Here is a 72089-nt window from a genome sequence, read left to right as displayed (position 1 = left end):
CCATTCTATTCAGCAATAGCTCTATGCACTGTCTCCTTACTGACTAGATAGTGTGGCAGAGTCATTCAGCTCCCGAAGTCCCCGATTATAGATCCCCAATGATCTCTAGATTATCGTACGCAGGACAAGAGAGTAGTACGGAGTCACAGACAGTCAAGAAGTGTCAGAGGCACTCATGCTTGCAAAAATTCCAAAACCTTTAGCTCATCCACTCTAGTCTGGAGGAACAAAAACCACAGAGTCTATTTAAGTTTAAAAGCTTTATTAAAAGTAAACACATTTATTAAAATCTACTTTGTCATAAAACTATTTAACTGAAAACGGAAAAGTGGTTAGTGCTGACGATTAATTGGACACATTTCTTGTGGTCGAGCCGAGCTCTCACCTGGTTTGAACTTGATCCTGGTCGTGTTCTTAGGAGTCAAGCTTCTGTCTGTTCTGAGAAAAAGTGGTGCGTGTTAAAAATCAAAAGCAAGCATTCATCAGTTGTGCATAAAAGTGCAGCAAGACAACAGCCTTCCCTGGAAAATGGGACATTTTTACTATGGAGTAGACAGTCACAAATTATTACATTGTATTCTGTTTTTTTAACATTTCTCCTAGACCAAATATTATATAGTAGTGAGTGGTGTATTCTAACATTCTTAAATGTACTTTGTAGGTGTAACATCTGGTGACGGGGCCAGCGCGGAGGTGGCTGTGTTGGGCGAGGACTCGGAGGCCTCTGGGGAGGAGGCGGTGCAAGAGCCGGCGGACGGTCCTGTGGGGGATCAAACGGTGGTGGCGGAAACAGGTAAGCTATATATTCCTTACTTATTGAGATTGAAGACTGCATAGTGTGCTTTCTGCACGGGTGTATTACAATTACAAATCAACCAGGTAGTAGCCTCCTCGAAATGTACTTCGACTTAGCTGTGAAGTTTTTGGTGAGAAGAATCCCAATAAGTTCTTAGACGAACGTGATGGATGGGATGAACGAAAAGGGAAAGAAGGGTGTAAGTAAGTGGGACGCGAACTTGTATGATGGCTGGCAAAGAAGAACGATATGTGTTTGCTTGGCCCCCGAGGTGGCTGGGAAGGAAAGAATATGGTATGGTGCATGGCTGGGTCAATGATGAAGCAAGGATGGGTGGAAGGACAGCAGCCTGGGTGGGTGAAACAGAAACTGTATGTGTGCGTATACTTTGACTGAATGGATGCCTGGAGCATGGTATTCTCTGACTCTTAGATAGCACATGTGTATCTAGAGAGAGTAGATGGTCGCCAGGTGAAGTAAGTGTTACCTTGAAGAGCATGTACCACCGCACCCGCACGTCCGTTCCAGTGCAGGGAAGGCAAGGAAAAGAAATTGTAAATGTGTCCAATACTACCATGAATAGTAGCAGTACTTTGTACTGCGTTTGCAATCACAGCATATATCTGGTTATTACGGTGGACACTCCGTACCTCTCTTAATAACTTTAGTTTACTTGTAGTACGTCATTCATGTGTGGGTGTATCACTGTTCACTCAATATTAAGCAAAGCACCTAAAGTCATGTTAGAGCAAGGATGCAGAAGTGGGAGGTTACATAGATACTGTCCTCAATAGTTATGTACTGTGCTTTCAATTTGCTACTTGTACTCTGTGACCCAACTTTCGGCTCAATCACTTTGTGTTATTAATAAGGAGCATTGGTTACAGACTATGTCTTTCTTTCTTCATATAGTTGCTCCTTCCAAATCAACAACAAGGAGGGAGCAGGCTAGATTGGCCCGGCAACGGAGGCTGGAGGCCACTGTCGCCGAATATCGGCGGCTGGTGGCCCTGGAGGAGGAGGAGGACACGCAGTCGAGCGGGGCAACAACGACATCCTCGACTGTGACCACTGCATCCTCCTCCGTGACTAAGCCAGCGCGACCGAGCCGGGCTAAGAAAGACGACCGCCACCGCCAAGCAACCGAAATACCAGCTGCCCCCCACAGGAGCTGCAAGGAACGCCAACGCCGCCTACGAGTCCGCATGTCCAACCTGGAGCAGGAGGTCCTGAAGTATAAGAACTTGGTTAAGGGCCTCCGCTCCGAGCTTGCCACCCTCCGCAAGGAGTATGATGCCCATGCCGCATCATGCACCAGCACCAGCACCCTCCAGTAGTGGAGTGTCCCTTGCCCTTTTTTTTATAGACTTTTGGGGGGTGGGATTTGGGAGTTGGGATCGTTTTGGGACGTTTCAAAGACAATCGTTGGGGTTAGGGTGGGTGAGGGAGATTATTTTGTTAGTGCTAAATAAATATATTTTTAAACTTTATCTGACCATACCTGTTTTTTACTGCTTTTCAGTCTGGTGGGTGGGGGGCGGGGGTGTAACAGTAACTTTGTTTTCCTGAACAGTCGTAGGACTTTAGTAGTACAACCGTCAATCTCTTGTCTACTCCGAAATAATACTCCATTATACTACCTCCCACCAAACGCTTATCTTACCTGTAATTTGTGTTAGAAATTAGGGCTAGGCCCAGGGCTGGCTCCAGGTGAAATGGGGATTAACGTTGTCAATCCTGGGCGGGTGACATTTCCTCATTGCGGTGGTACTAGTGGTGTGACACAGTGGCAGTTGCATGCCTATGGAAAAAAAGAAAACGAAACCTTGTTTGTCCTTACTGTAGCATTACAACGGTTACGGTACGATCGAGAAAATAGCAGGTGACAGTACACTAGAACAGTGGCATAATGTAGCCTAACAAATGGTAAAGTATTTGCTTGCAAGTATAACTAGTACTTGCGTTGAATTTATTTGACATTGGCTACTACTACTAGAAGATATAGTACTGAAGCTGAGTAAGTCTAGAAGATATCCTCGTATTCCTTCACCAGCCTGTTGCTATGACCTTATCCTGCCCAGCAAGTGTGTGGAATTATTGATGTCATTTTAGTCAGACATCAAGCAAAACAACACAGCCCGGGGGAAGAGGGTTAGGGTTTGTAAAATGGATGGGAATGGGGGTTTCTTTTTGGGTAGGTTTTGTTGAGAGAAGAAAAAAAAAGCAGAGCATGGACAAACAATAATTGAAGATACAGACAATCTTTGGTTACAAAGTAAAGGTAAGCACATGCAGTCACACTCATAGAATAAAAGACAACAATGGATACTGTATCTGTATTGCGTATGTTGTTGGAGTTGTCCTGTTGAATTTGGTAAGTAAGTTGCATGCAGCAAACAATTCCTCTTATTGGCGGCACTCCTCCATTCCAGCTGACGCTTCGTCCATCAATGTGGTGACCACTGACAGAAGACACCCTGTCCACTGCCTGCCTGGCGGATGTTGACTGAGACCCGGCCTGTAATTATTGAACGGAAAACAGGAAGTGCTATTACAATACCACTGATAAATAAATAAAAGGTATGTACGCTGTGTGGTTCAAAAAGTGACACTTTGATTTCCCTAATAGACAGTACAATATTTTTTAAATTGAGTGCTCTGTCTGAGTCACCTTTTTAAGGATAAATAAGTATGGCCAAAATATTATAGCGGATCTTTCCCCTCAAGGTAGGTGTACTGTAAACTGTGTTTTAGAACAAAATTTGACCTTCCCAGCAATGCTCCCACCAAGACCCTTACTAAAGCCAGTCGCAAAAATGTAGAAGAACCCCAATCAGATCTCCAAAAACGATGCCTAGCAGAAAAATGGTTACAAAACGTACTTTGAAAGTAACAGTAGGCCCAAATACAGACCGTGGATTGTATTCAAACCCCAGGCAAGACCCGCCAACCCACCCGCAAAAAAACACCCGACAACACCCCCAAACAGCGAAAAAGCTAAATCTCATACTTACAATGTCTCTCGGCCTTCGGTCCAAACGCGGCGCTGTGCAGCTAGGTCATCATCATCATCAATCATCATAACTCCTGTTTTCCACCACGGATTTCCTGAAAAGCAAATGCAATCAAGATTAGACTGTCGCAGCAGTGCTTCGACAGAGACCCCGGCCGCAACCCACCCACGAACAGCAGGAAGCCCCCCAAAACGCTACATTGAGCAAGATGTCAGAAGAAATAGCAAAAAAAAGGCTGTTCCTTATGGATTTTGTCCAAAACACTTCTATCCGGTATTAGACCTTCCCAGGAATGCCCCAGGCAAGACCCGCCAACCCACCCGCAAAAAAACACCCGACAACACCCCCAAACAGCGAAAAAGCTAAATCTCATACTTACAATGTCTCTCGGCCTTCGGTCCAAACGCGGCGCTGTGCAGCTAGGTCATCATCATCATCAATCATCATAACTCCTGTTTTCCACCACGGATTTCCTGAAAAGCAAATGCAATCAAGATTAGACTGTCGCAGCAGTGCTTCGACAAGACAGAGACCCCGGCCGCAACCCACCCACGAACAGCAGGAAGCCCCCCAAAACGCTACATTGAGCAAGATGTCAGAAGAAATAGCAAAAAAAAGGCTGTTCCTTATGGATTTTGTCCAAAACACTTCTATCCGGTATTAGACCTTCCCAGGAATGCCCCAGGCAAGACCCGCCAACCCACCCGCAAAAAAACACCCGACAACACCCCCAAACAGCGAAAAAGCTAAATCTCATACTTACAATATCTCTCGGCCTTCGGTCCAAATGCGGCGCTGTTCAGCTAGGTCATCATCATCAATCCTCATAACTCCTGTTTTCCACCACGGATTTCCTGAAAAGCAAATGCAATCAAGATTAGAATGTCGCATCAGTGCTTCGACAGACACCAAAAATTACCCACAAACACCCGGAACCCCGCCAAAGAGCACCTCAAAGGCAAGCAAGTCAGCAAAAACGGCAAGAAATTTCCACCTCATATTTGGTCCAAAACACTTTTGTCCATTATTAGAGCTTCACAGCAATGGGCCCAAATCCGTCAACTCACCCGCAAAGAAGTACAACACCCCCACAAGTGCTGAGTCTTTCTTCATTGGGCGTAATCCAGCACTCTGCTTTGAGGGAAATCGCAGTCTGGAGGAGGAGGATAGAGGAGCATGTTCTTCAGAACTTGTGAACCTGAGGAATGTAGACTGCGGCACCTTCAAATCAATAAGCAAACAAGTGAAGACAGTTCTGATGATGGTCTTGTTTTTGGGATTAGGTGATTAAAGTTTGAATTAAATTAACTGTGCAAAACAAAGAAAGAGAGACACAAAGCACACAGGAATAAAAGTGAATAAGGACGAAAAATAAAGTTCTTGATTGATTGTCTCATTTTCAGGGCTCGGTGTCAGGGAATAAGAACAAGATTTCGTCATCATACTCTGCGAATTCAGGCTGGATGAGGTCAGTGCCACCGAACAGAGAACAAATCCCCTCATCTACGTTGCCGTCCTCCTCGTCTTCATGCGGCGTGCTTTCTCGTACTTTGTAATCTGGTGGTATGAGGTGCTGATTCATCTTGATCATTGTCAGCCGCTCCACATTTTTGGGCGAGAGGCGGCTCCGTTTGGGAGTTACAATGCCACCAGCAGCACTGAAAACACGTTCAGAAGACACACTTGCGAGTGGGCAAGACAAATAGTTTATAGCCAGGTTGAAGAGCTGTGGCCACAATTGTTTTTTGCCATGCCAATACTGCAATGGCTCATCATTAAGAAAGACCACTGTTGAGTCATTCAGATAGTCCTGCACCATCGACTCAAGGTCAGCAACGGTTCCTCCACTTTGCTTACTTTTTGCTGTGGCTGTGACATTTTTTCGAGAACCATACCCAAGCAAACTTAGCCAATCCTCTACAACAGCCACTGTTTTTGTTGTGTGTGGTGCAGATGATCCAGTTGCCGGTGTCTTTAACGGCTGAGAGGTCACTTGTGCCCCAGCCACAGGTGCAGAAGTGGATTCTTGTGACTGGGGATAGCCTGCTGATGCTGATGCTGATGTACTGGCTTCTCCTTCAATAACCTGCCGTTCTTTTTCAAACCTCTTGGCTGACCAGGCTAACCAATGTTTGTACTTTTGAACATCTGCATCAGCAAAAGGAAAGAATGCTTCGCCTGCCAGCGCCTTTTTGTAGCGTGGATCCAGAATAGTAGCACAAATGTAATGCTGATCTGACTTGATCTTTTGAAGACGTTCATCACCACGTAGGCGCTCTAATAATTTCTCAGACAAAATGAAATGGTCTTTTTTTTTTCATCTTTTTCAAACTCAGAAGACACCGCCATCAGTTGGTGCTCCAGCATGCACAACAATGGGATAGCTTTTCCCAAATTACAGTCCTCCTGGCTGACTGCACGCGTGAAGAACTCAAAAGGACGAAGCATGTCTGTCAGGCTTTTAACTATGTCCCATTGCGCCGCACTCATCCGCAGGTCCTCCTTCTGAGATGTACCCTCTGTGAAGAAATAGTGATCGAGTACCGTATACTGCTCATACAGACGCTCAAGCATGTAGAAGGTTGAGTTCCAACGTGTTGCCACCTCCTGGATGAGTGCTTTCACTGGCATTCCACGTATAAATAGCAGTCTCCGCAGATGCTTCCGGGCCTTAAAAGAATGGCTGAAATGGTTGCACATTTTGCGGCAGGTAGCCATTACCTCGAACGCTGTACTGTCTTTATCACTCAAGAATTTTTGAACTACCAGGTTGATACAGTGCGCCAAACACGGCACTCTAACATGGTCACCCTTCTGCATGGCCTTAACTACATTGGCGCCATTATCCGTGGAAACATAACCAATCTTGAGTTTTAGGGGGGATAGCATTTTCAAGACCTTTTTGTTAAACTCTTCCAAAAGGTTTTCTGCTGTGTGACTTTTCTCCAAGCCAAACATGGCTAGTGTTGCATGCTTCCGAGCAGCTTTGAAAACTTTGTCCGGGTCAACACCTGCGTTTAGCTTTGCTAAAACACCTGAAAAAGAGACCCAGTGTCCAGTGATGCACATGTAATCAGCGCCTGCGCCACTGGTCCACATGTCTGTTGTCAGATGTATTGTGTGAACAGCACTCTTCTGCAAAGCTGCCCCAATCGCCTGCAGCACATCTTCATGTAGTGCTGGAACCGCAACTCTGGCAAAATAGAACCGGCTCGGAACCTTCCATTTAGGGCAGAGCGTTGCCACTAATTCAAGAAAACCTACTGCTTCTACAAAAGAAAAAGGTAGAAGGTCCACAGCTAGCATTTTAGCCAGCTTAGTGTTATACAGACGCGTCAGTGGGTGGTTGCGTTCATATGGCACGTCTGAAGTAAGCATTGTTCTAATGTTGCCCTGGACCAAGCATTTACGGGCTGATAATGACTTCGTTGACCCAATTTTGCTCGCTGGTGAACTTTTGTGCGTTGGTGTCTCACTCGCTCCAACACTCTTAGTGTGCCTCACATTGGGTGTGCTGCTGACAGGGGTACTGGGTGTAAGGGAAGTGTTTGACACGTCTTCTTCCTGCTCGTCATCATCAGATGAAACATCAACGTTTCCTTGAATTTGGCCTTTCTTGATCGCATCTAGGTGCGCAAACCATTTGACAGTGTGCTGTCTCCTAAGATGACCTCTCTGGCCTCCGGTACCATAGTTGGTACCTGGCTTACCACGACTAACTGCTTGCTTACAAATGGTACAAATGGCAAACTTTGGATTTTTTGGACAAACAGTAAAGAAGTCCCAAACTGGGGACTTGAAGTGTCTGTGGGACATGGAGGAGGCGGCGATACTGGTGGTGGTGGTCATGAAGCTAATGCTAGATGAAGTGGAGGATGTGGATTGCCCAACTTTTGGACGTTTTGCACTTTCACCGCCACTAATTAAGGTCGAGGTTGACGGAGGTCTCTTCTTGCCAGAAAGAAATATGGAAGCGGGACGAGTTGGTGTACTACTTAACTCCAATGATTGTGGTGTTTCCACTGCCTCCTCATCGACAACATCATCATCACGCTCAGCAGCTCTTCGGGCTAGGGTCAAAATGTCTGTTTGCTGCATGCCCGCTGGGGCTGCAGTGACCTTTATGATGACTGGGTCGTCGTTGGCAGAGTCTTCATCAGCAGCAGTATCCGCCACTTCTTGTTGAGACTCATCACACTCCATAACTCTGAGACTTTGGACGAGCTTCCTTTTACGCTTAACTACCTTTGTTTGTTCCCAAGTTTGATCCGTATCATCAGAAGGAGGTGTGCTTGAAGAGGATGTAGACACCACCCTTGATCTCTTCCTTGCTAGGGGTGTGGAAGACAATGAAGGATCATCAGGAGGAGTGGCTTCCTCAAATGATACCTCGCCTTGATTGTCGATTTCCTGATGTGCCCCTACTTCGGGAGGAACAACTATTGTGGGCACTTGTTGTGACCCTCCATGCACCTCTGCTTGCGCATCTCCTTGCGCTGCCTCTCCTTCCACATGTACTTGGGCTTGTACTTGCACATGTGATTGTTGTTGCGGCTGTGGTTGTTCAACACTCGTCAGATGAGCTACAACAACCTGTGTTGATTGAGGGACATTGCTGCTGCTTTCTTGCGATGAGCCAACATCACTGGTCGATGGTGATTGAAGAAGTATACTGGCTGCCTCTGCAGCACTCAAGGGCTTGGACTTAAGTTGGCGTGGTGGTGGTGGTGGCACTGAGCCCAATGGAGCGGGGGTGCTGCTGCCAGCTTGGTCCCCAGCAGATCCCGCTGCAGCTGCTGCAGGCATACTTTTTTTTTTACTCCCAAAAAAAGGGGCGGGCGGCACACCAGTGTCCTTGGTAACTTGCTTCTTCTGCTCCTTACTGGCACCTTTCTTGCTAGAGGAGCTACGGGTTACTTTTTTTGGGGCCATCTTCTTCAGAGCAGGTCAGCAGGCAGCAGTTGCACGAGTTGCAGAGGGTTCTGTGTCCAGACGTGACGTCGCGTGACGTTATGCTGCACACACCGCTGCAGGACTTCTTCCTGGCACTGGTGGTTCTATTGAGTCTTCTTGTGCACCTAAAAGCAATGGAAGACAGAGGAACATCAGTTCAGTTATACACCCCAAAAAATCGACAAAACACAGAAAAATTAGCACAATCCCATGCCATCCATGATGTTTACATTGAAGACACCCCACAGAAAGACTAGGGACATGCAAGTATGCAACACTCACTACCCCTGGGCATAAGGGATGAAAAGTAGGCAAAATAAGTGCAGGCCTCAGACACTGCCTCTCCTCAAAATGGCCCCCTTACACCCCAAGCACATGTTGCCTGTACCAGCCAGCACTCAAGATGGCCACCACCACCACCCACATGGCCAGTCCACAGTACACCCCCAAAAAACAGAAAAACAGCCAGAAATCACCACAATCCAATGCCATCCATGATGTTTACATTAAAGAGAGTGAGACCACACCACAGGCACACTCAGTCCATGCACCACCACCCCTGGGCAAAAGGCCACACCAGCATCCCCCAAAAAACGACAAAAAACAATAAAATAAGCACAATCCGAGCCCATCCATGGCCTCAATTATGTTTAAATTCAAGAAGACACCCCACAGAAAGACTAGGCCCATGCAACACTCACCACCCCTGGGCAAAGGGCCCCACCAGCAGGCCCAAAAAAACGACAAAAAACAAAACCATCAGCACAATCCCAGCCCATCCACGGCCTCAATGGTGTTTAAATTCAAGAAGACACCCCTCAGAAACACTAGGCCCATGCAACACTCACTACCCATGGGCATAATGGATGAAAAGTAGGCAAAATAAGTGCAGGCCTCAGACACTGCCTCTCCTCAAAATGGCCCCTTACACCCCAAGCACATGTTGCCTGTACCAGCCAGCACTCAAGATGGCCACCACCACCACCACCCACATGGCCAGTCCACATCAACAGTACACCCCCAAAAAACAGAAAAACAGCCAGAAATCACCACAATCCAATGCCATCCATGATGTTTACATTAAAGAGAGTGAGACCACACCACAGGCACACTCAGTCCATGCACCACCACCCCTGGGCAAGCAAAAGGCCACACCAGCAGCCCCCCAAAAACGACAAAAAACAATAAAATAAGCACAATCCCAGCCCATCCATGGCCTCAATTATGTTTAAATTCAAGAAGACACCCCACAGAAAGACTAGGCCCATGCAACACTCACCACCCCTGGGCAAAGGGCCACACCAGCAGGCCCAAAAAAACGACAAAAAACAATAAAATCTGCACAATCCCAGCCCATCCATGGCCTCAATGGTGTTTAAATTCAAGAAGACACCCCTCAGAAACACTAGGCCCATGCAACACTCACTACCCCTGGGCATAAGGGATGAAAAGTAGGCAAAGTAAGTGCAGGCCTCAGACACTGCCTCTCCTCAAAATGGCCCCCTTACACCCCAAGCACATGTTGCCTGTACCAGCCAGCACTCAAGATGGCCACCACCACCACCCACATGGCCAGTCCACATCAACAGTACACCCACAAAAAACAGAAAAACAGCCAGAAATCACCACAATCCAATGCCATCCATGATGTTTACATCAAAGAGAGTGAGACCACACCACAGGCACACTCAGTCCATGCACCACCACCACCCCTGGGCAAGCAAAAGGCCACACCAGCAGCCCCCCAAAAACGACAAAAAACAATAAAATAAGCACAATCCCAGCCCATCCATGGCCTCAATTATGTTTAAATTCAAGAAGACACCCCACAGAAAGACTAGGCCCATGCAACACTCACCACCCCTGGGCAAAGGGCCACACCAGCAGGCCCAAAAAAACGACAAAAAACAATAAAATCTGCACAATCCCAGCCCATCCATGGCCTCAATGGTGTTTAAATTCAAGAAGACACCCCTCAGAAACACTAGGCCCATGCAACACTCACTACCCCTGGGCATAAGGGATGAAAAGTAGGCAAAATAAGTGCAGGCCTCAGACACTGCCTCTCCTCAAAATGGCCCCCTTACACCCCAAGCACATGTTGCCTGTACCAGCCAGCACTCAAGATGGCCACCACCACCACCCACATGGCCAGTCCACATCAACAGTACACCCACAAAAAACAGAAAAACAGCCAGAAATCACCACAATCCAATGCCATCCATGATGTTTACATCAAAGAGAGTGAGACCACACCACAGGCACACTCAGTCCATGCACCACCACCACCCCTGGGCAAGCAAAAGGCCACACCAGCAGCCCCCCAAAAACGACAAAAAACAATAAAATAAGCACAATCCCAGCCCATCCATGGCCTCAATTATGTTTAAATTCAAGAAGACACCCCACAGAAAGACTAGGCCCATGCAACACTCACCACCCCTGGGCAAAGGGCCACACCAGCAGGCCCAAAAAAACGACAAAAAACAATAAAATCTGCACAATCCCAGCCCATCCATGGCCTCAATGGTGTTTAAATTCAAGAAGACACCCCTCAGAAACACTAGGCCCATGCAACACTCACTACCCCTGGGCATAAGGGATGAAAAGTAGGCAAAATAAGTGCAGGCCTCAGACACTGCCTCTCCTCAAAATGGCCCCCTTACACCCCAAGCACATGTTGCCTGTACCAGCCAGCACTCAAGATGGCCACCACCACCACCCACATGGCCAGTCCACATCAACAGTACACCCACAAAAAACAGAAAAACAGCCAGAAATCACCACAATCCAATGCCATCCATGATGTTTACATCAAAGAGAGTGAGACCACACCACAGGCACACTCAGTCCATGCACCACCACCACCCCTGGGCAAGCAAAAGGCCACACCAGCAGCCCCCCAAAAACGACAAAAAACAATAAAATAAGCACAATCCCAGCCCATCCATGGCCTCAATTATGTTTAAATTCAAGAAGACACCCCACAGAAAGACTAGGCCCATGCAACACTCACCACCCCTGGGCAAAGGGCCACACCAGCAGGCCCAAAAAAACGACAAAAAACAATAAAATCTGCACAATCCCAGCCCATCCATGGCCTCAATGGTGTTTAAATTCAACAAAACAGTTGTATCATGCACCCATAACCAACCCTGGTCCTACTGGATACTGTGGCTACCCACAATATAATTTATTTAATTTTCTGAAAAAGTTCCAAAATTGTACTTGCAGCAACTGTAATGCCCCAAACAAACTTACTTGTGAAAGTTGATTTCTAATCCAAAAGTGATCCAAAGACAGTCAAAAAGGCCTCAAATCCAAATATCCAGCAGCACCCACAAAAAGTAATCCTTCCAGCTCCAGATCCAAATGAAAGTGACCAGGAGATGGACAAAGCACTGGGAGGAGCCTGCTGGACAGGAACAGGAAGTTGGAGACTGTGGGGCACTTCCTTCCTCCCCCCCCCCAAAATGGACTCCTTGCAAAAAAAAAGGCCATGCAAATGTCAACCTGAGGAGTGATTCTGATAAAAATCATAATTTTCTGAAGGTTTATCCTGTTTGCTGGTGATTTTCTTGTGCGAAATTGCAAAATCTCTATTTCGCAAGTGCGAGATTGTTCCTTTCCGCCGCAACTACGTGTTCGCAATTGCGAACTCTCGCGAGGTGTGCTGTGCAAGGTGGCAAGCCGCGAGTACGTATTCGCGGGCGACAAACTCCCGCGGGAACACGCAGCAAGATCTAAAATGGCGCGTCACTCGCAAAGAAAAACAACTCGGCAAACGCTAAAATGACGGAAAGTGAACGCCGTGCACCACGCCGCGCGCCGCAACCAAGCAAAAAATCCGCCGCGAGCGGATTCACGGATTTTCGACAAATTCGCGAGCGTTCGCGGATTGCGAATTTGCCGAAAATCCGAAAAATCCGCGATCGGAGCGGATTTTACGCCCATGCTTAAAAGGGACGACAGACAGGTGTTGTGCAGGATGCCATGCACAGAGTTGGTGGAACCACACCGAAGGGCGTATAGTGACATGAACGAAGCCATAAAGTGTGTACTCTGCCATTGCGCAATCAAGACTCAGTTCCAAATGTGTGACTGACCTGACAGCTGTGTAGGCCGGTGGAGTATGTCAACGAGAAAGGAGTACTGCGGGCCTGTGTCGCGGAGTCAGTGATGGTCTGAGGAGGCTGCTGAGCTCGCGGGCCTCGGGCTTGGGTCTTGCGCTGGCACGTGGTGGGCACTCCTTGACACATGCCGGTGCCTGCAGGTGTGCATTGAAGCCTGGCTGCGCAGAGGCGGTCAGGACTGGTACGGTGACCAGAGGCCCGGGGTGCAGCTGGCACACAGGATCGCAGGCAACACCGCTCACGGCGATGACGTCAGCTTCGTGGCAGGGTGGGAGGCGCCGCCCTGGCAGAGACATTGGGCATTCCGGAAGAGAACCATGCCCAGGGCTTTTTATTCACACACCTACGCTGTCGTGGGGTACGCCGGGCCAGCCCAATCCGCACACGCCTACCGGGGGGGACGTCACAAGCTACATTTCCACGATCTTCTCCACTGGCTGGGGTGACATAGTTGCGTCCACTGTTCAATACACTCCATACATCAGCAGTGCATGTAGACATGGATATGTCTGTGGTCTGCATACTGAAGTTTGTCCAGCACATTTCCGCCACACTTGGCATTGGGTCCTTCTCATTCATAGGTCACTTGCCTCCGTCGCACATGCCTGGTTCCCACCTCTCAAAACATTCCGCTATTGTGTGGCTGTGGTGCCATGCAGTTGATGGCTCATGTACATGGCTAGCCCAGTAATTGTGTTGTCGTGTCTGGTGGGTGGGCCTGTTGTTTGGCATGTTGGATGTGAGTCTGTGACGTGCGCATTCCCAGAGTTGTGATTTTTATGAATGTGAAGTTGGGGGGTGTGGTGTGTTTATTTGGTACTTGCCAACGAGCAATGCATTTCCATGGGTGCCATTCTCATAGGGCTGGTTAATGATGGACTGTGGGTAAGGGTAGGAATCATGCTCACTGCCTGGCTTGTTGGCGACGACGTGGGTGGCGATTCCCAGGTGGTCCACTGTTGCCTGCACATTGATGGAATGCGTTTGCTTTCTGTTGTGGAATTTGTGTGCAGTGTCACCAGGGGGCACAGGTAGGACATTTGTGCAATCAATTGCCCCCTGACATGTGCGGGAAGGCAGCTATGGCTTAGACGCCTTGCTTGGTCTCCAGCTGTTCATGCACAGTGTGGGAAGAGTATGGTACTGGGGTACCAAGTTGATGATGGCATCCAAGAAAGTTGTGGGGAACTTGGATTGGGCTGGTTGTAAGATTTCTCAGACTCTGGCAGTTGTTGGTTGGAAGGTACCAGGGGTCAACCGGCGCAGCACGGCGAGCAGCTTTGTCTGAGGTGGGATGTTGGTTGTCCGCTGTGTTGGTACCGTCAGCCTGCGGGCAATGGTGATCAGGATGCGTAGGATTGTTTTCCTTTTGAGTCTGTGGTGGGCAATGACATTCCCTGGTGTTGGGTCTGTGAGGTTGGTGCCCTTTCAGGAGGTCGCTGTCTTTGTCTGCGCTGCCTCAGTGTTGGTCAGGGCGAGGATCCGGGGGGGGTCATGGGGGTGGTGGCGGAGGGTTTTGTGGCCCTGTTGGGGCTCTAAGCTGCAAGATCAGTGGCTCCATGGCATCTGTTGTTCTTCAGGTGTGGCTGTGGTCTGGGCTACCATTTCTGGTGCCGGTTGTAGTCCGACTTTGCACCAGGTCAGAGCAGAACGGGGAGAAAACCGAGGTTTTGATCTTCGGGGGAGACCAGGATGCCTGGTCAAGTGACTGGTGGCCCCCTTCCCTCGGAGAGTGCCCACGGCCCACCAAATCCGCCCGGAACCTGGGTGTAATGATCGATTCCTCTCTTGCCATGGACCAGCAGGTTAACAGAATGATCTCTACCTGCTGGGGTGTCATTAGGACCCTGAAGAAAATCACTCATTACCTCTCCCTGAAAGCCCGTAAACAGACTGTAGTGGCCTTGGTTACCTCCCGGCTAGACTATTGTAATGCACTCTACTCGGGCATTAACCTAGGCCTGATACAACGTCTGCACACTGTTCAAAACGCGGCAGCTAGATTTATTCTTGATGTCCCCAGCCTTTCATCTGCTACTCTAGCCAGGAAGAGTCTGCACTGGCTTCCGATTCAGGCCAGGATCTCCTTTAAGATCCTATGCTTTGTCTATGGGGCACTATTTGGAGAAGGCTCTGAAGATATTCGATCTCTCTTAGCCTCCTACACTCCCTGTAGAAACCTACGCTCCGCCAGTAAGAACCTCTTGATTGTTCCTCGGGTTCGGAAAGTCAGGTGGGGAGGAAGGGCCTTTTCGGTTGTGGCCCCTAGGTTGTGGAACACCCTTCCCCTGGAATTAAAAATACAACCCGCCATCGGTCCCTTAAGGAGCGCATTAAAAACATAGTTTTTTTCAGAGGCATATCCATAAGCTGGCTCCTGGTACACATATTTTGGGAATTATTTCTGTTAGGCGCCTTGATGCCCACGGGCTAAGTCTGCGCGTTATAAGATTGCTTTCATTCATTCATTCATTCATTCAGGTGTTAGTTTCCTGCTGCTAATGCACTGTATCACCTGTTTTGTGATCTTATTGCAGATCAGGCTGGTCGTTGAGAATGTTGAGTTGAATGTGTTGTCGTGGCTTTTTGCTCAGGAACGCCTACTCTGCATCTCATTAGAGATAGTTTCCAGGGTCATCTGTGGCGATGTTTTTTGAGGATTCTATCACCGGAAAACTGGTGATATCGGCTGTTTGCACCAGCATGTGAATGGGGCAATAAATGTATCGCCAATTTGGCTGCGATAAAGTGCCGATAACTCGACGATAGCTCCTTGAGAATATGACTCATTGTGTACTAAATACTAGTCCACTGGGTATAGATTTTATATTAACTCAGACATCAGGTGGTTGGTGACAAAAAAAATAGTCTGATATAAATATTGTATCCTAAATACCAATGCCTTTGGGTATAGTTTTTATATTAACTCGGACGATGTTTAGTCCATAATTTCCTGGTACAATTGCCTTGAAGGCAGTACCCTTACTGAAGCCTACCACCCATCAATGAGGTGGATTCCTGATTCTAATATAGTAGGGCAAAAGCTGTTTTTGCCCTACCTGAAATATAAGGTCTTTTGACTTCATATGTGAAATCGATGCATCCCTAGTATGATATTACTCCCCTCACCCCCGTTAAGTGTGAGCCACTATGCTAGTGCTTTATAGATGACTTGCTGCATGCCCAAATTCCTAAGAGGGCACAGCCTGATGACAGCCACAGGTGCCCTGTTGGTCTGCCTAATGACCAGAAATGCTTGTCTGAGGATGGAAGCACCCTCAAATAGCGAAGTGTGACCTCTGTTCTAGAATGACCAACAGGCTTTTGCTTATGGCCCTCAGAGCTCCTATGTCTCTTATAACATTCTATTTTAGTGACCATAGCAACAACCCCTTGCATGGCCTCCAGTTTGAGAGATCCCGCCATTTTGTGAGCTGAATACTAGGAGTGTTTACAGCTACACTAGGGATCCCTCCATCAATCATACCTAGATGGACAATGGTCCAGCAACTTCATTATTGCCCGTCTCCATTCTGCAAATCCAGGGTTTGGAGCAGACCTTAACTCTTCCTGTTTTGCATCAAGAAATACTCCTTTGGTCAGGACAACTCCTAGCTCCAGCCAACAGCAGGAGAAACTCATTCTGAAACAATGGCAATTGAAACCACAAGGTTATTATCGAAGGTCCTGAAATGACAGTGATATGGAGATCCCTGACAACCTAAGGGGGCCATGTCTTTTTGTATGCCAATGGTGTGGAAATTGTTCACACACTAACTGTTAATGTAAATGAATATCCATTAAAGTTTTGGAAGAACCCAACCCTATTTGAGGGCTAGCATGGGCATCCTAGTACTAATTGAGCATTGGAACTTTTTGACTGTGGTCTGTAGGTGTGGGTGACGCTGCACACCTATCACAAGTATCTAGGTTACCCGGATACCAAGACATACCATAATTTTTGGTTGTGCCCATTGGAAGTAGGTATAAATCAAGTTTTAATTCAGTTTGAATGTCAATGTTGGGACTTCATATTATTTCTGGATATCCAATAAATAAAAGCCTAAAATACATGGGTAGTACTTTACCCATTGCTTCCTCCTACCTGCGCCCTCTGTGTTAATTTCAGCCAACCCAGTTGCTTTTGTGTCCCCTCCAGTCCTTCCTCATTGCCTTTATGTCCCCTCCCATGTAGATTCGGTCCCCCCAAGCTTCCTCCTTGTTGCTTCACTGCACTCTCCCGTGTCGCTTCTGCCCTTTCCACTTTTTAAAAAAAAGGCTTTTGCAAATTCTGTTTTAGTTACCGACCCATCTGATCGGTGAGAAAAAACCAAAAAACCACCAGCGTTATTTTGCAAGCACATGCATGCATGATACGTGTGCCTACTAGATGATGCAGGTGGCCTTGTCAAAGGCTTTATTTCTTTTATCTTAGGTTATGCTGCATAGCATTGCAGAAGCTGTGCAGCATGGCCCAAAAAAATGGGCTAAACCAATATGTTACAAAGACGAGACTCATTGGCCTTGCTAATGCTTGTAGTTAAGAGGCCCATAATCCTAGAAGACCCATGAAGACAAACTCCAGTGCTTCCTGGAGACACCCTAGGTGTCTGCTGGGATTGAGCAATACAAAAAAATGAATCCACCATTTTTCTCAACCGGGTATTCCCTCTCCACTCTGTAGGGTTTATTGATCTGTTATGCAAAGTTCATTAACTAACTAATTATGTGTGTGTACAACTAAGGGGCATATTACCAACAACTAGCGATATTTATCGCTAAATGCGCTTAGCGACTTTTTTTTATTGCTGCCTATCGCTGAATATTTTAGCAGAGAAAACATGCTGTTAGCAACGTTTTTCTCCATAGCGCTAAAATATCCAGTGATTGCGGCGTAATGTGAGAATATCGCTGAGAATATAGTGATATTCTCGCATTAGCGACGAAATGCTCTTAGCCATGTTATCCACCTCCCATTGGATAACATGGCTAAGAACTGGTCAGAGCAGGCGTTAGTTTTTGGCGATAGCGGGAATATTTCCATCGCTACGCCAGCCTTGTGAATAGGCGATAGCGACGTTATCGACTGCTTTCAGTCGCTAACGGGTTGGGTACACCCACTTTGCATGTCATTAGCGATAAATATCGCTGACAGGCAAAGCCGGCCCCAAACCGCTCGCTATCGCCTTCAAGCTGACGCTAACTGCTGTTAGCGACAGCTTGATAATAGGGCGATAGAATTTGCGCCGCTTAGCGGCCGAAAACGGCCGCTAAACCGGCGAAAAGTGCCTATCGCCCCCTTGATAATATGCCCCTCAGTTTCCTGTGAGAGCGTGGAGAGGTACACTACCATATTGTCCTTGCCAATAAGTGAGGCTAACCAATTCATTTATGTAAGACAATCCTTTATTTAATCAAACAACATGAACTCCAGCCAACGCTTTTCGTTCATTAAGAAATTAACTTCTTCAGGGCATAGATTGGTTGATAATGTGTGGAGAGCCGTGGTCCTCAGTCCCCCAGTATCCATGGAATATCCAAGGAAAAGTACTATGAAGCACGTGTAGTATCAAAACTGTAAGTAGTAATCGTGGGGGAACATGTGGTAAGGCGTGTAAAGTTTCCACATTGACGACCCGGGGAGAAACACACCAGATGTGCAACGCTTAAGGTACACAAATACAGGCTGTTATTAAGGAGGCCGGCTAAGGACGCAACTTCATGTGCCTTACCGCACGTTCCCCCACGGATTTCTACTTCCAGTTTTGATACTACACGCGCTTCATCGTAATTTTCCTTGGATATGAACAGAGGACCACGGTTCTCCACACATCGTCAACCAATCTATGCCCTAAAGAAGTTAATTTCTTATTGAACGAAACGCGTTGGCTGAAGTTCATGTTGTTTGATTAAATAAAGAATTGCCTTACATAAAGGAATTGGTTAACCTCACTTATTGGCGAGGACACTTTGGTAGTGCACTTCTCCACGCTCTCACAGTTTCTATTTTGCTTGGCAGTTGGCACCAAACAACGGCAGGTGCAGGAGTTGTATGTGCACACCAGATCTCACCACTAATGGATAATTACAAATAGAACATAGCAGAGAGGTGTGACATCCACGGTCCGCCGTTGCTTGCTGCTTACTACAACTAAGTTTCCTGCCTGAGGAGCTTCTCTGGATTGATTTTTGCCGTACGTTGGCTACCACAGTGCATGCTAGGATCAGGACAAATCTGCCATACAGAGCAACAACCTCCCCTCCCAGGCCTCCCTCTATGATGTCTGGGAGTCAGCCTGGGACACATTATATCCCCATGAGCCAAAGCCCTCAGTGGCTGGTGCCCAAACTTTAAACTTAGCTGATGGACCAATCGATAATGAAAAAACATACCATCTACTGAGCCAAAGCGAGGAACCTAAACTTAACATGACCACCATCTATTACAGGAACTCTCACTGGATTATGAACCACTGATCCCGAATGGTTGGTTCTTATTGAGGCACGAGATACAGCCGTCCAAAGTCACAAGAAGCAAAGCAGCCAGTCCAATCAAAACATAGAACAGTGGCAGAACCGGTCTGAAAATGCTGGAACAAGCTTATATTGCCCAAAGCTTTTATTGAATGGAACTTTTCTATGATGAGGGCTGGAAACAATAGATCACCAGCATTCATTCTTATTTTCAATCATTGATTGTGATGTATTTAAGTCAATTCCACAGAGAGTATCAGGAAAATTTATGATTTGGCGCTTCCCAAATTAGTTGAGATGGACGACTTGATAAATAAACCCAAAACTACTGTCTTCCATGGGAAAGTAGGGCAAATTCATATAGACCTGGTAGACAGGCTAGGAGAGGTCCTCTATCCTGTCACTACGAGTAGGAAGAAAAGGACACCAACCTCAGCCTGGTATAATTCTACGTGTAGGAAGATCAAGGCTGAGCTGATCTCCCTGGTCAAGTCTGGTACGGCCAAAAGTAAAATACATGAGGTGAGAAGGAAATACAGGGAAGCCATCACCCTCGCTAAGTCGGAATGGGACTGGGACAGATGGCATAATCTTACATTGGCGCTAGAAACCAGGGATTCTAGAAAGTTTTGGTCATTGGTCCATACAGGCACGGGGGAACTAAAAGCTGCCGTAGAGCCGAACATTGCAGCTTCAGTATGGGAATCCCACTTTAGCAAACTGTACGAAGACAGTCTTATAACTCCTTTAGAGGTAGCATCTGACACCTCCACCGAGCCTAATGAGAATGAGAAACTAGAGTTCACCTTGGAAAAGGTATTGAATGCTATAGGGAGACTTGCACGAGGGAAGGCTCCAGGTCTTGATAAACTCCCTGGAGACCTATTTAGACATCAACCAGAAATCTGGGGTCCCTATCTGCATATCATTTTTAATTTAGTCCTGAGAGGGATGGAGATCCCCTGTACTTGGCTGGGAGCAGAGATAGTACCAATTTTTAAAAAGGGTACTCCTCTCCTCCCAGCCAACTACAGGCCTATTAGCCTTATAGATGTACCGCAAAAACATTTTGCTCGCCTTCTGCTGGATCAGCTCCTGGACTGGATGGAGGACAATGCGATCCTTAGTCCTCTCCAGGCAGGATTTAGGAAGAACACATCCACCATGGATCAGATTTTCCGCCTTGTTCTCCTCTACTGGAAAACGGTGGGGATCGAGGGGGGAAGTCTGTACATGGTGTTTGTGGATTTGAGGTCCACATTTGACCTAGTACCACGTGCAAAATTATGGGCGGTACTCAGGGAGCTTGGTGTTCCACCACAGCTCCTTCAAGTAATAATCCGCCTCCATAATGTAAATTTTGCCCAGGTTAGGTGTGGGAGGGATGGGGCATTGTCGTCTAGGTTTCCAGTTGGCAGGGGGGTAAGACAGGGTTGCGTCCTAGCACCAACCCTGTTTTGCCTCTATGTCAACAATGTAATATCTTACCTTGATAATGTCACCAACAACGACGCCCCCAGGTTGGCAGGCAGGAGGGTTCCGGCAATAATGTTTGCCGACGATACTCTCCTGCTTTCAAAACCCCCGATGGGGCTCCAGCGGATATTGGACGGGTTTGGGGACTTCTGCAGGGCGCACGGCCTAGAGATCAATGCAGAGAAAACCAAGTTCATGGTATTCAATCCCTCGGTAACCACTAGGCCAAATCCAACTCTGGGATCGGATAGGCTGGAAAGGGTTAGAACGTTCCAGTATCTGGGGGTAACCTTACATGAAAATCTATCTTGGGGTCCACAGATAGCTAGATCTCGTTTAAAGCTATCACAAATGGTGGGGGCCATTTTGAAGGTCTTGAATTCTTCAACCTTCAAGCCAGTTAGTCCAGCCCTGGAGATGTACAAAACCCAAGCCAGGGCAGCCTCACTCTATGGGGGGAATTATGGGGTAACAAGGCGGGGACAGAACTAGTCAAGGTAGAGACCAGCTTCCTTAGACGACTGCTGTCGCTACCTCAAGGTACGCCCCTTCTACCAGTGAGATTGGATCTAGGGCTCCGCTCAATAAGAGACGATCTAGCCCTAATGCCACTGAGGTTTTGTCATAGGCTTTGGTCGACCCCTGAATTGTCCCGTTATAAGCAAGACCTGAAGCACATTTTGAGCTACAATTGTGCAGACAGAATATCATGGTTGGCCTATGTGAGACGAGAGCTCTATCGATTGGGTTTGGATGACCTGTGGGATGATCCCGAAAGAGGCTGCTCTGGGGTATCTCGTAAAATGCTCAGTAAGATTTTTAAGGACAAAAGTCTAGCCACGCTCCTGTGCGCCCCGAAAATCGGCACCCGCACTGAACAATTTCTGGCTTCCAAAAGTTCATTTAAATTTGAGGATTTTATGGATATCATTTTTCCTACTACAGCAAGGAAACTTTTTATCCAATGGAGGCTTGGCACACTACCACTTAAAGACTTCACAAGTAAATGGTCTACATCGGACGATAATATCTGTCCAGGGTGCAGCACGTGCGTGGAGGATGAACTACACGTGCTGTTTTTTTTGCCCTGCTTATAGTAGATCAAGAAAGTACTGGTTAGTACCCATGTGTAGGAATCTTGGCTTCAGACACTGTTTACAATCATATAGAATTCTAAAGACAAGTACCCTCCACTTCATTGTATTTGCACTCGCTAAGTTTTTAATGGCTATGTGGTGGAAAAGGAACAATATATTGAAAATGTAACCCACACCATGAAATGAACTGTAATGATAGGCATCAGGAATTTTATTGATTGTCATATATACTGTATTACCGTACCCTTGTTTCCTTGCTCACTTTTATATTCTAAATGATATGTGATCTTACTTGTTTTTTTTTTTCTACTGTATCTTTTATGGTCTTGACGGCCGAAATAAAGAACTTTTGGATTGGATTGGATGTATTTATTGAAGATCTATTTATTTTCAAGTAATTACCTTGAACAAGCTGTCCTATTTATTGTGAGAACCCGGTCAATACTTGTGATAAACATTATCTAACTCAGTCATCAAATCACCTCCCATGATTAAACTTTGACTCTTCCACTAAGCTACCCAAGAGAGTCAACAATGTTTTGGAAGCCAACTTCCATTCCCGACCCAATATCCAGCATCATGCTCAGCAGGCAACATGTGCAGGCTCACACCTCACACTGCTAGGTGGTTCTACAACACTGTGGACCAAGGAATAAGCCTGCTCCTAAGACTCACAGTCAAGGTCTATAGGTCGTGGTTCTGGACTTATACTGTGGAGTCCGATAAAGTAAAATATAAGTATTGCAATTAAAATAAAGAATGGCCATTACCTCCTCGTCCCTCCCTCGCTTCCATTCCTTATGCATTTGAGGCATCCCTGCCTCACCAGACACCCATACCACATGATTTATCATGTGGGGACTATAAGTAGCCGATACAAAAGGGGATGATGGACGGAGCGTTTGAGCAAATCAAACACTCACCCCCAGTCAACTGATCTGGGTTTAATCCATCACCATTCTTTAGCTCACTCAGCCACCTCAGTTCAGACATGGCCATATGCAAATCAGTCTGACCCTGTGCCTCATGGGAACAGTCCAGCCCGAACTGCCGAGCCATGTCTTCCCTGGACCGGAAACAATCATTCTGGGACCGGTTTCGGATTCATAATCCTCATCATCCAGGCTATCTTGAATCCAGTGGCCAAGTGAGCAAGGGACTCAGTCGAACAAGTTTCAATCTCACAACCGGTCTCTTCTGTGTGGTCCGGTTCAGGTGGTGACTCGTTGGCTCCAGGTGCAGGGGGTGGGGGCATGGCGGCCACGGTCTTTCTGGTTCTGGGGGCCCGGTTTCATTTGCACACACTGATGGCTCTTGTTCTGGTGCATTGGTCTCCCCGTTGCCTCCCCCTCGTATCTCCAATTCCGGTGTCTCCTCAGATCTGAACGGCTCTGTGTTGGTGGATGGTTCGGAATCATCTGCTGGGAGGGTTCTCTCTCTCTCTCTCTCTCCTCCAGCTCCCGTGGTGGTCACCGCGTATGCCAGCCTCTCAGGGTGTGGGGCCTGGCTGGAGGTTCATCGGACCAGGGGCCTCTGGTACTCCTCACTGGGCGGGAACTCATCGCTTTGGAGGGAGTTGGAGGCGGTCCGTTTGGCCCTGTTGGCCTTCTCCCGGTTTCTGCAGGATTCCGTTGTTCTCGTCCGGACAGACTACGTCTCTGCCATAGCTTACATGAACAGGCAGGGGGGACCAGGTCCTCGTCTCTGGCTATTGTGGCATCTCAGTTGTTCAGTTGGACGGAGTCTCATCTGGTGGCACTCTCGGCTATTCATATTCGGGAGGTGTCCTATTCCCTGGCGGATGCTCTCAGCAGGGCCATCCCGTCCTATGTGGATTTCTGCCTCAGTCGGGAGTTGTTTGTGGATCTGACTGTGCATTGGGGTGTTCCGGTGGTGAACCTCTTTGCGTGTGTGGGCGATGCCAAGGTGGCCTGGTTTGTCTCCTGCAGTCGGGACGGTTCGGCCTGGGCGGTGGATGCCCTCGGACTCTCGGGCTTCTGTACGCCTTACCTCCTTTCCCCCTTCTTCTCCGCTTCCTTCTGCAGGTCGGATCCTTGGGGGCTGCGGTGATTCTGGTGGCTCTGGCTTGGACTCATGCCTCCTGGTTTCCTCTCCTGGTGGAGAGGAGGTCGGAGGTGGAGTGGTTGCTGCCTCGGTCTCTGTCCCCTTTGGTGTTGGCGCGGGATGTTCTGGTCAATGGGCTTGGCGGCCTGGAGGTTAAAATCTTAGGTCTGCTACGTGAAAGGAGTTCCGGCTGGCTTGGCCTCTACTCTGCAGGCAGCTAGGCGCCCGTCGACCAACAACTCTTACCTGAGGCACTGGCGTTCTTTCAGTCGGTGGTGTCATGACAAGGGTTTGGCCCTGCTTCCTCTTCTTTGTTTGAGGTGATGCTGTTTCTCTAAGGCGGTGCTGCCTTGGGCTTGAAGTTTTCTTCCCTTCGTTTGCAGTGGGCTGCGATTAAGGCTTTTCGGAGCTCTTGGGGCAATCTCCTGATGGGTTGGTTGGTCGTCTTTTTTAATGGTTTGGGTAATGTTCTTCCTACCCCTCAGCGGCTTATTCCCACCTGGGATCTGTCTCTGGTCTTGGATGCTTTGATGACCCCTCCCTTTGAGCCCTTGAATTCTGTTGACCTGCACCTTTTGTCCATCAATACCTTCTTTTTGGTGGCCATTCCTCTGCTCGCCGCCTGGGTGAGCTGGGAGCTCTCTCTTCTAAACACCCTTTTTGTCGTGTTTTTGAGGGCAGGATCATTTGGAAACCGATTCTTTCCTTTCGTCCTAAGGTGGATTCTCAGTTCCACAGGGATTAGGAGTTAGTCCTTCCTTCCTTTTTTGGTTCCACATTGTCGGTGTCTGAGGTGCGGCTGCACTCTTTGGATGTTCGGGGGCTATCCTGGTCTATTTGGAGCGGGTCGCTCCTTTCCGTCGCTCTGATTCGCTTTTTGTTAATTTTGGGCCTGTAAATCGGGGTTTGCATCCTTTTACTCCTTCTTTGAGTCGTTGGGTTCAGTCTCTGATTTCTATGGCGTACATGGCGGCAGGGCACCTTTCTCCTTTGGGGGTTCGGGGTTGTTCCACTCAGTCCATGCCGGCGACCTGTGCGGAGGTCCAAGGGGCTTCCATTTATGAGTTTTGCCGAGCTACCACCTGGGCTTCGCCGTTGATATTTGCCTCTCAATACAGGATTGGCCGAGAGGTTGACTGTGCTGATGTTTTTGGTTACAAGGTTCTTTCTACTATGGTTCCCGAATAGTGGTTTTTCCTTGTTGTCTGTGTTTTTTAATACACCTGTTTTTGCATACCTTCTTTGGTTGTCCTGTTTGGCTTTGTACTTCTCGAATGCGTAAGGAATGGAAGCGAGGGAGGGGTGAGGAGGTAATGCTTCAATTACTTACCGGTAATTGCATTACTCTGAGTCCTACTCCCTCAATTCCATTACTTACATCCCTCCCTTCTTCCCTGGTGGTCCAGGCCAACCTTTTGGTATGGTTTGGGTCTATGTGGTATTACAGGAGGTTTGAGGGGCGTGGGGCTACTTATAGTACCCACGTGATAAATCATGTAGTATGGGTGTTTGGTGAGGCAGGGATGCCTCAAATGCGTAAGGAATGGAAGCGAGGGAGTAGGACTCAGAGTAATGCAATTACCGGTAAGTAATTGAAGCATTCATAGTTATTACTTGCCCTGCAGTGGTACACTTCAGGGTGAAGCGCTCTTACCCCAACCCCTTACATAATTGTGAAATCCACATCTTACATTTTCTCATGCTCTTAGCGAGCATGAGTTTTGACATTTGCACAATACCAAAAATACAACTCCTTATAGTTGGAGAAGGCTAATCCCAACCCACTCTTTCTTTGTGCCAGAGTCTATCTGGCTGATTACAAGTGACCAGATTGAGAGATTGAGAGCAATATGTGCTGTAATGTCTGTTACCGAGCATTTCACAATTATGTGTTTCTCCGAAAACACCAACCACTGCAGTTTTCTCTCGGTAAGTACTGCCCAGTTTTGTGGGTGCAACCTGTAATTGGAACTATTGATTGCACCTGAAACAAATGAATCCCACGTTATTGCTAGTTTAATAAATAATAACCCATCACCAGGCCGATCGTAATATGGCACTATAGTCCCCATTATTGTGGCCAAATAACTGGTGTGATATTTATCCCACCTGATAAACTCCAATTCCACCAAGTCCGAATTTTTCAGGTGTGACAAATACCATGCCATCATAAGTTTTTGGAGAGCAACATGTGAAATGTTCTGCTTATGACACCAAAAGCTGCAGGTACCAATACAACCAGGCACCCCCACACACAATGAATAGGTTTGATATGCTGATATGTTGCATATCTCATATCGCTGATGTATATGTTAACAGAGGCTACCACACAACGCAGGTAACCAGAACACTCGTAACAAAGGCTTATACATCTTAAAATCTTCAACTTGCATCCCATTGTGTCTGATGGTCAGAAAGGAATGGACTCAGTTGATCTTTGTATTTTTTTATTTTTCATATTAAAAAGCAGCGGAGAGCATCAACTCATCCAGAACCACACATCTACAGGAACAACTGACCCTTCAACCAGGTTCCACACAAAATATTTTTTTGACAACACAAATAGTGTTTATAATAAATAACCCCGCGCCAGGCCGGTGCTTACACTTTAAAGTGTGTGGTTCTGTATGCTTCTGTGACCGTGCGCATGCAGCTGTGCCTATCTGCAAGGACTACGTTTCTGGCCTGGCTTGCAGATAAATAAAATCTGGTGACCCAGCCACCATACTCTTACTTGCCATTGCCAGGTTTTGTCATTCATATATTTTATGTACACCCGGGTGTGTGCGTGAGCAAATGTCAGTGAGGGGTTTGTGAAAGAGTCATATCTGCTCAATGATGCGGTGTATGACTTTTTGACCTGTACTTTGTTCAACTGCTTTTCAAAGAATTTCGGGGCTCTTTAGCAGTAGAACCATACCTCAGAATTCCGAAAATGGTTTTGATGCAGAACTGCGGATAGCAGGGTTCCAGCCTCGTTTGAAAATAAGGAGACTGCAGGTGATGCAGAGGCAGTAAGGTATTAGTCCAGGCACCCTCAAACAACTGTGTCCATGTCACGATTACCCCAGCACTATTGGAAGAGTGGATGTGAACAAATGGACATGGCAGAGTTGTCAGGATCTCTGCTCAAGAGAAGTCTCCCTACCATGACAGATGTTGAGATTTAACATTTATTTACATATCATACATATTTACAGCATTATATATAGAAAATGGTGCACACTAAAAGAACACACATACCCCTTAGCATTCATTTCAAAGTATGTACATATCAGTCTCATGAAGTGCCAGCAGGCCTACTTAAAAATATGTACATCAATGTGCAGCCTTATTGTTCCATCGACTTTCAGTACAAGAAACATAGGTGCCACATTTTCCCCAGGCGGGGTTTCTGCAGTGGTGACCCGATGAATAGCAGGCAAGTGAATCTGCTTTGTCACCATGGATTTACTAACTATTCCTTATGGGTACAGAAGATTTCTGGTAGAGACATCTCCTGCATATAATTAAGAATATTAATTCATATACATGTACACTATTTGCACCTATTTACATTTTTAAACCTGCCCTTGAGACATCTGTGCATCCACACGCTCACACACACACACACAGATCCCTGCTTTTCATGTTTGTTTTTATACAGTCCATGGTGCTGCGCACTTCACGTTTAATGAAAAGCATTTTAAAGCAGCTAAACACCAACCTTTGACAGTTGGTGTACTATGAGGCACTGCTAAATCATTATTTGCCACCATTATGCATCAAACGTATTGGAATAAGTTGATGTAGGGATTTTAAAACATGGTATGCTTACCATCTTAGCATAACAACTCAGGTTAGTAAACAAATCCAAAAAACCCAAAGTTTCAGTTATGTTTCGTTTATGACTTGACATACATAGGTCAACTCCCTCTTTGCTCCAAATTACAAGGATTATTTTTGAGGAATGTGAAATAAATTTAAAGTTCGAACTTGAGTTCTTATTAGTAGGGTGATGCTCCCCCTTTCTGGCAGTACTGTCCCAACTGTGATGTGTGTGGCAGTGGGGGGAGCAGAGTGTAGCAACCATGGACTAAGTAAGTCTTCCTGGTGATCACAGAAGCCTGGATAGAAATCTTAAAGAATTAGCACCAAGGTATGGACAGCGGCCATTCGTTAATGGGTGAGGACAAGATATTACATTTTGGGGATTAAAATCGAAGTATACCAATGCTATAAAACCCTGAATGGTAAGCACAACCTATACCTTTCCCCCACCCCCTTACCAAGACTGTGCAGCAGCTGCCACAGTACAGTAGATAGAGGAAGTCTAGTGGGAGGGCTTAAGGTGAGAGAATGGGCTGCCAGTAGAGAGAGAATTCCTTAGAACATCTCGCCCCAGGATCCTTTGGCACGTGGCGTGGTCCAGGCAGTAATAGGAAGGTCAGACTAACTTATGGGTGGGTCATAGGTAGGTAGTCAGTCAGGTATTAAGGGGGTCCTTATTCCCTGGTGGGATCCTATGGGAGAGTTAGTGTTTTGGTTGTTTCCTGCCGTCCCTTCCTATTTTCAGGTTTCCTTGAAGAATTTAATTATTGAGGTAGCTTGAGCAGGCGGCGGGGGCGGCATAAGTTAGTGGGTGGGGGGCAGAGGAGGTTTTTCTTCTGGTTCAGTTCAACCTATGATTAGGATGGCCGCTTTCTTGGGAAAGCAGGTTTCTCACTGCAACAAAAGGAAAGACATTGTCCATAAAAAACAGGGGTGATGCACTAGTCCAAAAAGGCTAGGTGTCGCTGGGTGGACACCTGCAGCTAGAAAGAGGTGTTGGAGTGCAGGCAGTCACATCAAAAAGGGGAGGGACTGGCAGATCTTTAGGGAAAAAGGGAGTGGCATGGAGAGCAACAGTTTGGGATTTTGAAAGATGGGGTTGGAGCGGAGATATGATTAGACTAGATTAAGTGGTTGATTGGTTTGGAGAATTCACAAATCGGGGGCGGCTTACGGATGGGAGGGGATAGATAAATCCAATGCATTAGCAAGGTGGGGACTGTAGAAAATGTAGTGTTTGAAATCTAGACTTAGACCTGTCCTAATAAAGCACCCTTTGACTGTTATTGGTGGTCCTGGCTTAATGCTGCGTCATCATGCCCTAAGAGAGACGGTGGAGTGAGGAAGACGTAGAGAGAACAAAGAGCTAATGGAGATGCACTGTTTTTTGCCTACTTTTTTATTTTCGTGGTCCCCCATCACATGAGAATATCTGGAAAGGTCTAATATTTAATACCATTCATTTTTATTAATACTGAAATGGTGCGTCGATGGAGGGTCATGATGGGTAAGAGGGCTGTAAAGGTATCTCTCTTCTGAGAAGAGCAGAGTCACCAATGTGGGACTGATAGGCCCGGTTAACTTTAGTAACAGGGACAGTCATTCATTAGGGTTATCTGCAGAAGCCAGATTTTCCAGGGAAGCATGTTCCTCAGAAGATCCAGCAGAGCTGGGGAAGGAAGCTTAGCAAATCAGACAGAATGTCTAACCTGAGAAATACCATGTCCTCATCCTACCGATCTTCATGAGCACAGGTGATTTTGTGAAATAAAAGGAAGTAGCAAAACGCAACGTTTCACATAAATGGAAGTCAGAGGCTATAGTACGCCTTTGAGTTTGTGCATACACTCAGTGATGTAGAGAGCAGGATATTTGTATTTGAACACGATACAACTTGCTCACAAAATCCTAAATAAAGAAAAAGACACCCCTGTTTACTTTGTTCCAGGCTGCTTTCTTCAATCATTTCCCGTTGTTTTCTAGAGCGATTTAAAAATCGATTGAAAAAGGCACTTGCAGCTTTTCAATGTTTGAAAATGGACAGATCACCCCCGAATTTTCTGGAACATTTGTGGAATTCAGGGGTGAAGAGAAGCCATAGGGGTGGGAGGTGGCAAGGAAATCTTGATCAGCTATATAAGGAGTGGAAGCCCAGAAAGCAACTGTATTGTACAGACAAGGCATAGAACAAAGTTATAAGCACTTTGCAGATCTTTAGATCCCTCACAACTGACCTTGTGGGGGTGTAGGAGATATTGGCTTGAAGGCTGAAAATTGTGCATGGCACTGCCCCACCCCCACTTTCACACTCATCTTGAAAGATATAGCCAGTGCATTAAAATGTGCAAAATAGTGCATTTCCCCCCTTTCCCAGCTAATAGCGCCAAGTAATTTAATCTTTCAATATTTAAGTAACTGGACTCATGGTCCTACTCCCACTCAATATATATATTATAAATATATATATTAAAAAACTCTACTATTTGAAAAAAATAAAAATAAATCTGCCAGTGGGGCAGAAAGTCCGATGTTTTAGCGTTCCCTCCACTTGCATGGCAGCATTCTTTACTCTCCGCGGTGGCACAAAGTTAAGTCCCCATGGGCAGAGATCCGCCTGAGTAGATTCCATCAGAAGCTGCGATTCAACATTGTCCATCAGAGCGCTCTTTCCATGCTGGAGGTCAAGAAACAGAATTTATCACCAGTTGTCTTTTCGGCAACCATCCTTAACCTAGAAAGGAGAAGAATTGAGTTTTAGGCAGGTGTGATACAGGAGCCATGTGTATGATACACGACAACAGTTATGGTGAGATGTGCACATAGAACAACAGCCACAGTGGTTCTCCCACCCAAAACAATTTAATAAAAGTTGTGTCTTCTTCGAGGTGACCTATTTGAGGACTGAGAGAGTAAAAGTCCTCTTCAATCCCTGGAAATTCTCTATACAGAGATCAGTCACTGATCTCCTGCTGGTCCGTCCTTTTCCTAACACCTAGAACCCGGTAGCGAGGGCTTGGCCAGACACCACCTGGGACCTCCCAGGGCTGTGAGAACAGAGCGGCGGACAAACAGCCAGCAGCCATGATTCTCATTAAAGCAGCTCAGCTCTTGGGTCGGTGCCATGGGCTAAGGGATGCAGGAGCTCTGCCCGCGCCGTCTTTCCGTGACGTTATGGTCCGTCTGGGGTGTGTCCGCTGCCGGCACTTACTCATATTTTCTTTGGAAAGCAGCTGGATTTAATTTCTCCAAAGGAAAAAGAGAGGCAGTCATTTCTAGACAAGGCTCTTGCTCTCTGATGTGTTTTTCAGCTTTTTGGGGGAAACAGTGATCGCGGCGGGTGGCGAGGTGCCAAATGGTGTTTAGTGTGAGTATGTGGAGTTGTTGTGTCCTTTTCACAACTTCGGGGGGAAATCCAGCATCAATCCCCCTCTCACCCTCCCAAAAAAAAAGAAGATCAGCATGTACAATACTGCGAGGTAGACTTCACCACAGTTCTTGAGGCCAGTGGTAGGAATGAGTGAGAATCCACTGAAGTCTATGAAGCTAGTGATGGAGAAATGATTGAGAAAGCTAATGAATGGGAGGTCAGTGATGTGGGAGTAGCAGGCTTCATTGATGTTTATGAGGATATTGATGTAAAATAAAGTGACACTTGATTGAGGTGTGCGGGAATGTGATGTGAGAATGAGTGAGACAACAGATTTGATTGAGGAGTAGGAGGCCAATAATAAGAGCGGCTGAAATTCCATCAAGGGTATGAAATGTCTGATAAAGGAATGGACTCCCTTGAGCTGTATGCAGCCACTGGTATATGCATAAGTGAGACAATGTTGAAGTGTATGAGGCCAGTAAAGTGAGAATGAGTGAAGCTCTATTTAGGTGTATGACACAAAGGTATGGGAGGGAGTTAGGCGCCACTAAAGTTTGTGTGGCTGCTAATGTAGTAGTAAGTGGGATTCGCCTAAAGCAGTTGAGGCTAGTGATAAGGAGAAAAATGGGCATTGTTACATTTGAGTTGGCATTGAGAGGTATGAGACCAACAGCATAGGCAAAGCAAATCCTTTAAAGAGGATACGACCAGTGGGGTAAGGCACAAATGCGATTCCACCTCAGTGTGTAAAGTCGTGGTTTTGAGGGATTTATTTTCTGCGCTTCAAGCCATACCTTCAATTGAGCAGGGCTTCCTCGGCCGAGTGAGGTCTGCCGGTCTCCTCAATAGGAGCTGAAAGAGAAAGGAACACTTTAATTTGACCGCAACAGATGGACGCCTATGTTTTTTGCTCTGAAAAATGGCGCTTGGGAACCAAGAGTGATATTCTATTTTCGTTTGTAGAAGGCAATTATTGGACACCTGATATACTCTCTTATTTAATAACAGTTTTATTGGTTTTGCTAGATCCATTCCGGATATAGCAAAATCAACATAACTGTATGGGACAGCTTTATAAAGTACATAAGTAATCTTATTTGTTATTATCTCTCTTATTATTCATTATCCTGTCTATCTTACCCCACAGTCCTTAATTAACGGTTTATAATTTTTTTAATTAAAACATCCTTAAATTTATATATTCAAAGTCCCTTAAAATTTTTTCTTGTTTTACATTCGTTACAACGTTGGGATCCCTCTTTGTTAATTACTAGTTTTCTTCTGCCCGGAGACCTTTTAGCACCACCAAGTCAGGTCTCATCCAATGTGATCATTTATCTAGCCATTCCTAACTATAATTGTCCACTCCCTGTCCAATGCTTGCTGAACAGACAGAAATCTAATTCTAGTCATTAGTTGGACGTGCCAATTATGTATCACTCACACACATATATGACCCTCCACATATTTCCCTGCTAGGGATTTAAGGGGCCTATCGTCATTTCTCTTGGCAATAAATATTTCCACCAATGTGTTGCAGGGCTGGGCCAATGCTGTGTGAATGATCCAGTATCTTTCTTCAGTTTGTAATATGATATGTTCAATCTTCGACCATTTACATAATTCATATATCCATTGTGTTATCTCATGGGCTGTGCCTCCTTCCTGCCCATTGCAATCCGCCTTTTTGCAAGTATTAATGCATGAATCTGCTGCTAGATTTTTAGTGCAAGCCATTAATGGAAATAAAGATGCCTCTGGTTTCATCAAATCGGCCACCAGCCACCACAGAGCAGACCAGGGTTGCATCCCGCATTATGGTTCCACAATAGGACAGCTCCCAACTATGTGACAGAACCTCACTTCAACACTTCCATACTTCAGGTCAAGACATACTGCCCACTGGATATAGTGTATAGTTTGCCCAATTCTCTTAGGAGCCTAATAAGTTATTTGTAGAAAATTAAATTGTAGTTTAAGTTTGAACTTTATACCACTAAAATATATATATATATATTCACTGAAAAAACCATAGGTTATAGACCATATATAGTTAGGAATTAGCATTTAAAAAACCTTATTTTACTCACACAAAACCATTGAAATTCCATATATAGTTAGTGGCACTAACTATATATCGCGCACCCGCAATTCACTGCTGATGATGTCACATATTACATCATTCATGACATGGTCAGTGACATCACTGATGACATCACTGATGACAACATCCAGTGACTGTATGTTTCTGTAAAGTTAAAATATGTCTTACATATCGAAGAATGAGTAGATGTATAAGTGTCTGGACGAAGGATTTAGTAGGTGCATGACTGAATGTATGAGTGAGTGATTAAATGTGTCTCACTGAGTGCATGGGTTAGTGACTAAACTGTCTTAATTTGTGCATCATTATGTGTTTTGTTCATTAAACTGCTGCATGTGTTGATCAGTAGCTATATGAGTAACTATATGGGTTATTGATTGATTGCCCAAGTATTTGTATGGGAGACTGAGTGTGTGTGTGGCTGGCTGGGAGGTGTGTGACTCTGTGCAGATCAATGTGTACTTGTATCAATGATTGTATAAGAGAGTAAGTATGTGTTAGTATATGTTTGAAAATGTAAGGTGCTCTATGTTTAACTGTATAGATTAGAAAATGGAAGTGTGATTGATTCTTTACAGGACTGACTAGGTGTGTGAGTAACTCCATGGATGAGTGGCAGAGTGTGAGTGTCTGTATAGGTGTATAAGTGCATATGATAGTGTTGTAAAGATGAGTGATTGTATGTATGAATGATTGTATGGGTGAATGAGTGAGTGTTTGTGTAAACATAGGAATCAGTGAGTGCGTATGTAGTAACTAGTATTGGTGTGTCAATGGTTTAAAAAATTATACTCTGTATTTAACACTGGGTGTAACAGAGGTTATATGAAAGTGTGAGGAGATGCATTGTATTGTCACATGAATGATATCATCAGTGATGTGACCAATGATGTCAAATGAGATGTCATCAGTGATGTCATCAGTGATGTCATTTGAGATGTCATCAGTGATGTCATTTGAGATGTTATCAGTGATGTCATTTGAGATGTCATCAGTGATGTAATCAGTGATGTCATTTGAGATGTTATCAGTGATGTCATCAGTGATGTCATTTGAGATGTCATCAGTGATGTCATCAGTGATGTCACTGACCATGTCATGAATGATGTAATATGTGACATCATCAGCAGTGAATTGCGGGTGCGCGATATATAGTTAGTGCAACTAACTATATATGGAATTTCAATGGTTTTGTGTGAGTAAAATAAGGTTTTTTAAATGCTGATTCCTAACTATATATGGTCTATAACCTATGGTTTTTTCAGTGAATTTTCAAGGTTTTTTAAATGCTAATTCCTAACTATATATGGTCTCTAACCTATGGTTTTTTCAGTGAATTTCAATGGTTTTTTAATAGCAAATATCATAAGCTGTCGAATGTCAAGTACATGGTAAGTAAAAACATTTTCGTGTTTATGCACACTGATCTGCTTTGAATGCTGCCCCCCCCTCCCCCTCATTTCTATTAGGAGTACTCTCTCTTTGCAGATAGTGAAGGGTAGTTAACGCAGGCCTTTGCCCCCGTTGTAATCCGTCGTGCCTGCTTCTCTCTCCATTTGATTGATTGTTATCCAAGCATTTACTGTTTTAGAATTGGTTCTCTTTGGTTCATTCTCTATTTACAAACAAGCACAGAGTCGCAATACTCTGTTTAGTCTTTGCAGATAGTGAAAAATTGTGTAAAAAAACAAAAGGAATCGAGCAAAATCAGTAGGCCACTAATGGGATCTCTTTTTGACCTCGCTAAAATAGAAACATTAGGAACAACCCCTCATGAGAAATACGAAACTAGTGAGATGAACTGAGCTCCACACCATGATGGCTGCAAGACAGCTCGGCTCCGCCACCCACCCCGCCCAAAATAACGATAAACTCTATGCAAATATTACAAATATATACAACACACCAGCAAAGTAACAGGGTAAAACATTTTATTAAATAACTATTTACATAACTATTTTATACTTTTTGGTGCCCGATCCGGCTAGCTCAATCGATCGAGCATGAAACTCATGCACTCTGATAGTTCAAAGTTTTGAGGAGTGCTTGTAACACTGTCTGAAGCTTATTTGCACTTGCTACAGCTTCACTATTCTCAATGTAAGTGGGGGCTGTTTGAGGACGTGACTGCATTTGAAAACAATGTGATGCGGTGCCACCCTGAACCGCTTGACGGAGGCCCCCGAGGGACGGTGTGATGGCGCGGACTCTGAGGGGGCGCTTGGCTCCGGCCCCCTCCCCAAGTCGTGTTGCCCTGGTGTGGCCTGAGATCGCCCCCGACATAGGTGGCCGGCTCCCGGGGTCAAGCGGAACTTTTTGCCTTTTGGTGACTCTTCCATTCTTGACCTTGTCCCACAATCCGTTTCACCTAAAGACACGCTGTAGTGGGGCGCCCCTTTACCATTTCAGTTGACATTCCGCCCGCTTTTGCTACACTGTGCCTCTTCCGCTATTCAGCTGTTTACCGCCCGCTCTTTCGACTACAGCGTCTCGCTCACCATGTAGTTGAGTTGCTCCCGCTCTTGCGGTGCAGCGATAGGCGGCTGCCACAGGACTCTCAAAATGGCGGCCGGCTCTTCAGATTTGGGCGTGGTCCACTAAAATGGCCCTGCGACACCTTGGAACTCGGACGCTTGTCTGCTAGGGCTTGGTCTCCATTCTCGAAAGCGTCCCCTCAGCCTTGAAGATTCTACAAAAGTCTTGGGGGCCCCCGACTCCCGCAGGCTTCTGGTGGGGAGCGGCTGCCATGATTGCTCGTGGAATGGCCACGACGGAGCTACGAGATGGTGGTGCTCTCATGCTGACGCGAGCTTCAGTCTGAAACATCCAGAAACACTGTAGACTACCAATTCGATCAGTTCCGGTAGCGCCCCAACGTGACCCGGTAGAGAAGAACTTGCCCTCCCCTCTTTGACTGATGGTTCTTGTTGCCTGTCCCTTCTGTTGTCATTTAACAGAACTATTTAGCCTGCTGAAAGGGGTTGTGTTCCGACCGCTGGTTGGTGGAGACATTTTGACTATATTCTGGACCTGCGTTGTCGCGTAATGCGTCATATGACGCGCCGCGTTAGCGCATCCGGAAGTGCTCCGGTGCGCGAAGCGCAGCTTCCCGGAAGCGATCCGGGGCGCGGCGCGCAGCGCGTAACGTAAGCATAACAGGTCATGTGACTTGTTAATAAAATTTTTCACTGGTTCATTTACTTTTCTTATTCTAATGATGAAAGGCTTGGTCATATGACCTAAAAATTACGCTTTTTATTACTTTCGAACATTATTTTTTCTTAAACATATGTTATAATGTTCCAGGCTAATGTACTTTCCCGGAAAATTTACAACTGTTCTGCAAGTAAAATATATTCCTTTTTCGAGAAAAAGGGCGTTTCTTCGTCCCATGACGGAGCCGTTGAGCAAAAGAGGCTCGGCCTGCTGTCTTAGTCGCCGATACGCCTGAATATCAGATTCTTATCGATCACTTTATGTTGCAGGAGTAGAAAACACAACAGCCCTTGACCATTTATCTTTACTGCGTTCCTGCGTATTATACCTTTTACCCTTCATGTAATTGGACTGCTTTATTTCACTTGCCTTTTACTGATTCTAAAACAGTGACTATTATTAAAAACTTTACCAATGTAAATACTACTACCATGTTTTCTTTTAAAAACCTTTATTGTGAAAATGTCAGTATACAAATACGGGCCTATAACCACGTGGGCCGGCCACGGAGCAAACTGTAATCGTATATGATGAGTAGACATTTACACTGTAGAGGAACGTAACGGGCGGGCCATTAGGTTGCAAGAACTAAGGTGTCTAACAGTTGCGGAATCGGTGGACGTACATTTTATAATTAAAATACGACAGGGCCAGTTACAATAAAATTATCTAGATATACATTTGCGGGCAAGTACCATGGGTGACGTTAATTCGAACTTTCAATAGTACAGTAATCAATAACACATCAGAACTTAATATCAATAGGGATGTCGAAATATTCAATCAATTCTCGTCCCCGCCCGCCATGTGCTTCAAAACTGCATACGTATCTCGTGATATCAAGGTTGTGCAACCAGTACACAACAAGGAGTTACGAGTCCCATTTATTCCGGCGCCATTTTGGGCGAGGACGGGCAGGTCCAGGATATAGTCAAAATGTCTCCACCAACCATCGACTATGATGATGTTCATATGCTGTATTTATTAGAGTAACACTCATCTGTCCACATGAAATTAATTTGCCACAATCTAAACATGTCATTTTAATCTTTCCAAAGTTCTTCTAAATATTTGGGACCGTTTCCCTTGCCTCTGATGCTGTCAGTGCCACTTCTTTGGTGAATGTACTGGCAGATCGGGGGTTCTCCTCCAAATCTCTCTTTTGTGCAGCACTATAATTAATCGGTGCCACCTCTCCATATGACGATGCATGGTATAATTACCATAACTATATTTTTTTTCGGTTCCTCTGGAGAGTACATCGTGGCAGATGAGGCAGGTAACGTACCGGGCATTTACCTTTTTTGCATGTAGAGGAAAGGAAAAAAAATTCGAGCGTCCGAGTTCTAAGGTGTCCCAGGGCCATTTTAGTGGACCAGGCCCAAATCCAAAGAACAGGCCGCCATTTTGAGAGTCCTGTTGCAGCCGCCTGTCGCTGTATCATCAAGAGCGGCCGAAACTCAGCTGAATGGCAACTAAAACGGTAAAGGGGCGCCCCACTACAGCAGACGAGCCTCCACCTGGGGAGGCCCGTTCACGCCGCCTTCCCCCCCCCCTTCGGGCACCCCACGCCGTTATTCGGAGCAGCATTGTAGGATGGCCACACCAGTGCGGCAACTTGCTAGACACCACCTCGGTGCCAACCGAATCTCAGCGCCTTGTGGTGTCTTCCATTCCGAAAATATTGTTGTGCTGCCTTCGGCCTATTCGCCGCAAGTACGCACGCAACTCAGCTGCATAGCGAGTGAAACACCAAGGGGCGCCCCACTGCAGCCGAGGAACCTTCATCTTGGGGGCGACGCACAGCATCACATTGCTTTCCAATGCAGTCAGATCCTCAAACAGCCCCCACTGACTGACGCCGCCTCACAGGCCAACGGGGCGCCCCACGCCGACTTTCGGCGCAGCATTGTAGGATGGCCACACCAGACCAGTGCGGCAACTTGCTGGACCCCACCTCGGTGCCATCCGGATCTTGGCGCGTTGTGCTGCCTTCGGCCTATTCGCACATCGGTCCGCTACTGACGCCGCCTCACAGGCCAACGGGGCGCCCCACGCCGACTTTCGGCGCAGCATTGTAGGATGGCCACACCAGTGCGGCAACTTGCTGGACCCCACCTCAGTGCCATCCGGATCTTGGCGCGTTGTGCTGCCTTCGGCCTATTCGCACATCGGTCCGCTACTGACGCGAACTCACAGGCCAACGGGGCGCCCCACGCCGACTTTCGGCGCAGCATTGTAGGATGGCCACACCAGTGCGGCAACTTGCTGGACCCCACCTCGGTGCCATCCGGATCTTGGCGCGTTGTGCTGCCTTCGGCCTATTCGCACATCGGTCCGCTACTGACGCCGCCTCACAGGCCAACGGGGCACCCCACGCCGACTTTCGGCACAGCATTGTAGGATGGCCACACCAGTGCGGCAACTTGGTGGACACCACCTCGGTGCCATCCGGATCTTGGCGCGTTGTGCTGCCTTCGGCCTATTCGCACATCGGTCCGCTACTGACGCCGCCTCACGTGCCAACGGATTTTCTACGCTTTTTATACCCTATGCCGCATAACAGGCCATGTGACTTGTTTATAAAACTTTTCATTGGTTCATTTTACTTTTGGTTTCCTAATGATGGAAGGCTTGATCATATGACCTAAAAATAACACTTTTCATTGGATGAAAACTTTTTTTTTCCCAAACGATGAAAGCCCCACCTTGTTTCTGGATGTTTCAGACTGAAGCTGGCGTCAGCATGAAAGCACCACCATCTCGTGGCTCCGTCGTGGTCATTCCGCGAGCAATCATGGCAGCCGCTCCCCACCGGAAGCCTGCAGGAGTCGGGGGCCCCCAAGACTTTTGTAGAATCTTCAAGGCTGAGGGGACGCTTTCGAGAATGGGGTCCAAGACCTAGCAGACAAGCGTCCGATTTCCAAGGTGTCCCAGGGCCATTTCAGTGGACCAGGCCCAAAAAGGAAAGAGCCTGCCGCCATTTTGAGAGTCCTGTGGCAGCCGCCTATCGCTGCACCGCAAGAGTGGGCGCAACTCAGCTGAATGGCGGATTTTGGCACAGTGTACCAAAAGCGGGCGGAATGGCAACTGAAACGGTAAAGGGGCGCCCCACTACAGCAGACGAGCCTCCACCTGGGGAGGCCCGTTCACGCCACCTCACCCCCCCCCCCCCCGGGGCGCCCCACGCCGTTATTCGGAGCAGCATTGTAGGATACCAAAACCAGTGCGGCAACTTACTTGACATCACCTGGGTGCCATCCACATCTCAGCGCGTTCTGCTGCCTTGGGACTATTCGCACAACAGACCGCTACTGACGAGGCCACCCCCCGGGACGCCCCACGCCGTTTTTCGGAGCTGCATTGTAGGATACCCAAAACCAGTGCGGCACCCAGGCAACATCCCCTGGGTGCCGTCCAGAACTCAGCACGTTGTGCTGCCTTGGGACTATTCGCACAAAACACAGCTACTGACCATTGTTGCTTCTTTTTTCCTAAAAATGTTTAAATGTTCTTACTGTTTTTGTTGCGTTGTATATATTTATAAGTTATTAAAGTTTTATAATCCTACTACTTTGTTGGAGTGCTATATATTTTTAATGTGACACATAATTGTAAAAACTTTGATGTACAAAGAGGCGTCCCTCGAATCTTCCGCTTCAGGCTCGGTCCCCTCCCCAATTACAATACAGGATGGTTTTCAGATAGTAGGAACACGTGTGGTGTGACGGATCTCATCGGGTGGGGGCCTTGATCTACTGTAACTCCTTTGAAGAGGGGTGATTCTTTACAACTGGGGCCATAAACTACATCTGCAGGGCTAGGTGATAGCCTGGGACCGGCCTGGACAATCGGACACAGAGGAAGAGGAGTTTCAGAGGGTGCGGTAGTGAATAGGGCGAAAGGGAGGTGTCGGGCGGGCACAGGGTGTGATTCTCAGGGAAGAGCAGCGCAGATGGGGGGAGGTTTATTGCCCATGCATAAGACAGAGAGCGGGGGTAACCAGTGCCTGGGGGAGATGCTTGCGAGGGTGGGGAGCCATGCTAAGGATCGACAGCGTGCAGAGAGTGGGTCTGGTCAAGGCATCTAAAATGGCTGCCGTGCACGACAAAAGTGTGGCATTTGAAAAAAGGCAAGATGGCGCAGACAATGTTTATCAACACTTCCTGATTTCCTTCGAATCGAACGTTAACAGACGTTATCTCTCCCACACTACCGGTCCCCCTCGGCTTAAACGCCGAGATGGTAGGGACTGCATCCCGTGGAGATAGGCCGAGACGTCACTCAGCAGAAAAAAAAGAAAAAAAAAAGTCTATAAACATACAATAAGTTAAAAGTCAATCATTCTTGTTTCCTTGTAGTACGCTCCCCAGTCCGCTTCCCGTTACGCGAACCGGGCGCACCCCACGAAAAAAAAACGATGTTTTTTTTTTTTTTTGCCCCGCGGAGCCCTTTTAAAGCCTCCACATCAAACCTAGGGGGTCAGGGAGGATCTACTATGCCCCCTTATGATCATTTGCCCCTTCGCTTTGGCCTCCTCTTGTCTCTCGATCCTACCGAGAGACAAGATGGCGGCCGCTCCGTACTGTTTGGAATGTTTACAGACACCGGAGAGCCAATCAGCTTCGCTTCGCAAAGCTCCGTAACGCGAAAAGTACGCGAAACGGAGCGCTACCCGGGACGCTGTCACAGATATATATCTTTTTTTAAACGTTAATTTCTCAAAATCCACTGGAGCACATATATTGAGACCCAGCAAAGGCACATCGGGCTACCGGTCCCTACAATTTTGCCAAGTTTCATGCAAATCCATTCAGCCGTTCGATTATTATTATTTTTTTTTTTTTTGCCCCGCGGGGCCCTTTTAAAACCCCACATCAAACCTAGGGGGTCAGGGAGGATCTACTATGCCCCCTTATGGTCATTTGCCCCTTCGCTTTGGCCTCCTCTTGTCTCTCGATCCTACCGAGAGACAAGATGGCGGCCGCTACGGACTGTTTGGAATGTTTACAGACACCGGAGAGCCAATCAGCTTCGCTTCGCAAAGCTCCGTAACGCGAAAAGTACGCGAAACGGAGCGCTACCCGGGACGCTGTCACAGATATATATATTTTTTTGAACGTTAATTTCTCAAAATCCACTGGAGCACATATATTGAGACCTAGCAAAGGCACATCGGGCTACCAGTCCCTACAATTTTGCCAAGTTTCGTGCAAATCCATTCAGCCGTTCGGGCTAAAAGTGAGGCCAACCGCCCTATGGAAATTAACATGGGAAAAACGCGTTTTGGGACCCCCCTTTTTTCTCGGCCCCCCCTTGATGAACCCCCCCCAAATTTTCAGGGGCTGCTCACAAACAAAATGTTCCATTTTCCTGAAAATTTCAGCCAATTCCGTCCACAAACGCCAAAGTTATTAGACATAGAATTTTCAAAAATCCCATAGAGAAAAAATCCTAACTATATATACCTACTGGCGACCGCCAGTAGGTAATATATATATATATATATATATATATTTTTTTTTTAAGTACAAGAAAGGCGGCACAACCGGATACTTATTTGAAGTTATTTATTTCACCAACACTCCACCGACGCGTTTCAGCCTCACGGCTTTTCTCACGGTCAGCAAGTCCCTTTTTGCTTTCTCTCTTTATACTGGCCCACATGAGCCTTAAAGTGGCATTGTGGGATATGTAGTTTTTCGAAGCAAACATAATTAAAAGAATGATAAAAATAGAAAAAGGACTAGTGTGTTCTGTTTACAAAAGTATAGTACTTAACGTCCATAGTTGTTTTCACTTGAGGGCGTCTTGAGTTTCATAACTTATCACAAGATCTCAGTTTTTCAAGTTGTTCAAAAGTTCACAGTCTTTTGAAATGTCGGGTATAGTACCCTTATCCCATATTTTGATCTCGCTGCAGTTCATATTCACTCTAGATGTATGTGGAGATCCTCTCCAAAGTTCATTCCTCGTGGCTGTTTCGTGCGGAATCGGATAATGAGGCGTGATTCCATTTGTCGAAGGAGGCGTACTGTGTCTCCCCCTCTCTCAGATTTATTCAGCATTTTCAGTCCATAGAAGGTCATGGCTCGCCAGTCCCCATTTTGGCAGATACTCAAGTGTTTTGCGGTAGCATACAGCATGTTTGAATTCTTGACAGCTCGGATGTGTTCCAATATTCTCTTCTTCAGCATGCACGTGGTGGATCCTATATATTTCATTCCACATTTGCATTCCAAAACATACACCACATTTTTTGATGTGCAGGTGATGTATTGATTGATCGGCATATATTTACCATCAGGTTCCAACACAGTCTTCATTTTTTTGCCTATTTTACATGCTTTGCATGTGGTACATGGCTTAAAACCTATGTTTTGTTCCGTCCACCATTTGGATTGTTCTTTGCTCTGGAAGTAACTCTTAACTAATAGGTTTTGAAGGGATGTGTTTTTCTTGTATGTGATGGAGGGGAATTTCCCCGCTATTGGTCCTACATCCGGATCGCTGCTTATCAAATGCCAATACTTCTTCATTTTTTTGGCAATTAGCTCACTTTCTTTACTGTATGTTGTTATAAATCTCGGTGGGTCTCTTTCTTGTGGGGATTGTTGTTTTTCCACTAGCGTTTCTACTCTGCTGATTTTATCTGCTTTCTTTTTACAGTCTTTCAGGACATAGTCCTTATATCCTCTTGACTGGAATCTCATTTTGCTTTCAAGAATCCTGTTTTCGGCATCTTCTGGTTTAGAGCAGTTTCTTTTGAGTCGTACAAACTCCCCATATGGAATGCTTTTCAGTAGCGATTTCGGGTGGAAGCTGCTGCCATGGAGAATACTGTTCGTTGCTGTTTTCTTCCTAAACAGCGTTGTTTCCAGTTTGCCATTTGAGATATAGACCTTAGTGTCCAGAAAGTCTATCTCCTTTTTGTTGGTGGAACTCGTCTCGATTTTTGACTAAGTGCCAATTTTGATTTATTACTTTTTTGAATTGGTTGGCGTTAGGGCAGAATGTGGTGACACACACCTGACGTTTTAACTGTGGTTTAGTACGTCGTTCTAGAAGTGTTTCCCTGGATCCGTACACCCTTAACGGACTTCTAGGCTGATTACTCAGTTTGGTAAGATATTTGGTGACAATCTATTGTGATTCTATGCCTCCTTATGGCATATTTGGACGGCTATGAGTAAATGGGTATTACCATCATTTTTCAGTGAGATCATCTCCACGTACCAGCAAAAAGACATCCCCCGCGCCTTTCCAAAGATTTAGCTCATACCCGCCGACTTCCTGTTTTACTAGACAGGTACCGCCAATCATCTTTTTTCATTACACGTTTTGTTGCTGGTGTGATGACTTTCACCCCTTTTACGTAATCACCCTTTTCCCTGCAGAGATTTCTGCTTCACTACGCCTTCCAAGTTGCCTTGCAGACCAGTTGGGTAAGCTGCTTTGGATGGTGGTGGTTCACTCCTCAGTTTAACATAGGCACCTTAAGAATTTTATTACATAAAGATCATTTTTATGTTTTTCAGATATTCCATTGGCCCTGAGGAGAATCCCACTTTAACTTCGATTGGGATTCGAAACGCGTAGGCCCTTGTATTAAGTGTTGCTCTACCCTTAAACCCAAGTGTTGAAAAATACTGCACCTGAGTTTTGTACACATTGCCATACAAAAATTGTTTTCATCTAATATTCTGTTTGGTATCTAAATTTCAAGTGTACTGTTTTTCTAGGTTGATAAACATTTGTGTATTATACCTTACGTATAGATTTATTGAGCAACCTTTCCTATTCTTTTCTTCTTTTTTCCCTCGCAGACATTTTTTATTGAGGGAATTGTTAGATCTTGCATGAATGGATGTATGCACTTTTGAATGACTGTGATATGCTTGATAAGTATGAATGAGTATACATATTGTTATATTGGTATCGAGTGTTATGGTGTAGTGTCTTATTGTATATAATATGAAAAAAATTGAAAACTTTTTCTAAAAATTGAATGAATAAATTGCTATTAATTAGCAAAACCTCGGGCGGAAATGAGATTTCATCCTTTGTGAGTTGAATTCATGTTTGACTAGTTGTATCAGTTTAGGCATTTCCCTTTGTTATATAGCAAGTGAAATAAAGACATCTTTGAGAATTACCCCCGGAGTGCGTGGTTTCTAGTGCGAACAAGGTGGAAACCCTGAGCGAAATATTTTGCGGGCCCTGCAACCGCATCACGCACCCATCTGAGAGTGCTCCCTAAATCGGCAGGAAACAGGGAAACAGGAGCGCGAATATATATATATATATATATATATATATATATATATATATATATATATATAAAGAGCACTGTACCGAACGGCTTCTTGGCTAAGCAGCAGGTGAAGGATTTCAGGTCTATCAGGTTCCCTATCCCAAAGTTAGTCTTGCTGCTTCAGTAAATGCCCCATATTTCAAGAATTGTCTTAAGGGAATATTTGCATTACCACGGTGAAAGACAGTCATCCCTGACTCATCCTCCACTCATTGTAGTCACACCCCCAGGTCCATACCGTTGCTTGTCTCCACATGAGTTCCTTAATTGGTATAAACCGAGTGTATGTCACTATGGAACCCGTCTTAGTTAAACATCTGCCCCAACAGTACCGACCTACTATCAATAGTCTGAGCACTATTCTACTGGTCCCTTGAATACTAAAGAACATATCAACCAATTCTCCCTATGTCATACCAGTCGAATCCTTCCTAGCCTCCACTTATGAGCTCTCAGAAAACCACCAAACCTGCACTAGAGCTGTGCCAACATAGTACAGCCAAAATCTGGCAGTCATAATCCCCTTCATTAGTGAGCGTCCACAGTTTGGATACAGCTACCAGCGCCCCATATTAATCCAATTATAACTATCTAGCTCATTAAAAATGCTCTAGGCAACTGCACTGGTACGTTGGTAAAATAATACAGAAATCTTGGCCACACTTTCATCTTCGTCAACCCTATCCTCCTGGCCGTTAAAAGCAAGAGTTTCTTTCAGAATGGAACAGGGCAACCTAGAGCACCCTTGATGTTTCCTGTAAAGAGATCGGATTCAGCATGGTAGATCTGGATCCCGAGAGATCACACAGTAGTGTATTAACAATTAAAGAGAATATTGTTGGATGCATTGGAATCTTCAGCCAGCCAAATCGGGCGTGAGCACAACTTGTTCCAATTAGCATTTAGCCCGGACTATTTTCAGAATTCCCACTGTGCGAGCCAGACTAGTTTTTTTAAGTTCCCCATACGCCCAATGTATGACAAGATATAATAAATATAAGCAAAATCGTGTGCATAATGTCAGCCACCATCATACCCCTTGGGTGTACTCTTCGTCTAAGCAAATTTATCCCTGTTGCAAAAATTGATGGAGACAAGACACAGGCCTGGCGTGTACCTCTTCCTTTAGAATATGTGCGCAATACATCCTGGCTTATACGGATCCTTGTAGTGGGTCGAGCATAAAGCAATGAAGTTAATTTAATTTCATACCGGTCATAAATGAAGGGACAGGAGTCAAAACAACCAGTGGCTTTATTTCAACATTATTGACAAAGCCTACCAAGGCATGGTCATAAATTAAATATAAAAACGAGTGTAGTCTTTTAAGATGGTGTTCCTGTATCCTTATTTAAGGATCTTCCTTTAGCTGTATATTTCCTGTCGTTCCAATGTTCCATTGTAGTTTTACCGCTGTAATTTTTAGATCTTGTTTTGCAGCACATTTGAATAAAGTCCTATTGTTACTATTTCTTTAAATTTTACATAAAGAAGGCTTTAGCTACACCCAGAGCAGAATTATCCTCCCATTTCGTGTTATTTGCTGTATCATTCCACCAATTCTAGAGTGCTCGCACTGGACTTCATGAGGGTTTTTCTTTACATCTCAAAAGTACACTGAATCATAATACCTCATTACATTCTTTATGGCATAGATTTTGTGTATGCAGAAAGCAATCATTTTGTGTTTTTTTCACTGCAGCTGGCTTTTTTTCTTTAATTCGTATAGTTAGGACTCAAATTGCAAGCCTGGCTTATTGGCTTCTTCACACAAGTGATTTCTGTTGACCTACAGGGAATGAGTGACAGGTAGTGGAGAGAGTTGAAGATGGGTCAGATGTGTGACAAACTAGGCGTATAAATATAATAAAAAATGCAGACGTACATCTTTGAAACAGATGCGTGCACGAGCCATGAGGGAGTGTGAGCTTTCCTTCACACCTGCTTGCTGAACTCAGCAGGGGGCTTAGGTCACTGTTTGGGATCACATTTAGGAAGGTATTTAAGAGACATTTGCTCATCTCAGGGAGTCGCAGCTCTGCTGGCCGTCTCTCGCGCCTGCCGCCAGCTACAGCCATTTCCACAGACACCTCCCGTGGCCCGGTCTCCGGTTACCGGCCAGCCAATGGGAGCCAGAGATTTTTGCCTGATGAGATATTAAAGAGAGTGACAGCTGCACGCAGACAGCAAAGCCGGACAGATGAATTTACGACGCGATAATCCACCTCGGCTGCGGTGCGGGGTGTTTATCTGGTGGTGCAGAGCTGATAAAATGCATGGGACCCTGGGTGCTTTCTGCACCCAGGCTGGGGACTATGGTAATGGTGCAAGGAGGGACAACATCCCTACCACTACCCTGGGCGGTGCTTCCTTGGGAAGCAACTTCCAATTCATGAATATTGTACTCTTAATAACATCTCTTCCAAACACCAGTACATCTCTGTGAATTAAATCCTCCTCGAAGGACAATTCCCTATATGAACATTTCTGAAAGACACGAGGCCGAGAAAGATAATTCTTCTTTTAACGCTTAAAGAAAACACACCATTTACCAACAAGTGAATTATGGAATTATCAGCTTCCAGGAAGAACTCATAACTCTAGGGCCTTATGTATGAGCATATTTTCCCACAGACACAAAATGGATAAAACCCTTTGATACATCTTATCTTTACAATAGGAACCCTGCTTCGCTTATCATAGGAAGATCAACCACTGTAGTTGAAGCAGAGACACCACCCGATTGTGGAGAGTTTGGGAGAAAACCAGAAATGGAGGAGGTAGTTACGTGTGTGCTAGAAGAATTTTTAAGTGTCCTATAGAATTGGGAATTCAGTGTGCTTTTATGATGGAAAGAAATCGCACCCACATGGTAATTTCCCCATACCATGAGGTTTAACTTGCAATTGTATGGTACTGGGTCTGATTTACTGCACAGGAACAGTAAAATCACATCTGATTTTAGCATGACCCCCAGTACTAAGCTACTCAGAATGAGACCCAACAGCTGGAGGTACATACAAATACAGATTGAATTCATGTCTACATTCATTTAGTTAAAGTAGACCATGCGTAGAAAGGGGTTTTAGAAACTCTACACCCGGTCTCTGTCATGGAGCTTATGGCACGACAATGGTCTTCTTCCATTCAATAGCTTCTCAAAGGTGCTGTTGCTTTAAAAAACACAACTAAATCAATTATAAGAGGACATGTCATGCCCAAAAAGACAGACTACTGGCAATTTTACTGGATCTACAGTTTGAAGTTGGGATTTTTTCCAACAACTACATTATTTTCCACGGAAAAATTAAAGGTTCAGTTCAACAACTTGAAGATTTAGAGATTTTGGCATGAAAATTGGCTTATCTGTGTTGCAAATCAATTTCACTGATGGGTATAGATCAGATGATGTTTGTAACATCTATGCATCACTTATAGTTTTTTACCCTCTGTACTTTCATGCACACAAGTCTGAATTCATTCTTCTGTCATTACTTCGCACTGAAAGGCTTCTATTAATATTCATACAAAGTTAAGAATGACCTCATGGTCTCCGTTAATTAATTTATTAAGATTCATTGTTAAGAATGTAATGCCATAATAAGTGTTCTTTCATGGTGGAGAGTCATAAAATGATGTTTTTCTAGGGGTCGTGCTTTATTCGGTAGTCCCATTATTACAAATTGTAACTGGATTTGTAAGGCCTCTTATGCACTTTATATAAATAAATAGAACATGGTCAAAACAGACTCTCCCTCACCCATTGAAGCAATTGTCATTATAAAAACAGGACCTTGAAATTTCTCTCCCTGGAATCAGGTCTATTGGCCACTGTGGAGGTCAGACTAAAACCTGGGTGGAGCTCTGAAATGAGCACCGGTGGATTGCTAACAGGGGTGAATACTTACTGGTGAACTTCTCCTTCTTCTTGCATCTTCGGACTACGAGGAACGCGCCGATGGCGAACACCAGAATTAAGACGCCTGCCACGCTGCCCACCACAGGCCACAGCCACGCATACTCCTTTGGAGCTATTTCCGTGCCTGTGTGGAGAAAACCAAACCAGGAGGGGTATGAAATACATGCTTTCAATACAACCCAGAGGCTCATTTCCAACCCTCTAGCCCGGGGGACCCTCGGAAGTGTAAGTGGATAATAAAAAAAGTAATTAAATTAAAATAAATTGAAAATGTTCTTCTATTGACGATTATATCCTCCCACCCAACCAGTCTATGAATGAGAAAACTACCCTAGTTCTAATTTACAAAAGAGGTGACCTCCGAGAGACTTATGGGAATGCTCTGTCTGAAAGACTCAGCATCCACTGGACTTTTGGCACCACCTCAGTCTCAAAGGGAACATCCCTGTTTTGGGCCGTGATTACTTTTCTTACACAATCATTTTGCCTGTATGTGTTATAGCCCCTGGGTGTGCAACATGCCAGAGTCCCTAGTGACGTGGTGAGAAGACAAGGGTTTAAGGACTAAATGGGCCTAACTCCCTGACTCTACTTTAGCTATGGTGTAATAATTTGGAACCTTGTGCTAAACTGTGCAAGGCACTCCCTGGAAGTCCCACCAACTCTCAAGTAGTGTGCAGGCCTGTGCTCACAGGCACCAGTTTATAAAAGAGAGTGCTAAAGAGCTCCAGCTTCAAGGCAGGACTTTTAACATTGTTTGGCACAAAGATAGTGTATAAAATAACACAACCAGCATAAAGAAAGAGGCAGGGAGGGTTGGAAGGGTTGGGAGGGTTGGATGGAAATACCAGGCTGCAATTGTAAAGCAATCTCTCCCTGGAGTGATACTGATTGCCTCAGCATCACATCGTTCAACACGGAACATCTATTTAACGTGTTAAAAATGTGCCCTTTGCAAAGGCATGAAACAGACTCACTTTTAGGGTATCATTTTGAGTCATTTATGTGATAAACCACATCTTACCACTTTTAAAATATGCAACTGCGGTACAATAGGTAAAATAAACTTTAGGTGCTGTTTTCGCATTTCATTTTTTGCTAATATCTAATTTATTTTTGTTTTCTATAGACACAAACCTCCGAGATCTGTGCTTGCAGCTTATATATCTATTCTATTCATAAAGAATTATAAAGCGTGCAGTTACCCAGAAGGGCCTCCCAGAGCTACGTTAGCAGCTGATAACTCCGCCGAAAGAATAGAATTAGTTGAAGAGGATAGTTTTTAGCAATTTCCTAAATTTGGGTTCGACTCTGTTTTCCTAATATACTGGGGAAGTGGGTTTCAGAGCTTGGGGGCTATAGACGCAAAATAACTTTCTCCACTTCTAGTTCTCTTCATTATAGGGACTATAAACAGCGGCTGGCTGGTAGAGAGCAGTGTTCCTGAGGTATTGTAGGGTGAGAGGAGTCTCTGAATTAACATTGGGCCCTATTATACATAGCTCGATGGGCCAGGCACAGAGCTTTGAACGGTATTCTTTTAATCATCCGCAGCCAGTGCAGGCTCGCCAGAGCCACAGTTGCGGACTAACATTTCGGGATTTTTAAAAAGTACGAGGGCAGCAGCATTGTGGATGACCTGTAATCTGCTGATGACAGCCTTGGGACTTCCCAGGTATAGGGAGCTTCTGTAATCCAGGCAGGAGATGACCAATCCTTGCACCACAATTCTGCGCTATGGTTCAGGTAGCCATCTCAAAAGCTTTCTTAGTGCTCTAAGCGAGCCAAAGCCTTTTGCAGCTATTTTTTACATTGGGTTGTCATGGAAAGCGTTACAAAAGGGGGTGGTGATGGACGGAGCATCTGAACCAATCAAACACTCAAACCCAGTCAACAGATCTGGGTTTAATCCATCACCGTTCTTTAGCCCACTCTTCCACCCCAGTTCAGACATGGCCATATGCAAATCAGTCTGACCCTGTGCCTCATGGGAACAGTCCAGCCCGAACTGCCAAGCCATGCCTTCCCTGGACCGGAAACAAGCTTCCTAGGACCGGTTTCTGGCATTACAGCCGTCTTCAGCCAGGCTTGCTTGAATCCAGTGGCAAAGTGAGCAAGGGACTCACGTCTGGGCATACCCTGCCAACTTATGGCAAACAAAGCGTGTCATCGAGTAAAAAAGCCAAGCATCTTGACTTCTGGTTTTAGGTGGGTTGATCGCTAAGACATTCTGGACGATTCACTCCCATCCGTCTATTGGGGTTGCTTCCCACCATTAGCTCAGTGTTTTCACCAATTAAGTTGAGGCTGCTTCTACCATCCCGTCTGCCACATGTTTGAAACAATAGTTAAGTTGGGTGGAGATGTTATCACTTTGTAAGGAAAGAGAGATGATAATCTGAGTATCATCGGCGTAAAATATGGAGATAATTATGATCTTCCTAAGTGAGGTTTACATACAATTTGAAACGGGTCCGGCTTAAGTGCAGACCCTGGTGTGTTCAAGGTGTCCCATAGTCTTTCTTATGCCACTGAAGAACCCCCGCGAATGGGCATCATACTTACATGAGCCGCAGAAGTCACTCTTGGGCGCCTCCCTGCAGGTCCCGCAGTTCATGCACTTGCCCAGATCGGAGCTCCACGTCTTTCCTTGGGCGCATTTGGTGCCTGAGAGGAAAGAGCAGGAGCCAAGGAGGTGGAGAGAAAGACAAGAGAGGGAAATGAAAGCGAACAGAGGGATATACAAGCAAGAAAGGGGATAAAGGGAGGCAGAAAAGATGATGGGAGAGAGAGGGGTGGTGTGTGAGAAGATAAAGAAAAAGGTGTGGGAGATTGCGTGAAAAAAGGGGATCGGAAAAGAGAAAAGTGGGTGGAAAATAGAGGAAAATGAAAGAATGATAAGGAGAAAAGTAAGCAGGAGGAGAACAGTGAGGTGAGAGGGGGTTTAAAAGGGCAGAGAGAAGAAATAGAAGAGAAAAAGTGGCAAATAAAAAAAGAGGAGAGAATACAACAAGAGAGTTTAATGAATCTATGTGTACATTTTAATTTGTCAACAATTAAGATAACATTTAAGAGCATATCATGAGAAAGCAGGTGGGAGAGAATGCACTCCCACTAAATGCAATAGACGTGAGGCAGACAGAAGAACTACCCAGAACCCTGGACCGACATACAATGGGTGGTCTATTAATGCGCGTTACACACATTTATATGGCATGTACCACTGATATGGCCTCACAGCGCCATTTTGGTTTGGAACTTTCCTGCAAAGGTTTCGAGGATTCGAGAGCAGTTGGGTGTTGTTGTTCAGTTGTAGCAGGCTGATTGAGGATATTTTGATGTTTTGTTGTTGATGAATAGATGTGTTTTAAATTAGTGGAATATGGCCAGAGGCCTGACCAGGGTGCTTGGGTGCTAACTGGATTACTTGGCTAGCGTATTGACTGGCGGGTTTGTATGTGTGTGAATTAACTGGTCATGCTGGATGATGCAGAGCCCCACTAGCCATCCGCTAGCTTCGCAGGACCTTATAGGGTGGGCCTGTGTTCTCTTGTATTGTGGTTTGAGGTGATGGCCTGGGTATATACAGTTGAGGGCTTGCTGAAATGCACCTACAGAGCTTTGAAGGGTGAACTTAATTGCACAAAGTAAAGAAAGTGTACACACACGAGCATTTTAAGGAATCTGTGACTATCTTACATTTCTGACACTTCTTCGAATCTTTGCGTTCTCCTTAAAAGTGAGAAATCTCCTCAAGATATAAAACCAAGGACACAGCAGTAGACTCTCAACGTTGTCAGGAGTGGCCTGTTGAATCAGGCACATAGAGATTGGCGTGGCCAAGAATACACATGATGAGTCAGGGCCCCAACTCTTGAAGTGATGTGAGATAGGTATTTTGGGCAGTGATGTCAGAGGGTGAATTGGATATTTTGGGGTGTTAAGTCATAGACAGCCCAGGTGTTGGCAGCGAGGTGGGCTCCAGTGTCCGTCGTCAGTCCCAACAAACAACTGAAGGCCCAGATTCAGCAGTACAGAACGAATATTAGCCGCGGCGTCACAGGGCTGGGCATGCGGATGGTATCCAAGACCAAGGATCAGCTAACACCAAGGCTGGTCCAGCCTGGGCACTGGGCCAGCACCTAACAAGAGGCGGCTCCTGGGCCTTCCACTTGCTACAACCGGCTGTGAAGACCATGGTACCAAGGCTGGAGGCTAAATGTGCAGATTACTTAATACTTATGTGAGAGATCTGCCAGGGGCTGGTGGAAAAATCAGGATTGTTAGGAATGAGTGATAGTCCACTGAAACATGAGAGCAGTGGGCTACTGGGACCAAGAAACTCTGGAGCAGGAAGGGCACGGCTACACGAACAGCTGGACACAGAGGCAAGGATGTGAGGCAGACACAGGCAGGACCACAGGAACCATGGAACACAGACTCATGGATGTGAATGCAGACACAAGCAGGACTAAATGAACAACAGTAATACACAGACTCAAGGATGTGAAGCAGGCACAGGCAGGACCACAGGAACCATGGAACACAGACTCATGGATGTGAATGCAGACACAAGCAGGACCAAATGAACAACAGTAATACACAGACTCAAGGATGTGAAGCTGACACAGGCAGGGCCACGTGAACACTAGGGCCCAGAAACATGTAGGTTTGGACAGAAATAAACAGAAAGAGAAAAACAGTGTGAAGAGGCCACAAACATGGGTACAGAGACAGGTCGAAATGGGGCAGTGAGACAGAGTGAACTGGTGACATGGAAAATAGGGCAGGGAGACACAGACTCGGACAAGAGAGACCTGGACAGTAGGACAGAGAGGTAAGAAACACTGGAGAAGGGAGAGCATGACACTAAGCTGACTCTTTCAGCAGGAAATCCTACATCTGTGCAGAATAACGCCCAGAGCAATACAGGTCCATACCCTATAACTTAACGCAACACGACCCAAACAAAGTGTGTGACTAAATGAAGTGCTTGAGACTAGAAGCTTGGGGAATGGGTGAGATTCCTCTGAGGTTTGGGATGTCATCGGTTACTTCCTGTTATAGGGAATATTAGTCTAGCCTTGCGGGACTGTCGGATAGGGGAATATGTGGGAATCCTGTGAAGAGTATGAAGTTTTTCAACAAGTAAAACCTGAACTGAAATGTAAAAGGGCAGTGATATAGGGGTGGCCTGAGACCTTTGTTAAATCATACATTTACGTATGGCTTCATAGTGGAAAGGGACTCAATTGCTTTACAGGAACAGTAGAAAGCCTGGAGCTGGTAAGAGGACGAGAAGTGTTGAAGGATGGGAAAGGTTGCAGGAAGAGTTGACAGTAAGGAGTCAGCTACAGGACTCAGGGAGCAGGACAAGGTGCTGTGGGTAGAGTGGAGGTAGTGGATCGCAGGTCTCTTTCCATCAGGCACCTGAAAACAGTAGCCAAAAGTTCTTCTAACAGAGTCACATCCAGATGTCTTGGTTTCCTTGTTGTGGGGTATGGTGAGGTGAAGAACATCCCTACAGCGATTGTGGCGAGTGCTCGGATGAAAGATCCAGGGTCCATATGATGAGACGGAGAACAGATTCGGAAAATAATGCTCACTTTGATACGAAGCCAATGGATGGCTTTCACAGCCACTGATATGTGATCTGGTCTGGCAACAGGACACGTTGAAGAGCAGAGGCTGCTCCTCAAGGAAGCAATCATGGAGCGGCTATGGAGGAGTCGGGAAACTCAGCCCAGGGTGACTGTGACCAGAGCTACACAGAGGAAATAATAGAAGCAGTGCCCTCTGCGGAGCTTGTAGTGGTTTTCCGATCTGCATGGCTACAAAACCAAGGATTTGAAGGTGGTGTGGTAGGTGATGTGAGGGCCGGGTGATCTCCTGTAGGTAAGAAGAAAGCTGCTCTGGTTGGAAGCGGAAGGGAGGAAGAGAGAAGGATTCTGTCGTGCAAGGGTGATGTTTAGGGACATGGACGGACACCCATGGATGGACATCAGTGAAGCTTATGTTAAAGTGGACCGTGGTGCTCAGTGCAGAGATGCAAAGCTAGGGTTGGGTATTATCGGTCTACTGAGGAAGGAATAGACATTCCAGTGGCATCCAAGAGGACTTCCGGCAGCTCCAATCAATGTTCAAGAGCAAGGGAGGCAGGGTTGTGCCCGAGGCAACGCTGTGCCACATGAGATGGCGACAGATCTTGAAGATCGCTTCCACATAAACTGGTCATTACTAGGCACGAATGAAGAGAATTACGAGATCACTTCACCTCCAAAGGTCCTAAGGGAGGGAGTAACAGAAATCAGAGGGCTGTGGTCAGCAGTGTGAATGCCGCTGAGCAAAGAGGGGCGTAGATAATAAAGCATGGAGAGGACCTTCGTCAACAACCCATAAAGGGGACTTAATAGCAATGCATTATGGGCAGAAGTCAGATTTGGAGGAACAGAGCAGACATGGAGAGTCAATCAGTTCATGTAAATGTTATGAAGAATGATGGAGACTCCACTGTAGTGCTTGAAGCCAGGGACGGAGAATGAGAGAGGCTCCACTGAAGTGTGTGAGGCCAGTGACCAGGAACGAATAAGACGTGAGGCCAGTTTCGGAGATCAAATTAGACTCTATTCAAGTGTGCTGGCCCAGTTACGTGAAATGAATGAGTCTACCGAAGTGCACTAGGCCAGTGACAGAATAAGAGTGAGAATCCAATGAATTGACGGGACAGTAACCGGTAATAGGCGAAGTCGTACTGGCCAGTGATGCAGTGACTTCGTGGAGCAAGCTACCAAATTACTAGGAGCCTACCCAAAGTCATATGTGGCTTCAAGAGCATGAACCAAGCCATCAAAATATTTACATATAAATTGTGCAACAAGTATATTGTGAAAATATGATCAAGACTCTTCAAAATTGTGTACTCCTTTACCAAGCGGCATCATTTCACTTTAGTAAAGCTATGTTAATTTATTTGAGGTGATAGTTTCTAAACATAAACTTATAAACATTCATCTGTCTCCTCTCAAGCCCATGGATGAAGGCACCATGAATGGCTGAACTAAGAGACATTTGTCAAGTGCCCTCTACTTGTGGCCTATATTGTTATTATAAATAGAGCAACCTTACATTCTATTAAAACATACAAGAAAGGTTTTTGTCAAGCATGAATTATGCTCATAATTATTTGAAGATGCTCTCAAATGTGATTTTAATGGAAAGAGAGGTATACTAAAACAAATTAATTTCCTAAGTTCACACAATTTGGTCAAGAATGAATGTTGGATTAAAACCAAGATTTCCAATTGCATAGTGTGCAGTTCAGTTACTAGAGTGATATTGTTCTCCTTTCGTGCCCCATCCCATCATAGTGCAATCCACCCCTAATCTCTGTTACCTTAGGTCTCAGGCAGGAGGAGAGGTTCTACACCTCAGTGAATCAGCAAAACGAAGAGGTCTCAGGTCTTTACTGTGGCATACGTGAAGAGACAGACTTCAGCAAAGAGTTTGCACTTTGCTTTTTTAGGTCTCGAATGTACTGAGTGTTGCAAGACTTTTTGTAAGTTTACGGAGGGCTTACAGCTTGCCATTTTTTTACCAATGGTTGACCGCATTGTCACTCATTTGCTTGCTTCTTATTTGAGAACTTGTGTGGGCTTTGCTTCCCCATTGTGAGATTGTCCCTTTTCCCCTCGCCTGGAGCATGAACACATTACTACGTTCTTACACTGCTTGTTTTTGTTCTGCTTTTCTATTTTTAGTTAAGCACTCTATGAACGTACATGTGTTTTCCAGCTGTGTCCCTTATGTGCTTCTCTGGCCCCTGTCTCTGTGCTGCTCTGACTCGCCACGTGTTTCTGTGTCCCTACTCCGCCTTACCTTCTGCTTCTGTGCTCCCCTCATCTCTATGTTGCTCTATATCACCCTGTGCTTCTGTGCCCCCCCCGTGTTGTTGCCATCCCCCATGTTGCTTCCCCTGTTTTGATTGCACGTCCTTCACAGGTGGGTTTTTTGTTGTTGTTTTTAGTTACTGATCCTACTCCGATTGGTGATGCGAGTACTGTGGAGGTGCTTAGACGGGGGTTATGCGTCTGAAAAATCATCAGTAGCATAACAGCCCTTTCACACCACTCCAGTCTAGGACATCCACACGATCACCTGTCTAACACCCTAGTCTCCCTCCTCTCAGGTGAGAGCGCCATGCATACAGCTGGCTCGATCGTTTTCAACTCCAGGGTTTCAATGGACGTCCCGCAGAGCCAGTCCTGGCATATGGCTTGTGGCAGGCTCGCCGACCTCTACAACCCACGCCAGTGCTTTAAATGGGCAGGTACTGTCCGGTACAGCACTGCACTTCTTTAATTCGAAAGAGAGAGCACTTGCCCTGACAGCAATATATTTAACGGGAGAGTACCGGCACTTCTAAGGCGCAAACAAGTACTTTATAGAATGAGTACCAGCACTTCTATATAACCATTTAAAGCACCGACCCCAGCCCATCAATGTCCTGGCGAGGGACCAGGCCCTCTGCAGCTCGAGGGAGGAACTGCCTGCACCTCTGGCTGCTCAGAGGCAGGCAGGGAGCGGGCAGGCCTCCTTCCCCAACCTCCCCCCCTGAGGAGCAAAAGACATTCCTTCCAGATGAAGAAACACCATTTCAAAGAGGGTGAATCAGAGGCGCCCTGATGACACATCTTGCAGGCCAGGAAGAGGCTGAAGGGGGGAGGGTCAGGGCCTTGCAGGCACACCACCTCCACCCCTCCCTCCCCGCCCGCCCGCGTCTTTATCTCTCCTCTCATCGCTCCCCACACACTCCATCCACACCTGTTGCATTCTTCGCATTCCTCGACCCTGCGGGCACCCACGCTAATGCCACGTGTCCTTCAATATACATTATTCCTTCCTACTACTACAGAAGCGGGGCCCGCACGCTGCTCTCACTGTCAATGCACCTCAATTCTTAGTGGCTTGTACCACCCATGCTTTAGCCACAGGTTCCGTTCCCAAATAAACCTCCGACTCGGGGTTGCCTAAACAACCCTCACGCTGACCTCTGAACTGACGCTTCACGTTGTACCTCCGCAGTAAAGCGTCCTATCATGGCTCGGCGGGGTTCATCGTGTACGTCAGAGGGGCCTCAGGTGAACCCTCGCGTATTACCTCAAAGGCAGAAGTGTCCCACCCACCTATACATTCATTCAGGGTGGTAGATTGACGAGATGGATGAGTGTGTGAATGGATAGGGTGGTCAAAGGATGGCAGAGTTGATGGATGAGTAGAAGGATAACTGGGTGAAAGGACGGCAGAGTAAAAGGGATGGATAGGTTCATGGCCAGGGAAAATGATGGTAGAGGAAAAGGAGGGACGGTTACTGTATGAACGGATGCATGAATGGATGACTGGGTGAAAGGGTGGATGGATGGATGAATGGAAGAGTGGAAGAGTGGAAGAGTAGATGGGTGATTGAAATGAGGAAAGATTTAATGAGATGAAATAGAAAAAAAAATCAATGCATGACAGAACCTTAAGGTGAAATAAGGAATTCCAGTGGGTCAGTGGAAGGCTAAAGGGATGAACTGGTAGATTGAAGATACTAGGGAGCACTTCTGGGTTGGAGTGGGATCACTTGCCTCGGTTGCTTGGTGCCATCAGAGCTTTTATTTCAACTTGGGGGTATTTTTATTATCTGGCTACACCCACGCTCAATGGGGCCTTCGATGCGCCCTCGTCTCCGTGATGGCTCTGGCTTCCATCTACCGGTCACCCCTTCTCTCAACTCCCGCCACTCCCAAACACCTCAGTGCTCCCTCGTCTGTACCTGACCCTTCATTCCGCCATCTCCCTCATGCTCTCGACACGTGTCTCCCTCCCCTGATCCCTCCGTCGCCCATCCACCCTCTCTTTGCTCCCAGCAGCTTGCCATGACCCCAGCCGCCCCCGCAGATGCCACCAGGACACCGAAAACTGCTCTGACTCACTCGCGCGTTCCCGGCCCTGCAGAAAGAGGTGACTCTCCCTACCGTCTATCCTCACCCCCACCCGAGGGGTCCCCCCCTCCGCCCGGCGGAGAAACGGCTGAACTCTGAAGAACACGCGGATGAAAGTCACCTTTTACTTTTCTGCACCAAGCCCAAATAAAGCCCTGCTCGGTGAAGATGCAGAGGGCAGAAAACAGCAGTCTGTCTGACACCTCGTGGCACCGTGAGAAGCCCACATTTCCCAAACACAGTGGGCTTCATCTTCCAGGACCACTAACTCGACACCGAGTATAGTCCGATGTCAATTGGAGGTAGAAGTATGTACCCTAGAGTGCCCCTTGGCACCAGTTCCGGCCTGACTGTTCCCATTGGGCGCAGGGTCAAGACTGATTTTCATGTCTTGTTCCAAAGTGGAATGGCGAGCAAAAAAAGATGGATTTAAGCCCAGATCTCTGTACTGAATGTATGACATTGTTCTGCATTCTGTCCATCAATAGTTCTTTTTGCACTTGGCACCAGTGGCACAGATTTCTTAACCCAGGTGGCTGGTACGGAAAGTAAACCGGGCTAAAATGTTTTATGTATTTATTTACTTTTGTGTTTGCACTTCTTGTCTGTCCTGTAGGCCTTCAATAGCAAACAGGGGACTTCTGGGGGAAAGGGGGCACCAGCCCTTTGATATGATTGTCCGGCACATCAAGTGTGATGTCATTTCCGTTGCCCCTGCTGTTTTGGTCTCTTGGCCGGAATATGTCAGAATATCAAGGGCAAAAATAAAATGGGACATAAGTCCGGAGGACCAAGATATCACAAACGTAGAGTATATAAAGTATAGATTTACTTTTCTTAACTCCATATCTACATACCTTGAAGATATACATTAGTCGGGTCTGGTGGATTAGTGGACTAATGCCTCCACAGTAGGGGCATGTGTTTGACCTCATGGCCACAGGTTCAAATCCCAGGGGTCCACTCAGCCTTGCATCCTTCTTAGGTCAATAAAATGAGTACCATTGAGTTTGGTAACCATAATTGTTATTCAGTGCCTGTGTGCCCTTGGGTGAATGTGCACTTTATAAATACACGTTATGTTATGTATAAGATATGAAAATCTCAGGTTTACTATAAGAATGTCTAACCTCGGAACATTTGTTCTTAAGTGTGGCTCACGAGCTACCACCTCTTGAAGGCCAAGCAGAGGTGGTGCTTCAAGGACACCACATTGTAAGTCGGTAAGGGGGAGGGGGGGCAGCCATTGAAGTCATTTCACAACGGAAGCCCTATGGTCTTCTTTTTGTTCCCAAATAATGTGCTGCCAGATAAGGAACACTCATTGCTGGAGGCTACGGTTATTAAATGCATCAATAAGAACCTTGTGGCCACCCACCCAGGACACAGCGAAAGGCTGCACTACTCGGAAAATTCTCCCCAACAATTTTATCTGTCTCCCAAACAAACAGGTGGCATTGGACTGTCTGAGCTTTTCTTGAGCTATGACAAGGAGACAATCTTGAACCTATTAAAAACCAGAAGAGCCTAGCTCAGACCACCAATGATGGTGCGACCTGCCTTTCGCCAAGATGTGGGACCATCATTGAACAGTCATGCATAGTCGCTGCAAAGACCAGATGGATTCCTGGGGCAAACCTCACAACAGAGACAGAGAGAGGTGAGGAAGAGGGGGAAGCAACCAGGTGGACAGACTTCAGTACACTCAATCTGGAAAGGAAAGGAAAGGAAAGGAAAGGAAAGGAAAGGAAAGGAAAGGAAAAATAATTTAAGTTTCATACCACGTACACTCAGACACACTACCAGAAAGAACAGAAGTGCGCTGCAGTCATACTAAAATCCATCAGGAGAAACCACAAGCAGACGGTGCCAATCACCAGCAGCGCACAGCAAACTGCCCATCACCCAACAAGTGTCAGTCTTCGTCTTGTGCTTGGAGGAATCCCGACTTTTTAAGAAGATCAAAGATTGATTGTGTGGTCTTAAAGTTAGCATGCAACCACCTCCACAGTTTTACCAGGGAAGCTAAACCAGTAATGACGATTTCAGAGATGGAAAGAAGACAACACAAATGGTTGGCTTACCTAGTAGCGCACTTTTTTGCTCTGGAAATTGGTTTTGCACACTACTGCCCATTTGATTTCTGGCACTAGCAAACGGTATCATATTACTGCAGTGTTGTTTAATTTGCAAGGGTTGCCCTTGCACTTTAGGACGGCGGGGAATATTGTCTGCACAGCCTTCTTCAGGGCCAACCTGTTGACTTCGCTCACAAGCTAAAGATCTGAGGCTCCAGAGAGGCTAGGAGTTAAGTAGTTCATGGCGCAGGATTTAAGCAGGTCATGGTGTAGAATTTCTTATGTTTCAACGACCAGCTTTCTCTAAACATACATTCTCTGCAGCTGCTCCGCATTTGTCAAATTCTCCTCCACCAGATATTTGCCTTGTTCTGGACCGTGTGGCCTTTTTTCAAGCTTTAAAGACATAGCAGCATATTTTGAGTTTGGTGGGCGGTTTGCTCTGCCACAAATGTGTCGTAGTACCATCCCCCCCAAGGTGACAATCCACCCGCTCTAGGTACAGTCAGGCGAACCACCATTTTTCCGCAGGCGGAAACTTCAGACCAAAGACTGGACAGGCATCAATTCTAAGTACCTTAAATAGTTCATCCTATTTAGGGCCGATGTTTAGATTACTTTTTCAACAAGATAGCAACTCCTCTGAAGGCATGGAGATCTCCGCCAGGCAGATATAAATCTCTAAATATGGAGGGCTGTAGCCCACTAGGGTTGCAGAGTAAAGGCACACTTGGCAAAATGAGCAGAGCCTACATCACAGAAAATAACTCCCTTACTTTGTGGAATATATCCTTCTTGTGCTGAAAAGTGTTAAGGCATTATTATTCCCGCCACCCCCGTTTTTCTCTGGTCATTAGGGTTGCATTTTTCCCCTGTTCTTTATGTTTAATCAACGTACTCTCATGTGTTACTTTGTTTTTGTACATCCTCATCATTTTGGCCATGAGGGAGATTCATAAATGGCTATGTAAGAGTCTTAGTGCCTAACCTCTCACCAATGCAACGCGAACCAGTCACCTCTTGGGAATGTAAAGTCCGAATGATAGGTAAAGGGATGCCAAGAGCTAGCAGACTTCAGGTCAGGTGAAAAAGAGGCTTGATATGGTCTGACCAGATGGTTGGCGACTTACCTATTTTATTCTTTTAGTAAATTGATAGTTGAGCTATGAGCACACTTCAGAGAGGTAACAAACAATCCCTGCATACAGTCTAAATCTCAGCAAAATTAAAGAAATAAATGTGATGTTTTTCTGAAAAGGTTGAAAAACTCTTTTGGAAAAACAACAAGTCCATCTCTCAGACCTGTCCCGAAAATTGAGCCAGGACAGAATGTCTTCCCCACCTACCAGATCGCTCCTAACACGTAAACAGCTTTGCAGACTCCTGGCCTCCCTACAAGACAAGCAAACACTGTGCTTGGTTCCACTCTGGAAACTGAGTAAAGCACTTTCAATTTTTCCAAGGAAAGGAAACGTGGAGTTGACTCATGTGCCAATCTGGCTCAGAGCAAATAGAGCAACTCCTCTCACTAGTTAGTACACGACCCATACACAAACTTGTAATAAATTCTACCATTGAGCTTCAGGAGCAGTACCGCTCACCAGCCTATGGCCCCTTCCTAACTCATGATGAGCTCTTTCTTAGGAACTCTACTTCTGAGCTGAAAGAGCAGTCCTTCAAAACCCCAGGGATGGACAGGATACCCCAAAATACCTTTTTGATAAACTGACCATCTAGGGAGCTCCCCGACCAATAGAGGCAAATACAATTTTTGCCTCCATATCCAATACTTCAAGAATTTATCCTCCACTGCCCTGGCTTTCTTCGGGCCATGTGCTCAAGTTATGGAATTCTTTATTCAGGTCTTTAAATGGAAAAATAGAAGTGCAGGAACCCTATACCAGAGTACCTATTTGATTCTGAGAAGTGCAGGGACTCTCCCTCTTAAAATAAAGAAGTGCAAGTATACTCAGTACCAGAGAGTACTGGTCCATTTAAAGAACTGTCTTTATCTGTATCCACGAAAGTAGCTAAAATCTTTCCACCAGTTTCAGCCCTCCCCGAAAAAACTTCCTTCTTGAAAAATACCCCAATTGTCTTTCAAGTGGCCCATACCTCTCCGATGTTCTTTGAGAAATTATACTTCTAAGATGGACTCAGAAACTATATTTGATCCCCCAGATCACTGATCTTGGAGGCTGTTTGAAATATGCTTACTGTGAAAAAACAGAAGATCTGGTAAGTTTTGTTTGTAGAAGTAGTGAAAGGATAAACTCTGGAAGAGGGTAGAGTGCTGAACCCAATTTTTATTTTATTCATGGAGTGTTATGTAGCGTGACCATTTCTGGTATCAGAGCGCTGTACAGAGAATATACAAAGAAGAGCACATAGGATCTCGGGGAGGGGGGCGGGACCCCCAACATGACCATTTCTGGTAACTGGGAGTTAAAATGCAGTATACATAAGGTGGTTATGAGGAGAAGCTCCACGATTAACACAACTGATATGGACATTGAATAGAATGGCAAAACAAGGGTAGCATGAAAGAGAAATTTTGGCAGGCGCAGGATTGAAGTTGGGGAGTTTAAAAGATGTGTCTCCTTAGTGGGGAAGTAAGTTATTCAATAATGACATTTTTTTCTCTTTTATGAAGAGGGTTGTTGAAGGGTTTGTCCTGGCCCTCGGAGGAAGAGAGTTCCACATTTTCGGGGCAATTCCAGAGACGGCTCGCTTGTGGGGTTTTTTGGGTTGAATTTTTGTGGCTTCAGCAGTAAGGAGCTTGTGCTACGAGAAGGTCTATTCCCACCAGATAGCATGGAGTGTAGTTGTAAAGAGCTTTGTGTGTCATGCAAGCACTTTTAAGATGAATCCTTGCTTCGTAGTGTAGCCAGTTACAACAAATGTGAGACAGGGGTGATATGATCTCTTTTTTTTCCGCCTGTGACGAGCATAGCAGCCACATTCAAGGTAACCTTTATAGGTGCTTGTTTTATTTTCAGTAGGTCCCATAGTATACTTTGGAGATCACAAGTGCTTGAACTGCTGTCTTGAGATCTGCAGTAAGAAGGAAAGGTTTTATTTACCTTGGAGTTGGTGATTGGCTACTCTGGAGGAGGCGCTGATGTTGTTTTACAGCAGAGGTTTTTATCCAGGATGAATAAATTATATAACATGGTTATAGGACCACTATGTGTAGTGCCCTTTATAAGCACCTGAAAAAAAATGTTGTGCACCAGGTGCGGGTTATCCATGTATGTACAACAATGAGACAGGTATGCAGAGAGGCAGGGCTGGCAAAGGACCTTCGCTGGTGGATCCCTTATCAGCAGGTTCACTGGTGGGTGTGTCTGCACAGAATGTGTTGTGAGAGAATAATATATATATGTGTTATGATTTTTTTTGGAGCACTGAACAGCAGCACCGATATCTAGGTCCTGAAGAAAGCTGCAATACCTCTGCTGAGGGTTATAGGCTGAAACACGTTGACCTTTTTATTTTTATTTTTTTTAGCAAGGTACCTCTGTATTGCACATTTGCAAGTACTTTGACTAGAGGGATAGACAATTGTTGCAGAGCGGATGTGGCTAATTATAGGGCTAGTCTGTCTCCCTGGCAAGTATGTCATGTTGACAGTATGGTAGACATGTCGACCTTTTTCTGACACTAAAAGTGGGTTTAATCACTTCTGCAGTGCTCTTTTTTTTAATCCTGGCCCGGGGACGCACTAATAAAGATATTTACGAGCCCTGTAGCTAGTTTTAATCATCACTTTCACTTGCTCTGCTGCCATCACCACCACTAGCTCATCAATTGGGTATTTATTATACCTCTTTCAAAATAAATCCCTAAGCTCCTTCCTCTCAGTGAGGGGTTTTTAGCCGGTACTGTTACTAGGCATCATAGTACGAGGATGTACCCAATGATGAAGCATGCCACCTATGGTCGGTGAGAGAAACCGTCCATTAGCTATGACAGCAGTATTGACAGACCCAAGGGTTTCTTTTGTGGTTCATATGTTGAGTAGGGGAGTAAACCCTTGCAGGTCTTTTAACCTCCCCTAGGCCTCCTGTGGGATACAGGAAAGAGGAGAACCATTTTCATGCAGTACCAGAGAGACCGATCCAGAATTTTACGAGGTTCATGAGAATATAGTGTTTGACAGTGTCAAACACAGCAGAAAGATCAAATAGGATTAGTAAGCAGGATCAGGCCCGGACTGGCCATAGCGGGCACCGGGCAATCCCCCGGTGCGCCGCTCGGGTGGGGGCCGGTTTTGGGCCCCTGAGGGCCGTTTTTGTTACAGGGCCGTTTGGCCCTGTAACAAAATCGGCCCAAAACCGGCCCCGGCAAAGAGAGCTCGGCTGCACCTCCAACAACCCCCAGTGCCGGGGAGGGGGGGGGCGGCCGAGCACTTTGCCAGGGTCGGTTGTGGTTCCCAGTCCACCCCTGAGCAGGATCGGTTCTTAACGAGTAACCGTAAAGCGTCGTCGACAATGTGGACCAAGGCAGTTTCAGTACTGTGTCCCGGTCTGAAGCCAGATTGGCATGGGTGGGGGAGTTGGAATTGCTTGATGGGACTGCAGAGTTGCTGATGATCCCGTTTACCCAATAGCTTGGCTAAAGTTGGGATACTGGGTGGTAGTTAGGATCAGACTGGGTTGTGTAAATACCACCCAACTCGTAATTTTGACCCCTGCACAAACGGGTTTCCGTTCGGAAAACACTGGCCCACTCGCAATTGTTGATTTCAAAATGTCTGCAAAGTTTACCAGGCGCTCTGATACTTAAGACCTAGCTCGACACAATGTAAAAATTCCCAATCAGAAAGATATTTGGGAAAAAAGCTTGGTAGGAGGAGGAGCGGCGTTCGTTCTCATCCATATATTTTTAATGTGGATGAAAACAAATTGCTTTGCCTCGCTGCATGTGTTGGCCTCGCTGAGTATCAATGCATTATGGGGCTCGTATGACAAGGAAATGTGGGATTACTGCACGTGGCCTCGAGCGAGCCGAGTTCTCAGCCTGATTGTTTGTGTGACCTTGGGCACAGAAAGTAGAAAGGATGTTTATCCCGCGGCTCTCTTCTGTAAATAGGACCACACCCCCCAACCGCATTCACTGCCCTATCTCTTTCTCCCAGACTCGGGCTTTCTCAGCTTCCTTGTAATTTCCAGGCTTGTGCAACGCAACGCGCCTTCCCGCCCTCCTCCGCTCCGGACAGTGACGCGAGACGTCGCGCCACCGGCAGTCACGGGGCCGGTGAGTCACGCTTCGCCCTGAATGGAAGCACTGCTCAGTCTGGGCATAGCTTCGCCATGAGTCGACGGTGGGGGCGGAGACGGGGAAGGGTAGGCGGCGTGGAGAACTGGCCAGGAAAGAGAGAGCGCAAAGGAGAAAGGGAGGGGAGAAGTCAGTAGCAGAACAGGATATGGAAAGAGGGGGAGGGGTGTAGGAAATGTATAGATAAAAGAAGGCATATGAAGGAGATAGGTGGAAGCAACCGAGGGGATGAAAATTAGAAAAGTATCAGGAAGGGAGGCTAAGAGAAGGGATAAGTGACGGATCTGAGATGTAGCAAATGAAAGGTGGGAGAACGCAAGATGTCGTGGAGATAGGGAGAGGTGGGCGAATGTAAAGGAAAATGCAGTTAGGAAGGAGGAAAAAAAAAGAGAAGAATGGATTTTAGGTGGGACCCCCCAGGACAGAGAAAAAGGCATCGAACGGACTGCAGTGAATGTTGCGCCCAATATGCCCCTTTCCTTCTGAATATGCCACCAGGAGAGCGCGACCTAAGACTGAATGGGCTTGGAATGTACAGTAGTAACCACACAGAAGAGCGATACACATGGCCATTGGAATTAATTTTGTAGCTGCTACTTTTCCAGTATATCCACTGATTTGCCACATAATTTATCATCCTGCAGATTTTATCAAAAAACAACATGTTGTGTCTAGCTCAGATCAAAAGTTAGTAAAAGCGTTGGGGCACGTTGCAGCGCAGTGAAAGCTGCTTTGTAAAAGTTGTCTGGTCCACTTTCTATTGCTCGAGTGGAAAACTGGTACTAATGAGGTGAAACATGGGCCCAGACAGTGTTACCCTGTGTAAAAATGACAAAATAAGGTCGTAAAACGATCACAAAATGTGCTGCACTGCGCTTCACAATGTGGTATTTCTTTCTGTATCATTTAGTCAATCCTGCCGCATAATATGTTGATACCCTGCCGCATAATTGAAGCGGCTCTGGCTATACCTCAAAGTGCAAGAATCTAACAGGCTGAATGAAAACAAATTTATCAGCGAGTTGCGTGATCACACGCGCTCTTCCTCCAGACAGCCGAGCTTTCCCTCGGGTCACAGAGCTGTCACGGAGTTCCCTCAAAAAACGGCTACTGGGGAACATCCCACAGCTTCATACGCGCAGCGAGGAGGTGCTGCGCGTCACGAGGCTCCGTCTCGCCCCCTCACACAGTCTCCGTGATTCGGCTTCCTCCTGTCAAAGCGTCTCGCATCCCTGACCCACAGCCTCTTGGCAGGTCCCTCCTATTCCCTACGTGTCCCTGTATCCTTTAACTTTCACCTTGACGGCGACGCCACACAGTTATGTCGTATTTTCTCTCGCGTTTCTTGTGTCTATTCCTTTACCTCCTCTTCCATCCAAATCCTTAGGTTCGCTCTGGTCTTTTTACAGCATTTGGGTCTGTAGTTGTATTTTCTTCCGATCTTCCACTCTCTAGCGCTATGTTCTTTCAGTTTCTTTGCACTATATTTACACAGTTTATCTGTCATTCACTTTCCAATTGTTATTCTATATTTTAGTTGTGATTCCCTCTTTCCCCATTCTCCATTATCTGTGTTTACTTAGATGCTATCGTCGCCCTCTCAGCTCTCTTGATCTTGTCTCTCCAGTTTCCTCCCCCCTTACCTAGGCCTCTCCTCCCCACAACCCCCGAGTGTTTCATGAGCCCGCACGTGCCGTGAACGCGCACTCCCCTTGTAGGGAAATCCGTGACGACAACACACGTAAGAGCTCAGGGGGGTGTCCGCTCTACTTAGAGTGCCGGAGGGAACCCCGCTTCTCCCTTCCCCTCTAGGGGTCGGCAGTGAAAGTAGTGCTGTACTCCCCCCCCCCCGCACCACTGCGAAGGACATCCACCCTAACCCGAGTCAGCATGGCTGCATAACATTGGATGAACCGCTGTACTCCACACCCAAAACACTCATGACCCAAGATCTAACAACCTCGGGGGGTGGTTAGACACATTACAAATTGTCAGCTGCCAAGTTAGACACCATAAGTCAACCCCGACTTTTCTCCACAACGTTTTGCATTATGGGACTTGTAGTTGCAGTTGACAGTGCAGGCCTTTAAATCCCGGCATTAGAGCGCTGTGGGTGAAAAGTCCTTATTGTCTCGTGGTGTTTACAGCTATCTTTTCGTTCCAGCACAGGTTAGGACCTTTTGCAGTTAGCATTTTAAAATATCGTGTTTCTTTTCACCTGTCTCATAACGCGCACACATCTTCCCAAACAGTTGTTCTAATGTCTTGGAAATAGTAAAATAGTAAGTACAGCATTTTTTTATTTTTTATTTTATACACGTGGGGGTTCCAGCACATAGAGCAGCAGGTGCAACATCCCCGCGGATGTTAACGCCCCTGAAACCCAGCCGGGGTTTACTATCCAACCAGTGGACAGGCGGCGGAAAGGAGTGGGGTAGTCATTTTTGTACATACACCAGTGCCCGTGGTACCTACGGTGCTCATATGTGCGGCAGTGGCCCTAATTGGAAGTTCGTATAACTTTGTGCCAGTCACAGTAGTTGCGCCTCTGTGTGTGTTTTCGCTTCTCAGAAGTGTCTGCACCTGCAGTGAGAAATGTAAAGCGCCTGCCATTGGCAATCAGTGCTGCCGGCTAGCATACGCGGTAAAACCGGCACTTCGCCCGTACGTGGTTCGTCGGCGTCCAAGACAACCTGCTTCTTGGCGCTTGTGCACCTCGTGCCAACCTGCCGCTCACCACAGGCTCACGTTACCACATTAATATGGGTACGCAGTCTTACCGTCGTCGCTTGTAAGTGTCCAGGTGCCGCCACCAGCCTGGCACATAGGATGGCACTGTGAATGTGACACCCACTTCGTGACCTTGTCCCAGCACCCCATTGCTCGCTCCCGCGGTAGCAGGGGTACAAGCGTGGCACAACCCTGGCATCGAGGCCAGCTTCCACCAGAACGTAACTCTGCCCCCTTACCTGGTGCCATCTCTCCCATTGTCAGGTCCAGCAGTAGCAGCAGGGCGGCTCCTAGTCCCAAAATCTGCATGTTGGTGCCCGCTCTGTGCCAGTCCTCCACGCTGAGGTTCTCTTGCCCGACGACCCTGTGCCCCCCCTGCCAGCGCCTCAATCCCAGCCGCGCTGCGTGGGCTTCCAAAGAATGAATGAACTTTCCCTGGGCACGCTGTTCTAGTTCACCACCCCTAGTGGGCGGGCCCGCCCGGGAGGGGGGCGGCAGCGGTGCCCGCCCCCTCCCTGACATCACCCCTTGGATCGGGATCTGCGCCGGTAGGGGTGGGGCTGCGGGAAACCCAATACCCCGGCAACCAGACAGAACACAAGCCTGTCCGGGCTGAGGCGTCACCGGAGGAAGGAGGGCGCGACAGCGACTGCACAGGAAGCCGGAGTTTACAGAGGCGGCCTCTGTGGGCTTCCTCGCTGCTGCGGCGTTCATGGGACACTTGGTCCAAGCTTCCAGACCCCAAATGCAACTTTCTTTAGACTAAAAAACGGTGAGGCTGAAGGTGACATGGGTCACTTTGAGTCTTTCAAAGTCGCAAAGTGACACATGTCACCTTCAGCCTCACCTCTTTTTTGGGGTCAAAATAATGTTGCATTTTGGGCCTGGACGTTTCACTTTAACGTTTGTTATAAAGTACACCTATTTTTGACACAGTAAATGATAACTGATTGACAGTATTGAGTACAGTGCCTGGAATCCACTCATAACGAGATTCACGGACCAAGGGCATTGTCACACCTTTACCCGCCCAAATGATCACAGGACACGGAGCTCTAACAGGGGCAACCTTCTTTATTCCCTGCCAGGAAGTTACTGGCTCACAACCTAAATGCTCCTCCTTTTCCTGTCCTTCTTTCCTCCTCCTCATTGCCTGACCTGTCTCACTGGACAGTCAGGCATAACGACACGACATCTCCCCCTTTTGTTCAAAGAAGTGGTGCTACATTTCTTCGACGAGTCGCCGTGGTTTCCTCACCAGGCGTTTGGGGCGAGTCTCTCTCTCTGGCGTGTGTCGGCGTCGCTCAGGACTATTGGCCATTCTCGGCTGTTGATAATGGTGGATCTCGGCGTTGTCGTTCTGACTGGTAGAGTCACTGGACGTGTGGCCTGAGGATGATTCATGTCTGTTCACTGGATAGTATCTTTTGAAGTGAGATATATTTCTCGTTATTTGCTTGTGATCAGCTTTGGCTGTAATCATGGTTCCTTTCCTCTTGTGGACTTGTAAGGGAAGGTTCAGGTATCGACTGTCTGCTTTCGTTCGCCGGTCTCCTCTCACTATGACCCAGTCGCCTTCGCGGATATCAGCTTCTTTGGCGTGCCGGCGACTGTCTGCATAGGTCTTCATTTTCTGTTTCCTTTCCTTGTCAATGTCGACTAGTGTTTCGTGGTCCACAGTGACGGTCCTTGATTGAGGCGTGGCGTTTACCATGGGCACTCTTGTTCTCGGTGTCCTTCCCAACATTATTGTGGCTGGGCACTGATTCGTGGTGTTGTGGTGAGTGGTCCGGTAGGCCCTTAGTACTTCGTTCAAAGTTTGTTGGACATCGCGGCGTGTTATCTCTGCTTGTTGGATGGCTTTCTTTAATGTACCCATAAATCTCTCTACCATGCCATTGGCTTGCGGCCACAGTGGAGTTATTTTGTGATGTTTGAAGTCGAGATGCTTCGCAAAATCCGCGAACTCATGGCCATTGAACGGGGGCCCGTTGTCGGACTTGACTCTTGCGGGGACACCCCATGCTGCAAAGATGTCGTCCAGTACGGGAATGACAGCAGTTGCTCTGGTGGATGCTATCATGTGTGCGAAGGGAAATCTTGAATATTCATCCATGACAACCATGATGTATTGTCCAGACTGGAGCGGTCCAAAGAAGTCGACCGCTACTTGCTTCCACACCTCATCTGGCAGTTCGGACATTTGAAGAGGTGCTGGTGATTCTTCACAACTCACTAGTTGGCACGTCATGCAGTCTTTTAGAGTTGTCTCTACCATGGAGTCGAGAGAGGGGAACCAGACTCGTTCTCTCAAAGTCTTCTTTGTGGCGTTCAGGCCTCTGTGTCCTTCGTGGGCTAGATTAATGATGCCTTGGCGCAGGTTGTGAGGAATCACGATCCTTCCCCCTCGCAAGAGAAGGCCGTTGTCACTGATGGACAATTCCTCACGAACACGGTGGAACGCTGTGAGGTCGTGCAGGGGAGGATCCGATCCAGGCGCGGTGTTTAGTGCGTTGCGCCAGGAGTTGTTGCGCACGTGGGACATGACAGTTTGAATCAGCGGGTCAGAAGCAGATGCATTTTGGATGGTTTCCAGGGGGACTGCAGGAGGACACGCTGCATCAATGACGAAATGGATGTAATCGTCTGCAAGAGATACAGTTTTCGTGGCACTCGGCAACGGGTGGCGGGACATATAGTCCGCAGGGTTATCAGCTTTTCCTGGTTTGTGAACGATCGTGTACACATAGTCTTGGAGTCTCAGACCCCATCGTTCGATGCGGGGTGGCATCTTAGCGTTGGGATTGCCAAAGATTGTGAGGAGGGCTTGATGATCAGTAATGATGGTAAAATGTTTTCCATATACAAACAAGTGAAAGTGTTCGCACGCCCACACCACAGCCAAGCTTTCCTTCTCCGGTTGGGAGTATGCTCTTTCCGTGTCCGTGAGGCTGCGACTCGCATAGGCGATGATGTGCCGTTGATCAGAATGTTCACGGTATTGGGCGAGAATGGCCCCCAGACCCACCGGACTGGCGTCAACAGTGATCTCTGTCCTTTTGTTTGTGTCAAAGTATGCTAGGTTAGTGGCAGACCCAACAGCTTGTTTTATTTCTGTGAAGGCTTTGGCACACGCTCGTGACCACTCAAAGGGTTGTCCTTGACGTGTTAGTTCTCGGAGCGGGTAGCTGATGGTAGCGTAGTCGCGGATGTATCGCGCGCAGTAGCTCGCCATTCCTAGGAAGGAGCGGAGGTCACTTACATCATTGGGTGTCGGA

At 46.4% G+C, this 72089-nt stretch overlaps 1 protein-coding gene across 1 annotated transcript; it reads right to left on the bottom strand.

The window, feature by feature from the left end:
• Positions 1-29740: 29740 nt before the first annotated feature.
• Positions 29741-69206, bottom strand: LOC144768640 (tumor necrosis factor receptor superfamily member 12A-like). Its single transcript, XM_078652451.1, has 5 exons — positions 69051-69206; positions 51306-51407; positions 48730-48864; positions 31982-32039; positions 29741-30548 (listed from the first exon to the last, which is right to left on the bottom strand). Exons 1-4 carry the CDS (start codon positions 69118-69120, stop codon positions 31984-31986), a joined length of 363 nt encoding a protein of 120 aa, XP_078508577.1. The 5' UTR covers positions 69121-69206; the 3' UTR covers positions 29741-30548; positions 31982-31983.
• Positions 69207-72089: the final 2883 nt, after the last annotated feature.

The sequence above is a fragment of the Lissotriton helveticus genome, chromosome 7, assembly GCF_964261635.1.
Source record: "Lissotriton helveticus chromosome 7, aLisHel1.1, whole genome shotgun sequence".
In the NCBI taxonomy this organism is placed as follows: domain Eukaryota; kingdom Metazoa; phylum Chordata; class Amphibia; order Caudata; family Salamandridae; genus Lissotriton; species Lissotriton helveticus.
Note: the sequence above shows the minus strand (reverse complement) of the source record. Positions and strands in the feature narration are given on the sequence as shown.

Coding starts and splice junctions, on each gene's coding strand:
- LOC144768640 (XM_078652451.1), bottom strand. CDS start 69,120: ATGCAGATTTTGGGACTAGGAGCCGCCCTGCTGCTACTGCTGGACCTG. Junction 51,408..69,050: donor AATGGGAGAGATGGCACCAG/GTAAGGGGGCAG, acceptor CTTTCCTCTCAG/GCACCAAATGCGCCCAAGGA. Junction 48,865..51,305: donor GAGTGACTTCTGCGGCTCAT/GTAAGTATGATG, acceptor TTCTCCACACAG/GCACGGAAATAGCTCCAAAG.